This window comes from Gossypium hirsutum, chromosome D07 (assembly GCF_007990345.1).
Source record: "Gossypium hirsutum isolate 1008001.06 chromosome D07, Gossypium_hirsutum_v2.1, whole genome shotgun sequence".
In the NCBI taxonomy this organism is placed as follows: Eukaryota; Viridiplantae; Streptophyta; class Magnoliopsida; order Malvales; family Malvaceae; genus Gossypium; species Gossypium hirsutum.
The window spans coordinates 774,859-828,173 of NC_053443.1; the positions used below are offsets into that span (position 1 = coordinate 774,859).

The following is a 53,315-nucleotide window of genomic DNA, read 5'->3' on the forward strand; positions in this document are numbered from 1 at the left end:
TTTTTTACAAATTTACCCTTAAAATCTTACTTTTATTCAATTTAGTCCCTGAACCTAAAACATGAAAATTAGCCATTTTTAATGAAAACTCATGCTAGTTGAATAATTATATATTTTCCTCCTTGTCTTCTCCATTCCACATCCTTAATGTATAGAACATGCTTATATGTAACATTATCTATAATTTCACTATTTATTTATATGTTCATTCAAAGTTATCCACTTGAGTCATAGTCACTAAATTATTTATATCTTGAGAGACGGAACTCCGAATCAAAATCCGCTAAATTTCTATGAAACTAAACTCACATATCTTCTTACCATAAAATTTTTAGAATTCATGGTTTATCCAATAAGTGTAGTTTATTCTTTACAGTCATCTCTGTTATACTACCTGACAGTTTCGACCCTTCTTCACTAAAAATTAATTAGCTCATCGTACGGGATTCAGATGATGTTACCGTTTATTTATACTGAAAATAGACTCATTAAGGATTTAAAAATATAAATTTAAGCCCCTAATTATTTTTCTCAATTTTTTTTATGATTTTCCAAAATCAAAACAGGGGAACCCGAAATCATTCCGACCTTGTCTCACAAAAATTATTATATCTCATGATTTACAACTCCATTGCGGACATCGTTTCTTCTATAAGAAACTAGACTCATTAAGATTTAATTAAATATTTTATTAATCTTATAATTTGATTCCCACAATTTTTGGTGATTTTTCAAAGTTATACTACTGCTGCTGTCCAAAACTATTTTAATGCAAGATGTTGATTACTAAGTTTAAAACTCCCTTATTCCTTTTCTCTATAATATTTCCCTTCACTAATATATCAAGAACATAAGACCTTATTTAAGAAAACTCTACTATAACATCATTGTCATGCTTTTTCAATAATATCAAACTTAAAAATATATTGAAATCTTGATGTTCTTACCTTGTCCTATTAGTTTTAACCTTTAACTTGATTTTCTCTCTCATTTAGCTTCTCTTTCTTGAATCTAACTTGATATTCTAGCTCCCCATAGTCTCCTTATTATCTTTCTCTCTTTATGGATATGAAAATTCTTTTGATTTCTAGGTAAAAATGGTGAATTTTTGGTGGAAGGACCAAATTGTAAAAAAAGCAAAACTTTCTTTTTTTCTCTCCTCTTCTCACGTTGGTGCATGGGAAAAACGGTGAGATGGTGATTCTTCATCTTCCTTTTCTTATATATATACTAAATAAAATAATAATAAAATAATAAAATAATATTTAAAAATCAAATTAAAATATTAATAAACTAATATTTATTTAATCTAAAATATCTCCAACATCATCATTGCCTTCTAGATTTCTCTCTCTTCTAATTGACCATTTTGCCCTTCATAATCTTTGAAAATTTCATCCTTGAGTCATTACTTAATTTGGTAAAATTACGATTTAGTCCCTCAAAATTCTTCACCTTTTCAATTTGGTCCTAATTCATCCATTTTCCTTGGTTTTTAAATTATTACACCCTTAAAATATTTGCACCATTGGTCCTTTAACTTTTTTATATTTACACTTTACCCCCTCAAATTTTGAGTATTTACTCTTAATCAACAAAACTTTTCTCACTTTTGTGATTTAATCCTTTCTTGAATCAATATATCATAATATACTTCTCAATGTTGCCATAACTCAAAGTTTTCCTTTTTGTCACTTTATTTCCTTATTTTACTATATCAAAGATACCTACTTTCTTTCTGTAGTAATTTTCGAGGTATTACAATAGTAATTTTTGGGATATTACATAAATCCAAACTCAAATTAATCATAAAAAATCAGCAACCCAAATCCATTTAACTTGAACCTCATTGTCTCCAAACTCAAATTGGCACAATATGAAACAACTCAAATCCAAAACAACGTCAACCCGAAATGCCTTAAACCTAAACTGATCTAAACAATTAACGTGAAATAACCCAAACTTAGTAATCAGAATCCAGAATGATTTAAACTTGTAATAATTCGACCCCAAAAACTCGAAACAACTAAACTTAAAAAAATTTAAACTCACAATTAATCCAAAATCCAAAATAACCCAAACCCAATATTAACCTAAATAGAAATAATCAAAAAATTTAAATCTGATCAAAAATTTGCCCAACCTGTCTAAGTTTGTTTACTTCTATATAGTTTTCAACCCTTTACGTGTAATTAAACATCATGTCTAAAATCGATATTTATAATTTATTGTATTAATTTAGTGATTAGTTTTTTTCGATCAACCATTTTGATACACGTGTCACCCTACAATTATAACACATGCCATCATCATTTAAAAATATATTTATAAAATCCAAAATAAACATAAAATAATATATTTATACAATTAGGTTTATTTTATTTTATTAATTTGAAAACTTTATTATTTTAAAATTTTTAAAGATAACGATATCATTAGTGACTTGTACACGTGTTATAATTGTAAAATAACATGTGTTTAAATTTAACGATAGATCAGAATAAAAATTTAGATATTAAATTAAGAAAAAAATTATAAAAATCAAATTGAGAAAATGTGCGGGTAAAAATGTATTTAAACTTTTTTATTAATTATTTTATTGCCATAATAATATTTGATGTTAAAGGGAACGTTATTAATTAGAGAAAATCCATATTCTTAAATTAAGAAAAAAATTATAAAAATCAAATTGAGAGAATGTGCGGGTAAAAATGTATTTAAACTTTTTTATTAATTATTTTATTGCCATAATAATATTTGATGTTAAAGGAACGTTATTAATTTGAGAAAATCCACATTCATTAATGAATTATGACAACAACTGCCTAGCTGTCAGAATTGGATTAAGTTGAGACACCATTTTGGACCATTTATTTATGAGTGTATCGCAATTAAGACAATGACTTGGGTGTGGTCTTTCTGTTTCAACATGCACCATGGGTTTGGTAGGTGTTTCTTTTTCTTTCTTTTTTTTTTTTGGAAAATTTGGTAGGTGTTTCTTAATAATAATAATAATAAGAATAAGAATAATAATACATCAATTTCTTCAAAATAAGATAATACAAAGATTAATACTTACAAATACAAAATCTAATATTACAAACAGGGAAGAATGCAAGGGTAGGTAGGAGGTTTCTTCTACTATATAAAAAATTGTGATTTAATCTCTTTAAAATTTATTAAATTACATTTTATACATAGTAATATTGCACTTGGCGTAGTAATAATTTTTTTAGGGGAGCCAAGAAATATTTTAGGTATAATAATTTTTTTTAATTTTTAAACTTATATTTTTTATTAAATCACCTTAAAATAAAAAGTACAATTAACGTTTTTTTTAATTTTAATGATGTGAGATACAGGTAGATTGTTACGTGGATGATATGACAATATTTAATTAATTTTTTAAAATTTTAAAAATATCAAAAATTTTAAATAATTTTCATATATGTTTTAATGATTTTTGTTTTTTATTTTTTATTTTTAATTTTAAAAGAGTTAATTAAATGTTGACTTGTCATTCATGTGGCAATTCATGTGTATACCATGTCAGCAAAGTTAAAAAAATGTTTAACTTTTTTAGCCATTTTAGAGTGATTTGACAAAAAAAAAGTTTAAGGGCTAAAAAAATAAAAAATTTAATGGAATACTAAAATCTCTTTTTCTGTAAATTTAGAGGGACAAAAAAATCTTTATGCCTTAAGTTAAAGTATTAAAATTCTTATTTATAAATATAATATTTTTATTAATAAATTATTTTAGTAAAATTGATTTTTTATCTATAAATATAATAAAACTTATAAATAATAAAATTTATTTAAATAACAAATTAAGTAATATAATTTCTTCAAATTCATACTTTTATATGTATTTCTCTACTCTTTTGTGGTTTCAGTTTCTTAAAAGAATAAAATAAATATATATATAAAAAAAAGTACTTATTGAACCTTATTCTCAAGCTTTGATGATCTGATCGATTCGAAATCGTCGATACAATAGCATGGAACGATTCGTAGGCCGCAAATTCAAGCTCGGTCGCAAGATCGGCAGTGGTTCCTTCGGCGAAATTTATCTCGGTTCGTCTCCACTCAATATATATACTTGGTTGTGTATAATTTAAAGTGATTTATAATCATTTTGATTTTGTTTTCAACAGCTACGCATATCGATACGTTTGAGATAGTCGCTGTTAAGATCGTAAGTGTCGTTTAATTGTTTAGATTCTTGATCTGATTATCGTTTTAAGCAAAGAGAGCTAGAATTGAAAATCACTTGTTATTCTCCTTTTTTGCTAATTTACTTTGGCGGTTACAGGAGAACAATAAAACGAAGCATCCGCAACTGTTTTACGAAGCAAAACTGTACAAATATTCTTCAAGGAGGAAGTAAGTGTTCTGCTAGAAGTTAAAGTTACTTGCATTTTAGAACTGTGAAATGAGGAATTAGTGTTTTTTTTTATGATTTTAATTAATGCGTAGGTGGAATTCCTAGCATAAAATGGTCAGGTGTAGACGGTGAAGATAATCCACTTGTTCTCGATTTGCTCGGACCGAGTTTGGAAGATCTTTCTGTGTATTGTGGAAGGAACTTTTCGCTGAAAACTGTCTTAATGTTGGCTGATCAAATGGTGAGCTAAAATTAATGGAAGTTTGTGTTTTTTTAAATAGTTACTTAATTTTGTATTCTGATGGTTGAATCTATTTTAGATTACAAGAATTGAATATGTTCACTCTAAGGGATTTCTTCACAGAGATATAAAGCCTGATAACTTCCTCATGGGACTTGGTCGGAAAGCAAATCAAGTTTATATAATTCATTTTGGACTAGCAAAAAGATATCGAGATTCCATGACTAATCGCCATATTCCATACAGGTAGTTTTTTGGGTTTAGTTTGTTGCTTGTTAACTTGTCTTTGTGTTTCTTTTGGCTTGTTATATGTAAACCAGTTTTACTACAATTGTGTGATATGTGAGTCTTGAACTACTTTTGCTTCTTACAGAGAGAACAAGAATTTAACGGGGACTGCACGTTATGCCAGTTGCAATACTCATCTTGGAATAGGTAAGGGAAGACAATTTTTTATATTTTTTCATTCATCAAATTGAATTAAGCATGCATTCGTTTATTTGGATATTTTGTCTATTTTTTTCATAGAGCAAAGTCGAAGGGATGATTTGGAATCACTTGGCTATGTACTTCTATATTTTCTTAGAGGAAGGTAGACAGCCTATTTTCAGTGATTCTAAGGCAATATTTTGGTATTTGTTTGTGTATAAAGCTGACCAAAATTTTCATGATATAGCCTTCCATGGCAAGGTTTGAAAGCTGGCACAAAGAAGCAGAAATATGATCAAATATGTGAGAAGAAGGTGTCCACTCCTATCGAGGTGTGTCTATGCTTTTTGTATCTTTCAGTTCTATATTGTGATTCTAGTATGATTTGATTAACATGGCTTCTGTTTCCTTTTACTTTTGTTGATCAAGGTTCTTTGTAAGTCCCATCCTGTGGAATTTGCATCTTACTTCCATTATTGCCATTCGTTGACATTTGATCAACGTCCTGATTACGGATTTTTGAAGCGTCTTTTCCGTGATTTGTTTGCTCGTGAAGGTATTGTTGGATGCATTTTACTTTTCAAATTCTTTAAAAAGAGGTTTTTGAGCTGTATTGATTATACAATGCATGTGTTGGTTCGTCATCATAATTAGCTTGTGCTACACTCTTTTATGTCTTCTATGTACTAAAGGGCTCATTGTTTCAAAGCATGAGGCTTTATCTATGCTACTGAAGAACTCAAGAAAGTGATTGTGATCTAGCGTGATGTCCTTTTGACATTACTGGTTAAAATATGCCATTGAATGGGGAAGAAAAAAGCCCCCGCTATCGGGATTTGAGCTAGCAAATGACAATGGAATGACATAAATGAAAACTTTTGTAAGTGGTTTATTGCAAACTAATTTTTGGTTCTATTTTGTTATAGGTTATGAGTTTGACTACATTTTTGATTGGACTATCATCAAGTACCGGCAAGCCCAGAAAAGTAGATCTCAGCTCAGATTGTCTGTTAGTAGCTTACTTCTTTTCCTTGAAATGTGCAACAATATATATTGCAGTTAGTGTTGTATATATTTTTTGACCTGCCTTGGTGATTTGGTAACTGTATTCTTTAAATGGAAGATCTATTTTTTTTATAAGATTATATTCCCCAAATTACAGCCAGTTCCTGGAGGTAGCAGCAGTCATCCTTTTCCGGTGGATGTGAACAATCATCAAGGTTAGCTCCTGCTGACGCACTTTGTGCTCAAATGACTGAATCATGTCTTGAGGAATTTATCTGTTGGATTAAAGAAGAGATAGGGTTCAGATGTAAAATCATCAATGATCTTTATCTTTAGAGAAATTCCGAATTCTGTTATTGATGTTAGTTTTACTTGGAAATAAATAGGATTTCTGTTTGTTTAACTTTCAGGAAGTTCTAATCCTTCTTACTTGACTGATATTACAGAGCGCACTAGATCAAACAATGTTTCGGGTCCTGTTGAGAAAAATGTAAGTTCAAGATCTTATTTCAGTGAAGAAGGAAAATTTATGCCAACTATTTTTGTGGTAAAAGTAACATGGAGGCCCTTGTACTAAGAGTCAGATTGCATTTTGCCCCCTCTACTCAAGAAGTGTGCAAATTAGTCCATGTATGTTAGACCAAAGAGCAAGTGGGTCTTGTTAAAAATTCCATCCATTTTTGCTGTTAAAAACTGATCCCTTTATGTTAGCATGAGGTACACATGGCACGCCACATATCATTGTTTGGTTATTTTGTTAGCCACATCAGTTTCTAACCGTACAAATGGATAAATTTTTTAACAAAAATGACTAATTTGCCCATTTTTTTAGTAGAGGGGGAAAAATGCAATCCGGCTCCTAGTACAAGGACCTACATTGTAGTTTTAGCTATTCTTGTTTGTGTAGATATATATGGATACAGTTCTTTATTGTTTATTTATCTTAATTAGGAATTATTTTTGTGCTTTTGGATCTTTGAGTGCATTCTAGCTTCATTTGTGATATTGATTTTCATGTTTGATTTTGTCAGATTTTTTACCCTCATACACCCTCATCTTCATTTGCACATGCCAGTACCGCAAGAAGAAATGGGCAGAAATCAACATCTCCCAATGAAACTACTAATTCTGGGCCTGGGCATGGAAACAAAATCGGTCCCTCCAGTAGTTGGATATCATCATTGCAGCGCATTTCATCTGCCAAATGATGAAAATGGTAATTTATCAGCTCATAGATCAGTTTCTATTAAGTTGAACTCCATCCAAATGCAATTAATGCTGGTATACTCGCATCATTGACCAAATATTCTCAACATTAGCTATGGCTCAGGTTAAGGAATTCTAGTGATGCATCTATGATTAGCTCACCTAAAACCCCAGTTTTCTTTAGCATAAACCTTTGGTTGTTACTGAATACTGATACCTGAAGTATGATTCCCATGCTGTAGATGTCGTAAATGACCCAAATAGCAACCTTTGTTTCTTTGGCTTTTCCTAAATGTGAATTATGCGTGATGGACCGACTATGTTCTAACCATTAGGTAGTCCAATTTCATTTTTGACAGTTGCTTGCCTCAACTGCAATCTTTTATTTGCATGCGTTTCAATTTTATCTGCTCCTTTTAACGAACTCATTGAAGTTGTTGAATATTTTAGCTTCATGTTTTCCTTCATTCTCCAGTTGTTTTCTCAGCGCAATTTCTATTTGTTTTTGTGCATCACTTAAAATATTTCGGCTTCTCATGTCCTGTCAAAGTGTATAGTATGAATTTTTTTTTTCTAGCAATTGTTCATCATATATATTCGTGTATCTAAATTTAAATAATCCTTCTAATTATACATGTTCATGCTTCTAATTTGTAGGTGTGTTTGAAGACCGTAAAATGTATATCCCTCTTCTAACACGGAAAATCTAGAAAGGACTGCTTGAAGAAACTATTTATGGAAAATCTAGAAAAATCTCGAAGGGGCCCTTTGAGTCCTTGATTCTGCAAATATCATCAGTGCACGTGCCGCAAAAGTTAAGTTCTGCCTTTGATTTCAACTTGCCTATGACAAGGAACATGTTACAATACATATCTCTACCAAGCTTGTCTAATCATGTATGATGCGAATCTGTTCGGGATAATGAGAGAAGGTTAAAATGAACAACTAACTTTTTTACACATTTGCTGTGGCTACTTGGATTCTGAAGAACTGAGGAGCTCTACGTGACTATGCTGGTATCGCGTAAACTAGGCGAGGCAGACAAGACATTACTTCAAGCTCCTTCAGGTATATATGTATGTATGTATTGTATGTACAACTGCTGACAATCTACTTTCTGATACAAATGCTATTTCAGAATGGAAAAAGTCGATGAAAACATTATGTTCTTTGTCCTTACAACTGGGGCTCCTTTGATTTTACATTTTTGGTCCTCCTTGAAAGCTCTTGGGGCAGTGCCAAATCATTATTATTATTATCAAAAGGTTAAATGACATATGTAAGCAAATCCATATGATTATTTATTGTTCATCTTCTGTAAATATCAGTGGCTATATCTCATCTACTTTAAATAGCTTTAGTTGGAACGAACGAAGATTTGGGTCTTGCTGGTTTTATTTCAATCAAATGGTTTGAAACAAAGAATAAACCTGTCAATTAGGCTTGTTGGAATGTGTCAAATCTTTTTGTTTCGTTTTATTTAGATGAATTTCTTTAATTTCGGGTCATTGTGCTTGAATTATTTCAGATCTTTTTATTATTATTTTAGTTATGATTATTATATGTTTAATACAACATTTGGCACCTTTCCGATGTGATATGGTATCTAGTGATGGTGTTAAGTTTTAGTATTTAATTTGAAATTCTAACAACCGGAAGATAATCGCAAGCTACCCTAAATTTATTCAAAATTATAATTTAACGATGTTGACAACTAATTTTTTCTAAAAAGTTCAGTTTTTGTCAATTTACATACAAAAAGCAAATAAGACCAGAAATACACAAGTAATGATTTGTTAAGCCATTTATAATTAAGTCGGATCAAAATTAGAACGTGTAAACCTTAACACCAACAAAAATTTAAAGACACGTAACAAAGATTTCACTCAAAGCCAAGTTCAAAGTTTTGTTAGTCACAGCATATTTTACAAAAAGTTTTACAATTTCCGTGGGCGCACTTGCGCCATTGCCCCCATAGATATGTAAATCCATGTCTGGTAACAGGCAAAAATCACGTCCAAGTTAGTCTCGGTACCCCTTCAACAAAATCAAACTATCAAAATTGGTCATTTGTAGTATGCAAAGATCGGTCTATTAAAACCAGTTCTAGTTCCCGACAAATCTGAAGTTACAACTTCAACCCTTCTGAATCCGATCTGCAAGTCATGTACACAATTCATAAGGTAATGATGATTGAAATGTGCCTCTACCAAGTTGGATGGAAACCTCAAACAACATTAAACAAAGATTTAAACAGAGATTTCATGACGAAAACATACCTTGTCTAGAAGCATTTCCCGAAAAAAATCAGGTCGGTACTTGATATCTCGATAATTACTTCTTGTTGTCTGCAATATGTCGTGTAAAAAGTTGGTTTTTTAAAGGGTCCAACATTAATAAAGCATGTCACTTCACACCCATCGAACCCCCAAGGCTAGCCCATAATTGTTCTCATTTATGTAAAAAGAATATACCTCAGAGACTCTGCGGTTCCTTTCATATGATGACCAAGGTTGAGGTTCCAATACAAAAACGCCACCCTGTTCATGATCATATGCAGGTTAACACAACTAATAGTACAAACAGTACATGCATTCTTCCACGACTGAAGAGAAAATAGATACTCATAAATGAAGAGAATTTAGCCCGACAAGGGTGAAAATGAAATTACCGGACGTAAAAGTCTCCAAATCTTCCCAAACGCGGTAATCAAGCCATCATCACCCCAGTTCAGGTGAATCCACTTTGTCACACTCAAACTGCATTGCAAAGGGATCCGTGAAAAAAACAATAAATCAGGTACAACTCACTATCAAAGCCACATGTATACAAGATCACTATATGTTCCGTATGATAAGTTTGAAGACTACACTTCAAAGATGAGCAAAATAATCAGAGTTCTTAAATCATAGAGCACTCTATAAGAAGATTGAGCCGAGTAATTGATCATAGCTCTTGAATCATAGGACACGGTAAAGTCATTTTAGAATTTGTTGAGGGGGGCGGCTTTCTTTTGGGATAAGTCTTTGAAGTGTCTACGATCAGACCCTCAAACAATGGAGGTATTATGCCTGGGATGTTCTTACCCACTAATGTCATTTAAGGGCATGGGTTCAAACGCCACTAAGGCCAATTGCTAAACATTTCCTTGGTGATTAGACAGTCCCTAAACTCCGTGAACCCGTTGGGCTCTCCTCGGAGTTGAAAGGCAAAAACCTTCAGCTAAACTGAGCATAGACACCTTAGGCACAATACCTCCATTGTTTGAGAGTCCGATTGACTGCTCGGTGGATGACACTTCAAAGACTTCTCTTGGAAAAAAATTGACCCCCCCAGCAGAATCATAGGGTACAACTTAATTTTAAGGACGGTACCAATTAGCTTGTATTGGATACTGGAGAAAAGACATTTTCCATCATGTGATGTATAATCTTTAATAAAAAGTTACAATTATGAAAGGGAGTAGACTTACCAAAGAATTGTATCGTACTGCTTATCATGCGGACGACTCCTCACGAAATTTTCTTGTCGAAAAGAGACTATATCAGATAGATTTCTTTCACAAGAAGACTGATGGCTTGAACCGTTGTCAGCACCTTCGTTTGAAGACTTATTAGTACACTGCTCCGACTCATTTACATCTTGTACAGCCTTCACATTGGTATTGTTTGTATTTTTCTTCTCAGCAAATTCCATTTTCACAAATTTCCGAAGGTACCAAAATGCTTCTTCAATTAAAGCTGAGGATGAAAAAACAAAAAAAAAAATTGGATTAATATAAAACCATGAACTTCAACACCAGAAAAAACACAAACTACAACATAAACATAGATGTTACTCGAACTCGGGTATGAGCGTCAGATACGGATATGTATCCAGCATAGGTATGGCTAAGTTTTTTCATGTATTTAAAGGATCCTTGGACGTCATATCCCAATATCCACATGTTGAACATGAGTGTCAGACACGGGTATTTAAAGAAAAATGAGAACTCCAAGTAACATAAGTCAAAATGCCAATTTTCTTACAATATTAAGGCTAAGATTAGAATCTTACCAGAATCAATGTCAAGTCCTAGGATGCTCTTGCAATTGTACTTCTTTGCTGCATAAGTATGAAAAAAAAACCCGTAAATATACCAATGTTAACAAATACAACCAAACTACTACAAATTAACATCATATTTTATTGTCAAAAATTAAACCTAGAAGATAACCTCTATTACCGGAAATCTCTATCTCCCAAGCAATGTTCGAACTGGTACGCGCATTCCCAATCAAGGAAAGCTAGCAATCCATTCCCATCAACATATAGTTTATTATAAAATTATCGAGTAAAACAATTCACAAACTTCAAAACTTATTTATTTAGAATTATGTACTTATATAAACACAAAAACGATATATATACAATTTCCAAAAGAACATTTTAGGTTTCAATAAATCATATTCCACTCCTATACAAACCGGAGTAGACTATCCCCTATATATAGAATTTCCAAAAGAACATTTTATGTTTCCATAGATCATATTTTGTTCCTCCTATACAAACCAGAGAAGACTATCCCTATATATATGATTTCCAAAAAGAACATTTTAGGTTTCAATAAATCATATTTCGTTCCTACTATACAAACCGGAGTAGACTATCCCTATATATGTAATTCCCAAAAGAACAGTTTGGGTTCCAATAAATCGTACTCCTTTCCTCCTATATGAACCGGAGAAGACCATCCCTATACATATAGGTATATAATTTCAAAAAATAACATTTTAAGTTTCAATAAATCATCCTATACGAACAACAGAAGACTATCCTTTTCGAATTAGATTTTCTAGAAGTAGAAAATTAAGTTCTAGTTATTGTTCTTAGTAACAATCAATCTGCGTAACATTATCAAAAACACAAGGAAACCATGGCACCCTAATGGCCTAACATTATCAAAAACACAAACAAAGAAATATAAATATATATAGTAGAAAGTACCAATTTGGATTGTAACAACGCCACTGTTACACCCAATATCCAAGCAATCTTTCCCTTCAAACCACTCCTTCTTCAACACCCTAATGCGAGGATCTTCTTCCCTTTCAGGACCCTTTCCAATCTGAAACAAGCATACATACATATACACAATTAAAACCCAGAACTTACTTATCAAAAATAAAACAAAACAATGAAATATAAAAAAAATTGGTTTTTTTCTTACTCTGTAGCCATAATAGCTCTTGTAATTTCCGTAAGGGAAAACCTTCTTGAATTTCTTATTTGGGTTACTCTTCGCTTGGATTTCTTGACCCTTTTTGGCCATTTCTTCACTGCTTCCGTCTCTTTCTTCTTTCTTAACCTCACCATCTTGTTTTTTATTCTGCTGCTTTTGGGTGTTTTCAATTCTTTTGCGTTTCTTTTCGTTTCTTTCCGCCATAGCTTTCCTTTGTGTAGAGGAAAGCAAATGAAGAAGAAGAAGCAACACAACGGCGCTTATAAATTAGAATTTTCTTTTTTCTCTTGGATTTGATTCTTAGGGTTTTTGAAAGGGTTTTAGAGAAGATTTTATTAGGGTTCATATATATAAGATGAGAAGAAGCTCAACAGGGGAAAGTGCTACAATTGTATATAAATGTTAAATATATTAGAGTAATTTGCACCAAAAGTCCTCAAATTATCACACATTTTAAATTGACCCTTAAATTTTAAAATGCTCTAATTGCATCCCAAATCTAATTTTAATTAAATTGTTTCTTTTTCTGACCTGAATGCCTGAATCTAATTGATCAATCCATTCAGGGGGAAGCTGTAATTAAACAGACAACAAAAAAAGGGATAATAAATCACACTTTATTTGCCTCAAATATTAAATATAGTATTATAATAATTTTTTATTTGATAATTTATGTTATTTGAACGAATAAATAGGTTCAAGTGGTAAATCTTTGAAGTCAAGTGGTTTGAGAAAAGGAGGTATCGGGGCCTCATTTCTATAAAAATCGAGCCCGAAGTGTTATTAGGGTCATATTAAAGTTTGATTAAGAAATTTTAACGTTTAAACAGTTAGTTAGTTAGTTAAAAAAGACTAAATTATAAAAGATGTAAAACTCAATCACTATAGCTTTATTTGTATTTAATGAATATAAAAGCATGAATTGAGGTCTTTATGTAGTAATTATACCTTTATAGATAATAGTGGACGGTTCATGGGTTTTAGATTGGAATTTTAATTGTTTATTTTAAGGTTAATATAGTAATTTAATAAATAAACTTAAAACAAAAGAAAATAAAAAGCATGTGTCTTCTTCATTTCTATCTTCATCACCGAACAGGAAATGGAAAACTTCATTGTTGGCTTCATAAGCTTCAGCCAAGCCTGATTCTTCATGCATGGTTAGTGTTTTTTATCCCATTTTTAATAAATTTTATGTTTTTTAGCTCATATTAGCTTAATCTAGTTAGCCCAGGGGTTAAATTGTAAAACTGATAGATGTTTAGGGATTTTCCATGAACGAGTTGCATGTGTCTATGAATTTAATTGATAAATTACTAAGCTTGGTTGTTAAATAGAAGTATTTTATTAAGTGTTTTTTAGTAATTTTAATGTTAAAAGGATTAATTTGTTAAAAGAGTAAAATTCATGGGATTTAATGTGAAATTTTTTACGAGTATAGGTTGTTTATGAATTCTATAAAAATCGGCTAACATGAATTTTGGCTGAAAATGGTAAATTTACAAGTTTCAGGATTAGGGACTAAATTGCAAAAAAAGGTAAACTTTGAGAGTAATTTTGTAAATTTTCATTTATAGGGGTTATAAGCAAAATTAATTATTTTAAATTCTGGAACGAGAATAATTGAATAAAAATATTTATCTAGATCAAGAACAACTCGAATAGACACAAATCGTGAAAAAGTCAAAGTAGCGGAATAGTGGTTGGTTCGTGTTAAGAAGTCGTTTATGAGTTCAAGTAAGTTAGTAACTTAGTTAATTCAATTAGTTACTGTTTCGATAATTTTAATATCTATTTGTGTATATATGTGAATCAAATTTGTTGGTTTGAAGGAATTGATTAACACCATAGTTGAAACACACTATGGCATTATACCGGAATTAAATAATACCATAGTTGAAAGAAACTATGGCATCGTACCGAAAACGAGTAAGACCATGGTTGAAAGACGTTATGGCATCCCGATTTTAACGAGTAAAACCATAGTTGAAAGACGTTATGGCATCACAATTCTAACAAGTAAGACCATAGCTAAAAGACACAATGGCATCATGAACCAGACGGATAAGACCACGGTTGAAAGACATTATGACAACACGACATAAATGAATAAGACCATGGTTGAAAGACACCATGGCATTCTTCAACCATTCGCTATTCAAGTAACATGTTTCGGTTGAGATATCTATTATTAGTATGAATATGAGATGAATGTTTTGACTAGTATAGTTTATTAATGAATATTTACACTTTGGTGTGACTATGTGTTTCATATGTTTATAAATATGTTAATTAGTGATGTTTGTGGTGTGTTTAGGGAATTAAATGGTTACATGAGTGTTTTCTGAGTAGTCGGTGTTATTTCATTTGGTTTAACGAGTAAATAAAGCTTAAATGAGTATATGAATATATGAAACGAATCATGATTTTGGATAATAAAATGGATTATAATGATATGTGTAATTGCAAGGAAAATATGGTTTATTGTACATGTATAAGTGATGATTTATGAAAAGGAGATGTCGACATGTTATATACCATGTTTTGTTGGAATCATATGTACATTGCTCCAGCAACTAATCATGTGAGGTGTTGTGTATAGGAAAGGAAATTGGGATTGTGACTAAACCAAATTATGCTTGATTGTCTAATTTAATGTATTCGGTAAGTTTAAGTTTTCTTTATATAAGCTTACTAAGCACTAGTTACTTACGTAGTTGTTTTTCTATATTTTATAGATAATCGAAAAGCTCGAACGATTGGAATCAACGTTGGAGCACAATCACACTATCCATTGATCCACTTTGGTAGCTTTTGGATATATTGGCTAATGGCTATAAATAGCATGTGTAGGGTTGTATGTTAATTTGATATGTTTTGAATTGTGCTAAGCTTTGATATGCCTCAATATCTTTTGTTAATGGTTGTGCATGGTCATTTGAAATTAGGGGAAAAATGGTTAATTGATACACATGCTTTGGTAAGTATAGGGCTTGTTTGTTACCTTGGTCAATTGGTAATGTTTTGAGTTGTGTCAAACTTAGGCATGCTTAATGCCTTTTGTTTTTAACTTGTAAATGTTTATAGCATAAGTGTATTAGGGTTTGATGTTAATGTGTTATTTGGAATGTATTGATTTTGCTTATACCCATTTATAGATATAAATGGTTTGGTTTGGTTTATTTATCCTTAAACACTTTGGAGCATGTTCCTTTTTAGTTATATCTAAGTAAATTGGTAAGTTGATGGTGTAGCCTAAAGAGAAGTGGTCATTTTGTGTCTATATTATAAAGTTGAAATGTGATATTGAATCTTTGTTCATGTGTGATATTGTTGACTGAAATGTGATACCTTTGACTAGCATATTGGCTAGGACATATAGGATGGTTGATTAATTGACATGTTTTATATGTGTTTAAGTTGTAATTAGGTCATATGAATGGGTGATAGAAAGGTATGTCTTGGTGTGCAAGCATAGGTCTTGAAATGGCTTGTTTTAAGGGCTAAAATTGGAGCACATGGCCTAGGACACGGGTTGTCACACGGCCGTGTGCTACACACAACTGCCCTGCACGGTCATGTGTTATTTTATTTTCAGGTGCAGGATACACACAGTCTGGCACATGGTTTACGACACGGTCGTGCGTCCTATAATTTGAATGCCCACACGGCCTGGGCTATGTCACACGGCCTAACTACACGGCCGTGTGACCCCTGTTTTACAAATTTTCAAGCTTGGCCTAAATTTTTTATTTGCTTCAAATAAGTCCCTAATTACTTTCAAACTGTTTTAAAGGCCCTTTAGACTTAATTTAAGGCCGTAAAAAGTATTTTTGCTATAATTAAATTATTTTATCAAATGTTAATATAAAAATTGCATGTTGATTTCTGTTTCGATGTTAAATGTTTTGAATTGTATAGTAATACTTTGTAACCCCAATTCGGTAACGAAGACATGTTAATATATTTTATATAAATTATTGAACTATTGATTTTAAAGTTTATGATTTAACATAAATGTTCAACAATGTTAACCAATAAGACTAACTTTTCAGTTTTCAACAAATACGAGGATTACCTCAGAAATTAAAGTACAAAATGCTCGACTTATCAAAATTCGTAAAGTAAAAAGATGAAATCCGTAATAAGATATAAATAAAATTTATAAACTATAGATTATTAAATATAAAAATTAATATATATATTTTAAAAAATAACACAATTCTTACCTTAGCAACCTAATTCGCTTTATGGGGGAGGGGTATCCATAAAATTTTTTCATTTATTATGTTGTTATATTTAATGAGTTTGAATATCCACGAATAATTTCATAAAAACCAGGTAGGTGGGATTGTGAGGGAATTATACTAAATATAATATAAATGAAATGGTTTAATTTTGAATTTCATCCTTTACTTTATGAAAAATAGAGATTAGTCATTTTATTTTAATTTTATCAGAATTTAATCTTTGCACTCTAAAAACTTAAACAAGAGACGAATTTAAGAGAGTAGAGAGTGACCTTGACCCTTATCTAAAATGGTAAACTTGCTTTTTAAATCTCTTAAAAACTTATAAAATAAATTAGTATGATAGTAAATTTATTTTTTGATCCTTTAAAATTTTATAATTTAATTTAACCCCTATTTTGAATTCGCCTCTGACTTGAACTGCTAGTTTTTGCTGCCAATTCATTTCATATAAATTATTAAACTATTGATTTCAATAAAATTAACTTTTTATTTTTCGTAAAATACAAGGATTACCTCGCAAATTGAAATAAAAAAATCAAATTTATCAAAATTCGTAAGATGAAACTGTAATGAGACATAAATAAAATCGAAATGATATAAATTATTAAATATAAAATTAATATTTAAACAATAATAACAACAATAACACGATTCTTACCATAGCAACCTAATTCTTTTGTGCGTGGTTGGCAAATGGCAATGGCATGCTTTGGCTTACGTTTCTCTTAAAAGAGGAATTAGGATTTTGTTACTATCAAACAATTGAGGCACGAATAGTGCCTTAACCAACTTCCTACTAATATTGGTTTAATTGCACCCCTGGTCCCTATACCATTTGACTTTTACTTTTTAAAAAAAATTAGGATTAGTCAATATGTTTGCCCACAATTAAAAATTCAATTCAATTACTAACAATATTAATGAAATTTCGTTAAATTTGATCATGTGATGTTTTAATATTTAAATGTCTAATTTAAAAATCAAAATTCAATCGATAATATATATTTAAATTTAACAAAAATCAATTAACATCGTTATCATCGGACTTCAATTTTTGAATCATATGAATAAAAAAGATAAATTATTCTAATTAAAAGTAAAACTATTAATTGGATTTTATCTTCTTTTTAATTTCAATAATTTAGTCAATTTATTTGTTTATTTGAATAAATGACATTTTAATATGCAAAAGTCTGATATCAAAATCAAAATCAAATGGTAAAAACACCTCTCTCGTGCCTCTCAATCTCAAAATTGAGCAAATCGATCCCTCTAAAAAAATTAGAGTAATTTAATCCCTGTCAATCTTGAAAGTGAGCAACTAAAGATAATTAATCACAACGCCAATGTTTATATATTCAGTATAAATATTGTGGGCTACATTTGTTGACAAAATGTGTAAATGTTGTAGGCTAAATTTGTTAAATCAATATCAAATTGACAAAATATAAACTTTAAGGGCTAAATTTGTTATTATGTCAATAAAAATATGTATAATTGACAAAAAAACAATGACATTGTGAGTAATTGTCCTTGGTTGCTCACTTTTGATATTAATATGGATTAAATTGCTTTAATTTTTTTAGAGGGACTCAATTTACTCAATATCAAAATTGAGAAGGACCAAAGAGGTATTTTTACCAAAATAAAAATGATAACACATATTCAAATTTAACAAAGTTGTCAATTGGAATTTTATTTTTAAATCATACGAACAGATGGACTAAATTCTTTGAATTAAAAGTAGAAAGATGAAATTTTAAAAGTTCAAAGAGTACAAGGACAAAAAATATAATCAAACCAATAATAACTAATGCATGAAATCCTTTTTGCATGTGAGGACTCTTCATTGGATGAGCTGGGTTTGGAAAATGACTAGCATTTAGCCTAAAGCCCCTTAGGCACAACCCTTTCGGCATATGATACCAAAACAATAAACAAAGTTCAAATTATTTTTTGCCATGTTCCTTTCTTATTGATTAATTAATTCCATTACCTTTTTTCGAAGCTTTTGACGTTGATATTTAAAGAAAAAAAAGAAACACACTATGGGTTTTTTATAAATGTATTATAAAATTAAAAAAAATTGGAGTTTAATTTTAGGTTAAATTCTGTTATTAGTTCATGTATTTTGTGAAAAATATTGATTTAGTCTCTATACTTTAATTTGGTTATTTTTACTAATTTCAAAATATGACGCGGCAAATATATTGTCATATTTGTAATGTCATGTTAGATTATTATTTTTACATATTACTCACTAAAAATCTTGTTAATAGATTAATGACTATTATTTGTGTCAAGGCAGAATTTTCAAAATTTAAAAAGTATGGAGTTTTAGAATAATTCAAATGGAGAATACAAACTAATTCTACAATTGTATGCATAGTACAAGACTAGTAACTGATTTAACCAAACATATTTAACTACTACTGTTAGGGTCAAAGCTAAAACTGACCAATTCAAAAATTATATGGACTAAAATTAATTAATTCAAATAGTACAAGGACTCAAATTAATTAAATTAATATATAGAAATTAAATTCACAACGTTCCCAATGTATAAGGACAGATAGTAGGATATAACCTTAATTTTATTTTATTTTTTCTTAAAATTATATGATATAATGAGAAGTTTCAACTCAATATATTTATATTAAAATTAACATTGGAGTAAGATCCTTTTATGCTAATAGGAAAATACTTACATAATTTTTTTACTAATAATAAAATAATAAAACTGTATAAATTTATTAATATAATTTTATTTTTCATATATAAAATTTTAAATTGATATAATGTTAATGTAAATTATTGTTTACATTAATATATATTTAATTGATGAATTTTTTACATAAAATAAGTAAAATTTTAATTTACACATGAAAGATGTACATGAATACAACATAAAAATTAAAATATGATGGATGGATAGATTTTTAAAATATTAATTATACAAAAACCATTTAAAAATAATATTTATTTATTTATTTATAAAAAGAATATTTAATTAAATGCATGTTTTTGTTAAAAGTGACCTCTTTGTAGTTTAACCTAAACCATTGAATAAAATATAAAATTGAGTGAGTCTTGTGTCTTGATCTAATAGTTAGGGTATTTATTATTACAAGTGTGGTCTGAATTTGAGTCGTGATAATTGTATTGCTGTCAGGATTTTGTCTTCCTCCTACAATTCACCAATATATATATAAATATATAATTAAGTAAAATTAAATGCAATAAACATTTTAAACTAATACCACGTATTTAATTATGTTGACATAATTTTTTTTCTATTATTACAAAAATATCATTTTGCTCGCTTTTTGATATACAAAGACCTTTTCACTTCCTTGTTTGACTATTTCACCCTTTAATCATTAAAATGATTTACTATTGTAAGTTAGCTTTTGAAAAATCAAATTTAATTTTTAGTTTTATTTTTACATGGTATAAAATAAAATTCCAAAATAAATAAATAAGCAAAAGAAACCTTATGGAAGAAAACAATACAAGAACCCCTTGTCTCGAGGCAACCAAACATCAAAGCTAAAATAAGGAAATAGGGGAGGCCTGTCTCGAGACCTAGTCTAGAGACTTAAAGAACCTTGTCTCGAGACATGTATTCTAATATCTCGAGACATGCTAACATCGAAGTAAAAATTTTGAAAAATAAAATATGGCCCATCTCAAATCTTGGAGATCCTTGTCTCGAGACATAATGTTAAAACTTGAAAATTGAGTTTGAATTTGAATCCTAACTCTCAAATTGACTTAACATAATGTACGGATTAAATTATTAAGCACTATAAATGTAAATTTTTGAGTAAAATGGATGATTGAATTGATATGAATGATGTTTGTGCATTGAATGATATGAGTAAAAGTAGGTTAATCAGAGTTACTTCAACAATGTAATGTGATATCATACATTCGAATCCGGTAATCTTAGATACCAATCTAATTAATCTACCTTTTTTGGCATTTAATATGTATTTTTATTTTTATTTTTTAGATTGAATGAATGAAAAAGCGACCACGTAATCCAAACCAATTTAATTTGACCGAACATAATTAATTCTGAAAATAACAAAAATAATGTAAGAAAAACATGTTAGTGGCACAAATTCATTTTCTGGGTCCAGGTTTTGTCTTGGGGTCATAAGATTTTGAGATAACGAGGGACCACTTTTGAAATAAAAATGGAATTGTGGTTATAAATTTGTAATTATCCAAACGTAAGGGGTGGCCTTCCGCCATTCCATTTGCTTATTGTGGTTGAATTATGATTTTCGTCCCTTTATTATGTTAAATTGATAGATTTAATCACTTTTATTTTAATTTGACATAATTTGATTCCTCAAATTTTAAAATGTTGTTAGTAGGTACAAACTGATAAAACTGTTAAAGTGATGATGTGTATTTATTAAATAATGTAAAATTAGACTTGTTTGAGGGCCGAGCTACTTATTTTAGCTCAAAGGTCTACCGAAATTTGGAAGAGTTTAGACAAAAAATATTAAACTTGAAAAACAAACTTGGGCAAAAACTTTTAATTTGTTTAAATACGGATTAGGCTCGGACTTCAATATTCAAAGCTCAAGTTCAATAATATGTAATTTATATCATATGAAGATGAAATATAATTATTAAAATGTAAATATTAAAAAAACATATGTAAAATTGTTTGAGTTTAGAAATTTAATAAAAGAGCCTTTCAAAAAATAAAAAATAAAAAATGGTACTAAAAGAATACAATTGCTTAACATTAAATATAATATAATATTTTAAAAAATAATAAAAATATGGACGGATTTAAACGAGACGGAGTTAACTAGTTACAAAATTGATGATATAGCTTTTTAATTCAACAAATGATATTAATCAATTTTTATGTATCATTAGTTGATGTTTAAAAAAATTAATACTTAATATACTAATACAATAATTTTTTAATTCCATAAATATATTAAAAAATTATCATTAATAAATAATAAATGAATAATGAGTTCGGAGAACTTTTCTTTTTTCTTTTTAATGGGTAATTTGTTTGTATTTTTTTTTGGTTAGGTGAAATTGTTTGTATTTTAACGACTTCTCATAATCTACGAAAAGAAAAGAGTCTCAAATTATAAGAGTTTCATAGTGGAACTCGTTTGGTCACCGTCATGAAAATGGTGGGTCTTTTTCTAACATGATATGTTCTCGTAATTCGTTTTTGTTGCATCCACAATTTTAATATTTTTTAAGTTTAAATTTATAATTTGATAAGTAAGATTTTGATTTGAATTTTATAAATATAAAAGTAGTGTTAATTATAAATCGTTTATGGTTTTAATATTGATTAAGTTTATTTATTTTAAATTTTCGTATTTAAATTTTAATATATATTTGTAATTATGATATAATGTTAAATTTAGTTATTAATGTATGCATCCTTTATCAATGTGACCCTTATTTTTTTCCTGAACTAAATGTGGGTTTTACGTTTGAAAAAAGTCGAATTTGACCATTAATAGTTGAGTTGCTTTTTTTTAATATTCATTAAAAAATTTATATTTTAATTAGTCTTTCATTTTAAAAAATAAATTTATCTTTTTTAGAAAAAGTTATTTAAAAAAAATTAATGATCAAATTTAATTTAAAAAATAAAAATTAAATTAACAAAAAAAAGATAAATATTAAAGATAATTTTAATGTTTTCCTTAAAAGTATATTAAAATAAAAAGCTAAATTAAGTTTGATAGTTAATCTAGTAATGGTTAAATTATGATTTTAACCCATTTATTATTCTTAATTTATTTTTAAAAAAATATTTATCGAAACTAAAAATAATTAATAAAATAGGTCAAACGAACAATTTATTTATCCAAATAGGTCGAAAGGGAGGCCAGCAGCTGACGACTTTCTCTCAAGTAATTGTTCCAATCAAACATGGAATAATGTTGTAAATGGGTCCCTGAACTTTATTAAATTTTTGATATGGTCTAATTACTTTAAAATTATATTTGAAAATAGTATTTCACTTTTTAAAAAAAATTAGAATAAGAGATTATTTGAAAATATCAAATTGATATAAATATTTTTATTTTAGTTATTTTTTTTAAAAGTGTGGTTAAGCACATAATACAATGTTTTTGAAATAAGACAGATAGTTAGATTGGTCAAACTATTGATTTTCAACCGGATTGATTCGATCATGTAGTTGGTTAGTTCGGTTCAATTGATCTATATTGATTCGTGAATCAATTAGTTCAATCTCTTTCTCTAAATCGATGTACCGACCAGATTTTAAAAATAAAAAATTTTTGACTTAGTATTGACTACCATCTCGTCAATATTGAAATTTTTAAAATTTGAAAAATAAATGAACTAAAAATGTCCAAATTAGAGTATAAAGACTAAATCAATAACTTATGCATAGTACAGGGACTAAAAACAGAAATTGACCCACTTTACGGCACAAGACGCTGTTTAATCTCGCGATGCTAACGGACGCTTCCCTCGTCTATGCGACTGCCTTTCGAGTAATCCACTTAAAATAAACAGTGACTCTACGGCTCTTCCTTTCTCTATCTCTGTTCCATTTGTTTTATATTTTTATATTTTTCCCCATTTTAAAATAATGTATTATTTTAATATTGCAGTAATTATTTTAGACTGATTGGCTCATTGCTTTTCTCTTCAATTATTTTAAAAAGAAATTATAAGAACGGTTTTCAGAGCAGTAAATCACATTTTTTTCTTCTAACAATTTCATTTCAGTGACGAAATTCGAAAATTCTTTGAACAAGAAATGTTGAATTCGTTAATTTTTTTCTCCAATTGATTTAATTTTTTTTCGAAATTTTGAATCCTATCGCATTTTTTTTTGAATTTTGTCTCTTTTTCTTTGAATTTTGAAGGAAGAAAAATGGAGTTTTAGTTATCCAAACAGCGATGAAATGAAGCATGTAACGATTTCGAAGACTATTATCGTCTCCAGATTTTGTTTTTGATTTTCTTTTTTGTGGAGTGATGGGCTGCGTATACTCGAGAGCTTGCATCGGCGAGATTTGCGTGCCGAAGGATGGTAGAGTTAAAGAACCGCAACGCGGGAGGACAAACGCGGCGGAGATTGCCGTTTTCTCGTCGACATCTTCAAACGAAGGTGAAGAAACCAGAGACCAAATCCACTCTCAGTTAAGCTTGAACCTACCTGGTGACCAGGAGCTTGGCATCACGCGCCTCTCTAGGGTTTCATCTCAGTTCCTTCCGGCGGACGGTTCTCGAGCGGTTAAAGTTCCGTCAGGGAATTACGAGCTTAAGTATTCTTACTTGTCTCAAAGAGGTTATTATCCAGATGCTTTAGATAAAGCTAATCAAGATAGTTTTTGTATCCACACTCCGTTTGGAACTAATCCTGATGATAATTTCTTCGGTGTTTTCGACGGCCACGGTGAATTCGGAGCTGAATGTTCACAGTTTGTCAAAAGGAAATTATGCGAAAATTTGTTAAGAAGTAATAAATTCCACGTGGACGCCATCGAAGCTTGCCATGCCGCGTATTTGACGACGAACACGCAGCTACACGCCGATAGTTTGGATGATAGTATGAGCGGAACGACGGCCATAACGGTTTTAGTTCGTGGTCGGAAGATATACGTGGCGAATTCTGGTGATTCGAGAGCGGTTATAGCAGAAAAGAGAGGGAAAGAAATCGTGGCCGTTGATTTGTCGATTGATCAGACACCGTTTCGCGTTGATGAGCTGGAGAGAGTTAAGCTATGTGGAGCGAGAGTGCTTACATTGGATCAAATTGAAGGGTTGAAGAATCCGGATGTGCAGTGTTGGGGAACGGAGGAAGGCGATGATGGTGATCCTCCGAGGCTTTGGGTGCCGAATGGGATGTATCCTGGAACTGCTTTTACAAGGAGTATTGGGGACTCGATTGCTGAGACAATTGGTGTTGTGGCAAATCCGGAGATTGTTATGCTGGAGCTTACTGAAGATCATCCCTTCTTTGTGCTTGCTAGTGACGGGGTCTTTGAGTTCCTTTCTAGTCAAACCGTGGTTGATATGGTAAGGGAATCATTTGAATGTGCGGAATTTTGATCATTAGTGATTAAACTGAAACTTAGTTGTTGTTACCTGTGATTTATGATTAATTCTAGTCGGTTAGATTTCTTAATTTTTGGTCGGGAACTGGGATGCTATTATAGGAGTTTTTAGGAGTCTGCCTTCTTTTGTTAATGTTGGACTTTGGATTTGAGGAATTGGTATTCATATATTATGCGAATTAGAAAAATGACTATTGAAGTACATTCCATGAATTTCTGGTTGTAAAAGGTTCTCTATTTATTATATTCTTATTTGTTGCTTATTTAAGTCTTCCTTTGTGTCTATGATAATGGTATTTTCTTAATTCTTCTCATCATCTTTTTATTTAGGATGATATATTTGTTCTTATTCTTAGATATAAAATTTGATGCCTAATTCATTTCATTCTTTATCTGTAATTGTCCTTTATATTTCAGGTTGCAAAACACAATGATCCTCGTGATGCTTGTGCTGCAATTGTGGCTGAATCTTATCGGCTTTGGCTTCAGTATGAAACCCGAACTGATGATATTACTGTGATAGTTGTGCATATTAATGGACTAGTTGGGGTAAGTGAGCAAGCTTTTTGCTCCAGATGTATTTCTTGTCAGCATGGCTAATTGTTTCTCGTTTGTTTCTCTCAGCAGGCTGGTGGTGAATCGGCTAACCCTGCTTCTATTTTACGGCCTCCTGTCCCTCAAGTGTCAGAGGCAACAGGATCAGAATCTCCTTTGGCCTTTAGCTTGAGCTCTAGGAACCAGCAAGCAAGGCATGATTTATCACGGGCTCGTCTTCGTGCTATTGAGAGTTCGTTGGAGAATGGGAAAATCTGGGTTCCGCCACCTCCAGCTCACAGGAAAACTTGGGAAGAAGAAGTAAGCCTTCTGTTCTATTCCATTAGTTTTGGATGCGTTAAAGGGTTTCCTGACAAAACCATTCTACTGTCTCGTTTTATGATGATGTGTTACAGGCGCATATAGAGCGGGCATTGCACGACCATTTCCTCTTCAGAAAACTAACTGATTCGCAGCGTCATGTTTTATTGGATTGCATGCAAAGAATTGAGGTTCAGCCAGGGGATACTGTGGTTAAACAGGTTAGTTTTTTAATTTTCTCTTATTCTTTTGTTGCTACTATTTTATTTAATTCTGATGTTGTTCCCTTACTGCATGAGCAAACATGTCTTGAAATCACATTATTGCTTCGTTGCTATCATGTAAGTTATGAATAACCCAAGCGAAGATGCCACTTTACTAGTGATCAGTAGGAAGCAATTGCCAGCAGTAAATCCAATGAATGAGCTGCTGATATTAAAACCATTAGGTGTCAAAGATCCAAACTTCTCCTGCATATAAGCGTGCTTTCTGCCTCTGGTGGCTAGTTTGGTTTGAAATTGAGGTTCTTTTTGACAAAGCTGAACCCTGGTTCAATGACCTTGATTTCTCATGCAAGGACCTGAGTAGCTAATATCTTAAATACAGGTCAAGATGAAGTTGTTTGCATGGTTGCAATTGAAGTTAGTATCCTAATTGTTGTTATATTTTGTAGGGTGGTGAAGGTGACTGCTTTTATGTTGTGGGAAGCGGAGAGTTTGAGGTCTTGGCAACCCAGGTTTGTTTGTTTGCTTTGATCATTATATATATATATTATATTTGGTATCTTTCATGTCTGTTTGCTGTTCATGTTCGGGGTTCATGGCTGTCCCTCTCAACAATGTCGTTTCCGAGGTTCAGACCTGTGTTCTCTTCTTGGCAATGCAATTTGCCTTGCCACTACGCCCAACGCTTATCGGTTGCTTTGATCGTTATATGTAATGTTGATTATATTACCTGTTATCTATGGTTAAACCTATCAAAGTTCTCAAGGGCCCGAGGTTGTTTTATGGAATTTGAACTTAGCCTCAGCTCAAATATTTGCATCCTTATTGTGGTTCAAAGCTCAAGATTGTCATGTTCTATTTCTCCGTTATCAAATTTTCTTTTTTGTTTTTATTAATGGGTTCTTAGTTCATGGATGATTGTTTATTTTTAGTGAGATTTAAGTTTTCATAAGAAACTATTCTTGCAGGAAGATAAAAATGGAGCGGTGCCAAGGGTTCTGCAACGGTATACAGCTGATAAGTTGTCATCGTTTGGGGAGCTGGCACTGATGTATGTTTTCTTCTCTTCTCCTTTCTCACCTCATAGTAAATGAAGAACTCTCTAATATATTTTTTGAAGTTGACATTGTTTTGCTTAGTAAAAATTGAAACGCACATTTATTTTTATTTTTAAAAAAGAAATGCACATTTGGAAAGCTTATTGAGAATTTCTACGGAGTAGCAAACCAAAATTAGGTTAACATGTTACCAACATTTATTTGGAGTAGTAACAAAGCAAAAATCCACCGAATTTTCTTAACACCTACGACCTATCAATCACTATTTTGGTGCATTTTTAGTTTTCACATGTGGTGTGTGTGAAACCTGCTGGTTTCTTGAATTAGGGTTATTTTACTTTTCTGGCTAATTGTGTTGTACTACTTACCTTGATAATTTGTTTTATCGGTATACAGGTACAATAAGCCTCTCCAAGCCTCTGTGCTTGCTGTGACAAGTGGAACTCTCTGGGCTTTGAAACGAGAAGATTTTCGTGGAATTTTGATGTCTGAATTTTCTAATTTGTCATCCTTGAAGTTGCTCCGTTCCGTCGATCTTCTATCAAGGTTAACAATTTTACAGCTGAGTCATGTTGCAGATTCTCTTTTCGAAGTTTCCTTCTCTAATGGGCAGACCATATTTAATAAGGTAGAAGTTTTCCTTCCAATGTTATATTTCATTTTCTGTGTATTATTTTTGGTTCATATTCTTATTTTGTATATTTCTCTTGCATATCTGCAGAATGAAGGCCTCTCAGCATTGCACATTATCCAGAAGGGCCAAGTGAGGATTACTTTTGACAGGGATTTGTTAAGCAGCCCAAATGTCTGCAGTCTCAAGTCTGATAACCCCAACGAGGATGATGATCAGCAGACGGGGAAAGACCTGTCTGTTGAAAAGACAGAAGGAAGCTATTTTGGGGAATGGACGCTTCTTGGTGAGCAGATGGGTTCTTTAAGTGCAGTTGCAGTGGGTGATGTCATGTGTGCTGTTTTGACGAAGGAGAAGTTTGATTCAGTTGTGGGTCCTTTGACAAAGCTTTCCCAGGATGATCAGAAGTATGTCTTAGTCTAATGCACTGAATGCTGCATCTTTGTTTTCCTCCTTTTTTCTGTTAGAATGCGTTTCATTTTATATTTCACATAAACCTTCCATTTTAGAATCTGTAAGCTTTTAGAATTCTCTAACTGAACAACAATGAACTTTTTATTCCTTCTCTTCTCATTTGAATGTTTAATACTTTGTTTGAGAATGATATTGTTGTCTTCATTGCCATTTAGGATTAGAGACTATCCTCTAGATGCGACCAAGGATTCTTCCAAAGAAATTGATATTTCAAGTCTTGCTAAAGTTAGCTTCACTCAGTTGGTAAGAAGTGCTTAGTTCTACCTCTGCCTTGTGGCTAATGTAGCAAAATGTGATCATCAAGAGAACAAATCCTAAACTCTGCTAATGGCATATGCAGGAGTGGAGAACAAGTTTATATTCCACTGACTGTAGTGAGATTGGGCTTGTACTTGTAAGAGACTCAGGTTGGTTATATCTGTGTATTTACTTTTCCTCTCATTTTAAATTAAAAAAAGACGCCTTTTCTTGTGTAACAAGTTTAGGCTCAACAGTTAACTGACATGCGATATGTAGACTGATTATGCATGCTTATATTAACTGACCAAGGCATGTCAGTTGCATTATGGGAGTATAGGAAAATAAGCATGTTAGGTGCTATCTGCTATGTTGTGTTTTTAAGGAACTTGTTATGGAACAACTGATAAATATTTTTTTTTTGTGCGAAATGGATTGATTACCAGAAAAAATCCTTAGTTTGAAGAGGTTTTCAAAGCAGAAGGTAAAAAAACTAGGAAAAGAAGCCCAAGTTTTAAAGGAGAAGGATCTGATGAAGAGCATGAGCTCTGCAGTTTGCATGCCGGAGATTTTGTGCACTTGTGCTGATCAAATGCATGCTGGAATTTTATTGAATACCTACCTTGTCTGCCCTTTGGCTTCTATACTTCACACTCCTCTAGATGAACAATCAGCACGGTTCTGTGCTGCATCTGTTGTTACTGCTTTAGAAGATCTACACGAGGTGATTTTCTAGCAGTAGTTTTCTTCCACTTCATTTCCTCAATTCCTTGTGTATCTGTAATTTATTTTAGTTTGTCGTTAACACCCACATTTCATTTGAATTTCAGAATGGTGTCCTTTACAGAGGAGTCTCTCCGGATGTTTTAATGTTGAACAAAACAGGCCATTTACAGGTTGGTACTATTGTATGCTGTGTTATAGTTTGGGCTGACTTTTATCTTTAAATTACTATTAAGTTTACACATAATCAAAGGTCTCCCTTCTCTTTTACATATGAAGGGTGGCAAATCACGAGCTAAGCTTAGTTATTTTATTTTGTTATGTTGCATTGCAGCTTGTCGATTTCAGATTTGGGAAGAAGTTATCTAGTGAGAGAACATTTACAATTTGTGGGATGGCAGACTCTTTAGCACCAGAGGTAATTCAGGGAAAGGGCCATGGTCTTCCTGCTGACTGGTAAAAATACATCCTGTTCTCCATTTGTCTGGTTGTCATAAACCTCTTCCTGCTATATTTTTCATCTAAATGAACAGAATTGATTAGCTCAAAATAACTACACTGCTAGCTTGTTAAAGAACATGATTTGGGTTTATAATGGAGATTAATTAACAATGTCACAAAGAAAGGAATTTTAATTTAACCATGAAGGTTTGGTTAGTGCATCAGAAATGTCTACAGGATGTTTTTGTTGGCTTACTGAAGGGTGCAGTGGTAAGGCACATTGCACTGCCAAGAGAGAACTCAGGTTTGAACCTTGGAGATGACATTGTTGAGAGGGGCAGCCACGAACCCCAAAAGGATTAGTCTTCATGGACTGTAAAACAGACATAAAGGATACCTTGGTCATACCAAAAAAGAGGGAAATTCATCTTTAGTTTGTTCCTTTACCTGCCACTTAATATACCATAGGTTTTCCTATTGTAGTTCTTGAAAGTTTTCATGTGGATTTTAAAGAACATCGAAGATGGAGGACCTTTGGGTAGGATGTGCAGTCCTAATTTACTATTTCTTACCAGTGGGTTTGAAAGAGTTTGTGCAGTTTGATGACCTTTTTTTCCTCTCGGCTTTCTTCTATGAAATTAATCTTTTGAAACATGCAGGTGGTCCCTGGGAGTCCTAATCTATTTCTTGCTTCAAGGTGAAATGCCATTTGGATCGTGGAGACAAAGCGAGCTTGATACATTTGCAAAGATTGCAAAAGGACAGTTTACATTGTCGCAGAATTTAAGCCCTGAAGCTGTTGACCTAATCACTAAGGTCTTTTCATTACCATTTCTTAGATACCTCATAGAAATCATGGGATCGCTCACATGTTTGTGTTAAAATAATTTTTCAGTTGCTTGAAGTTGATGAAAACGTAAGACTGGGAAGCCATGGTTCTGATTCTGTCAAAAATCATCCGTGGTTTGATGGTGTTGATTGGAAAGGAATCAGAGATCAAAGTGTTCCTGTTCCTCACGAGTTAACTTCTCGTATAGCTCAACATTTAGAAAGTCATAATGAAGAGTGCCCTGTTGCCGTTACTTCCCCGACCCAAGATATAGCAGTGCTCAATGATCCGGAGTGGCTCGATGAATGGTAGAAGAATGACCTATATAGTTTCTCCTTCGGTCTACATTTTGCCAATAGTTTGCGAGTTGAGTTCCATTCGACATGATCAAAATGACTACTGGATTATCGGAAACTGGAGCAGAGAAATCATTGCAATAAAGTCAATTGTAAAGTTGATGGCCTTAGATTGCTCAAAATTCTGTCATTTTTTGGTGCTCAGTTGCCACATTAGCCGCATCTAACCAATTCAGTGGATAGCTCAGTTAATAGGTTTTTTTTTTTTTTTTTAAGATCTTCAATTTTTACATATTTCCCACTTTTGTATATAGGTAAATATGTAAATGAGGGTTCCTTGTACTTCAGGCTTCCACTTCACTTTACCGGTGGCAGTAGATAGTTAATTGGCGGGGTTCGGCCAATTAGGTCGATATAGATGTATTGGCATATCGACACCACATAGGATATGTTGATTGACATCTGTAATTCTTATTTCAAAGTTACTCGATCATTTGTACTGTTTTCTACCGACTTTTATTTAAATGAAACCTAGTTTTCTCTTGCAAACCAATCCCCTCTTTCCCCAAGATATATAGATATATATTTCTATGCGCAGAAAGGCCTGCTCGTAAAAGGAAAATACTCCAGGGCACTTTCGATCAAGTTCACCAGCAAGAGTTGGGGAGAAGACAAGGAAAGATTGCAGGTGAGGTCCTTTTTCTATGCTTAATTCATGGAGTTAAAGCATGCATTGTTTCTGGTTATACTTGCTTTTGGTGTGTTTGAAACTGGTCATATCTGATTATCTTATTCACAGAGAGAAGTTGCTTCAACGAGAAAGATAGTTGAGTGGACTTTTCTCACTTCTCAACCAAGTTTTAGAGGAACCTTATCACCTTTATGAAGTTCACTGCCAATGATGTTGACCAAATGACTTTGATGAGAAGATAAGATTTTTGTTTTTGACAATATGTAAAGAAAAACAGTGTCTGGCATGGAATATATGCTGTTATTCGTTAGTTTTTACTGTTGAATTTTATCTTCTGCATTAATAATTGGTTGCATCTGAGATTTTGACATCGGAAAGCACTGAGACTGGGACTTATACAAGTTGTTCTGTGTAGTTTAGTACTTCAGTTCTCAACTTCTCCAGTTCCGACTTGGATGCTGGCTATTTGAGGCTCTTCCCCGAAGGATAACACGGCTACTTGAAACAATGATTTGCCAAAGTTATGAACAACAATGATCTTTGTGTCACTTTTTTGATACCATAAGATGCCTCACAGCAATAAGTGGCTCTGATATCAAATGTCACGGCTTACATCAACGTGTAAGGTATCGGTCTAACGTTGTTGTCTGCAAAAGGCGTTTCATAAGTTAAAGCTGATATGACCATTTATATCCCATTCTTTGGGTTTTTTACCTAATTAGGATAGAAAAAAAAAATTTACTGAAATAGTATGTGAGAAAAAAAATTACCAAAATGGGTTACTTTTTTATTGGAGCCTATTTCGTAGGCGCCAATGAATAAAATAATAATAATTTTTTTAATAAAATATAAATTATACTTTTCCGGGTTAGTATATAACCCGTATAATACATAGTATTGGCGCCTATTTGGAAGGCTCCAATGGTGGTGCCTATTTGGGAGGCGCCAATGGTGGTGCCTATGTAGCAGGCGCCAATGGTGGTGCCATATTAGAAGGCGCCAATGCTGTGATTTTTCTCTATAAATTCCCCCAACACAGACATAAATTTGACTACAAAAACGGAAGAAAGAAGAAGGAAGGAAGCAGAAGAAAAGAAGGAAGGAAAAGAAGAAAAAAGTAGGTATTTTGGTTTTTTTTTAAAAATAGAATGTAGAGTTTTGTTAGTAATTTTATTATTCGAAAGTTATTTTGCCATGTTATTAATTTTGTTAGTTTCTGAATGAAAAATTTTGCATTAAAATTTTTATGTATTTTGTTTACATTTTGAAACTGTTTTAAGAAATTTGAAATTATTTTTTTACAGATCTAGTATTGAAAATGGAGAATCAATTTTTTGTATGCGTTTATTTCGATGGAAAAATTTTAACAACTGTGGGATGTATATTTGAATGTCGCAAACAAGTAGCAATGAGATTTGATAGAAATATCTTGTTTGATGATATGAAGGAAAAAAATTAGTGAAAAAATTTATAAACGTTGTGGGAGAAGGATATCAAAAGTTTTCTACAAGTTTCCAGTATCAACAGATCCAATAAAATTTACCGAAATGGAACTTGTAGACGATGAAGACGTGGAAACAATGGTCGCTCTTTATTGTGGGACTTCGAGTAACAAAAATGCACCGATTCAGTTATTTGCTGAGTTAGCCAGTGTGGAGGCAACTAAAGATCCCACTCCATTAGGTGAAGAAGATGGAGTTGAAGCGCCGTGTATGGTGGTTCCGGTATCGTATGTTGATAGTCAATCACCTATACATGGGATAAATATTGATCTTAATGCTGCAGCCGAGACTGATGTGGTTGGTGATGATGTATACTATAGTAGTGATCTTGTTGATTACGAAGTGGATAGTGAGAGTGATCCCGACGCAGACGAGGTCCCGGATGATATTGACGACGAAGGGGTGAATGAGGATGGAAATTTTAATGCGTCTTCAGTCGGAAACCAGATTCGTCGTATTGTGATACACAATAATCCTGGGGCACACATGTCTCGGATAGACCCTGATGCGGCACGGGCAGCTGAGTTTTCGGAGTACCCTGAAATACCACATGGTTACCGAATGGGCGTATATTCTGATCCAGATGAGTTGCGCGTGGGCCAGAGATTTGAAAGTAAGGAAGAATGTATGTTTGCAATTAAGCGGTATAGCATGAATATATCAGCAGATTACAAAGTCATCGAGTCTAAACCAACATTATATATTGGAGAGTGTTGGAGGTCGGCAGAAGGCTGCAATTGGCGGGTACGAGCTGCATTTATGCAGAAGTCGCAGATGTGGGAAATACGAAAATTTGTGGAGCCCCACACATGCACTTCAACACGTATGACAGAAAATCATAGAAAACTTGACTCCAAAACTATCTGTACATGCATCATGCCAATGGTGAAAGACATGCCGACCATTAAAGTTTCGGTACTGATTGCTGAAATACAAGCACGATTCCAGTATCGAGTATCATACCGGAAGGCATGGATAGCTAAACAGATGGCAATGGAGCAATTGTACGGAGATTTCGATGCATTGTACAATGAATTACAAGGATGGATAGCCGCCATGAGGGAACACGTGCCGGGGACTGTAATTGAGTTACAGACACGATCTTATGACGGTCCAAATGACCAACTACAATCGAGAAAAAGAATTTTCCATCGGATGTTCTGGACTTTTGATCAATGTGTACGCGCATTTCCCCACTGCAAACCATTTGTGCAAGTAGATGGAACCTGGCTATATGGAAAGTATACACAGATCTTACTTCTTGCGGTTGCTCAAGACGGCAACAGGAACGTACTCCCGATAGCATTTGCCATCGTCGATAAGGAGAACATGGAATCGTGGGAGTTCTTTCTTACCAACGTGCGGAGGTATGTGATTAGCAATGATAATATTTGCATCATTTCCGATAGAGGAAAAGGATTAATTGCAGCCATTAGGCGTTCTGGTGTACTATGGCGATCTGTTTACTACATCCGGCACATTGCGGCTAACTTCCAGCGAGATTATAAGAATGCAGACTGGAAGAGACAAGTTGTGAAAATGGGTAAAGAATTACCTTATCTTTTAAATATAAGTTTTAATGTTTTAGAGCAATACTGTAACTTAAATTTTTTTTAATACATATGCAGCGTACGAGCTAGAGCCACACATTTTTCGCCAAAAAATGGCCCGGCTTGAGAGTGACATGGAGGGTCAAACCAACACATCTTTTCGGCAGTGGCTGGGGACCATGGAGCGGTGGCAATGGGCTCAAAGTTTTGACGAGGGCTTTCGTTATGGTCAAATGACTACAAACTTAGTGGAGGGGATCAACGCTGTGTTATTAAAAACACGGCATCTTCCAATTTCATCTGTCTTCTCGGTAACGTTTTTCAGGTTGGCTACCTTGATGCCAAGAATGGGTCAGCAACAAGTGAACCAGATGGAGGCGGGCCATGTCTTTGTCGAAGGCATTAGGGATGCAATGGTTGTAAACCGTCGAATGGCGAGGTCGATGATAGTAGAAGTATATTCACGACATAATGAAACGTTTCGAGTTACAGAGACCATCGGTCGTCGACCCAGTATACCTCCTAGGTCCTACGGAGTTGATCTCCGAAATAGACGGTGCGATTGCAGAAGGTTTCAAACACTTCATTTTTCATGTGCACACGTCGTGGCAGCTTGTGCTAAAGTTGGGCTCAATGTAGAACAATTTATCGATGAAGTGTACACCATCGAACGCACGTTGCGTGTATGGGAAAACGAGTTCCCCGTGCTTTCTGACCTATCTACTTGAGAGGTACCTCCGGTGACCTTCGAGCTAGTCCCAGACATAAGGTTGCGTAGAAACCTGAAAGGTCGTCCGCAATCATCCAGAATCCATAACGAAATGGACATTAGGGAGAAATCTGACGGCAATTTGTGTGGCGTATGCAGATTACCCGGTCATAATCGGAGTAAATGCCCTCTTCGAAACTACCATGTTGGACAATCGTCTCAATCGAGTAGAAATTGATATGTACTTTATTACATAAATATGGTTTGAATCATAAAATTGTCTACAATTTCTTGCAGTTATGGAGACATTTTTAAACCATTGTAATTTTATTTAGATAAGAACTATCATTACATAAATATGCGAGTGTTATGCAAATTGGATAATAAGGGTAAGTACATCAAGTGGACCTTACTGTCGTTTGCATCCGGCATGAGTACACCCCCTATAAGGTGCATAATGTAAGCTCAAACAGCCTGTATCACCTCCCATTCATTAGCAGTACTTGGCAAATGCTCAAAATTGGCATGTAGCCATGAAAATCTCTAACTGGTAAATTTCCCCTGACTTGGCGAGCGTCCAAGTAATTCATTGCAAAGGGTAGCCGGCCTAGAGATTGAACTTACGCCCGTGACCGCATTCCCGTCTATGGGAAGCCCGAGCTGTAGTGCAACATCCTCTAGAGTGACGGTACACTCTCCGCACGGCAGATGAAATGTGTGGGTCACCGGACGCCATCGCTCGACTAAAGCGGAAATCAAGTCGTATCGCAGTTCAAAAGTCCGAATCAATGCCGCAGATCCGAACCCGGCTAAATCTAAGTATGGTATTAGGCGTTCATCTGGCTGAAACCCTACACTATTAACACGGCCCCTCAATGCGCGGTACGGACCCTGACATTATTAAATTAGCAAAATAGTTAATACAATATAATTTAATTCAACAAATAACATGAATATCAAAAACAAATTTTATTACCATCTCATTAATAGTACTTGATATGTGATTATTGTTATTAATTAGAGAACCCATTTCCTGCAAATCTGCAATAAAAAAAATGAATTCAGTTAATTTGTTTCAAAAAATCAATAATTTCTGTTAAATAAATACAAAATCAAATAAAATTTATTTATATAGAAGTTACATTATATAAAAATTAAATGAGTTAACAACAACTATATGATTAAAAAAGTCAGTTATAATTAAATTTTTAATAAAATGATTTTTAATTTATTTATAATTAAACTTTTAATGAAATGATTTTTAATTTTTTATAAACTTTATATGTTAAACTCACCAAATACTAAACTAAACACAACAACTTATAGCTTAATCCTAAATTACTAATAAATTAAATTTAAAATAATTACAAACACAAAATATTGTGAATTTTTCCCAAATTACTAACAAATTAATTATAAAATAATTACAATATTCATACAAAAAATTACAATATTACAATATATCCCCACATTACAATATTCATACAAAATTACAATATTACAATATTCATACAAAAAATTGCAATATTCATACAAAATTATAATATTACAATATTCGTACAACATTACAATATTCATAAAAAAATTATAATATTCATACAAAATTACAAAATTACAATATTCATACAAAAAAATTGCAATATTCATACAAAATTATAATATTACAATATTCATACAAAAAAATATAATATTCATACAAAATTACAAAATTACAATATTCATACAAAAAATTGCAATATTCATACAAAACTATAATATTACAATATTCATACAAAAAATTTATAATATTCATACAAAATTACAATATTCATACAAAAAATTACTAATCCAAAACTATAAATACAAATTTAATTATAAAATAATTACAATATTCATACAACATTACAATATTCATAAAAAAATTATAATATTCATACAAAAATTTAAAATATTCATACAAAATTCTAATCTAAACTATAAACACTAAATATAGATAATTTATAATTAATAATTAATAAAAAAAATTCACAATATTTTCTAAAATATATCCTAAAAATTTCACAAACTATAAACCTTTTAAATTATAAACAAAATTATTTATTAAAAAAATACATTACCTTTTTTCTTTCTTTCTTCTTCTCCTTCTCTTCTTCTCCTTTCTCTCTTTTTTTTTTCTATACCGTGTGGACTGATTTTGGGACCATTTGCTATTACTTATAGCAAAAATAAAAGCTTATGAAGGGACAATTCACTAGCACCAGCAGCAGCATGCAGGGGGGCTGACACCCATTGGCGCCTCTCTATCAGGCTCCTTCATTGGCGCCTACTTGAGAGGTGCCACCCGACCCGACCCGTATTTTTGACCCGTATTTTTTTCAAAAAAATATTAAAAAAATATAAAATTATATTTTATTAAAAAAGATTATTATTTTATTCATTGGCGCCTACGAAATAGGCTCCAATGAAAAAGTAACCCATTTTAGTAATTTTTTTTCTGACATACTATTTCAGTAATTTTTTTTTCTATCCTAATTGGGTAAAAAACCCCCATTCTTTAGTATATAGCCAATATGAGATTTATAACTCTTCTTTAGGATTACGACACTTGTATACACGAGGATGCGAAGGGGAGAATCCCCAAAAGAGAGACAAAGTTGTTGCTGTACTTAGCTTGTCCCGAGTTCGTACAAGAGGTCACCGGTAGAGAGGAGACAATCCAAGGGTTACTTGATGGGTTCAAAGATATTTTAGGTAAGGCAAAGCTGTTTAGCGGGTTTTTTACCCAATTATGATAGAAAAAAAATTACTGAAATAGTAAGTCAGAAAAAAAATTACCAAAATGGGTTACTTTTTCATTGGAGCCTATTTCGTAGGCGCCAATGAATAAAATAATAATATTTTTTTTTAATAAAATATAATTTTATATTTTTTTAAATATTTTTTTGAAAAAAATACAGGTCAAAAATACGGGTCGGGTCGGGTGGCGCCTCTCAAGTAGGCGCCAATGAAGGAGCCTGATGGAGAGGCGCCAATGGGTGTCAGCCCCCCTGCATGTTGCTGCTGGTGCTAGTGAATTGTCCCTTCATAAGCTTTTATTTTTGCTATAAGTAATAGCAAATGGTCCCAAAATCAGTCCACACGGTATAGAAAAAAAAAAGAGAGAAAGGAGAAGAAGAGAAGGAGAAGAAGAAAGAAAGAAAAAAGGTAATGTATTTTTTTAATAAATAATTTTGTTTATAATTTAAAAGGTTTATAGTTTGTGAAATTTTTAGGATATATTTTAGAAAATATTGTGAATTTTTTTTATTAATTATTAATTATAAATTATCTATATTTAGTGTTTATAGTTTAGATTAGAATTTTGTATGAATATTTTAAATTTTTTGTATGAATATTATAATTTTTTTATGAATATTGTAATGTTGTATGAATATTGTAATTATTTTATAATTAAATTTGTATTTATAGTTTTGGATTAGTAATTTTTGTATGAATATTGTAATTTTGTATGAATATTATAAATTTTTTGTATGAATATTGTAATATTATAGTTTTGTATGAATATTGCAATTTTTTGTATGAATATTGTAATTTTGTAATTTTGTATGAATATTATATTTTTTGTATGAATATTGTAATATTATAATTTTGTATGAATATTGCAATTTTTTGTATGAATATTGTAATTTTGTAATTTTGTATGAATATTATAATTTTTTTATGAATATTGTAATGTTGTATGAATATTGTAATATTATAATTTTGTATGAATATTGCAATTTTTTTGTATGAATATTGTAATATTGTAATTTTGTATGAATATTGTAATGTGGGATATATTGTAATATTGTAATTTTTTGTATGAATATTGTAATTATTTTATAATTAATTTGTTAGTAATTTGGGAAAAATTCACAATATTTTGTGTTTGTAATTATTTTAAATTTAATTTATTAGTAATTTAGGATTAAGCTATAAGTTGTTGTGTTTAGTTTAGTATTTGGTGAGTTTAACATATAAAGTTTATAAAAAATTAAAAATCATTTCATTAAAAGTTTAATTATAAATAAATTAAAAATCATTTTATTAAAAATTTAATTATAACTGACTTTTTTAATCATATAGTTGTTGTTAACTCATTTAATTTTTATATAATGTAACTTCTATATAAATAAATTTTATTTGATTTTGTATTTATTTAACAGAAATTATTGATTTTTTGAAACAAATTAACTGAATTCATTTTTTTTATTGCAGATTTGCAGGAAATGGGTTCTCTAATTAATAATAATAATCACATATCAAGTACTATTAATGAGATGGTAATAAAATTTGTTTTTGATATTCATGTTATTTGTTGAATTAAATTATATTGTATTAACTATTTTGCTAATTTAATAGTGTCAGGGTCCGTACCGCGCATTGAGGGGCCGTGTTAATAGTGTAGGGTTTCAGCCAGATGAACGCCTAATACCATACTTAGAGTTAGCCGGGTTCGGATCAGCGGCATTGATTCGGACTTTTGAACTGCGATACGACTTGATTTCCGCTTTAGTCAAGCGATGGCGTCCGGAGACCCACACATTTCATCTGCCGTGCGGAGAGTGTACCGTCACTCTAGAGGATGTTGCACTACAGCTCGGGCTTCCCATAGACGGGAATGCGGTCACGGGCGTAAGTTCAATCTCTAAGCCGGCTACCCTTTGCAATGAATTACTTGGACACTCGCCAAGTCAGGGGAAATTTACCAGTTTGAGATTTTCATGGCTATATGCCAATTTGAGCATTTGCCAAGTACTGCTAATGAATGGGAGGTGATGCAGGCTGTTCGAGCTTACATTATGCACCTTATAGGGGTGTACTCATGCCGGATGCAAACGGCAGTAAGGTCCACTTGATGTACTTACCCTTATTATCCAATTTGCATAACACTCGTTCATATAGTTGGGGGTCCGCAGTTTTAGCCATGCTGTATCGCGAACTTTGTCGGACAACAGCTCCTTCTGCGGTTGACATGGGCGGATGCCTCATACTGCTGCAGTCATGGGCACTTTACCGGATGCCATTCTTGGCATCCATTAGGCATCAATCATATGTATTTCCACTCGTTAATAGGTGATGAATTTTTACTCATTATAATAATTAGTTGACTTTTTCTATATTATATTATTCTAACATTTTTGTTTTCGTAGGTGGAGTAGTAATCCGAGTATCGGGAAGTCACAGACGGTTCCGTAGGACCTAGGTGGTATACATTGAGCCCAACTTTAGCACAAGCTGCCACGACGTGTGCACATGGAAAATGAAGTGTTTGAAACCTTCTGCAATCGCACCGTCTATTTCGGAGATCAACTCCGTAGGACCTAGGTGGTATACTGGGTCGACGACCGATGGTCTCTGTAACTCGAAACGTTTCATTATGTCGTGAATATACTTCTACTGTCATCGACCTCGCCATTCGACGGTTTACAACCATTGTATCCCTAATGCCTTCGACAAAGACATGACCCGCCTCCATCTGGTTCACTTGTTGCTGACCCATTCTTGGCATCAAGGTAGCCAACCTGAAGAACGTTGCCGAGAAGACAGATGAAATTGGAAGATGCCGTGTTTTTAATAACACAGCGTTGATCCCCTCCACTAAGTTTGTAGTCATTTGACCATAACGAAAGCCCTCGTCAAAACTTTGAGCCCATTGCCACGGCTCCATGGTCCCCAGCCACTGTCGAAAAGATGTGTTGGTTTGACCCTCCATGTCACTCTCAAGCCGGGCCATTTTTGGCGAAAAATGTGTGGCTCTAGCTCGTACGCTGCATATGTATTAAAAAATTTAAGTTACAGTATTGCTCTAAAACATTAAAACTTATATTTAAAAGATAAGGTAATTCTTTACCCATTCTCACAACTTGTCTCTTCCAGTCTGTATTATTATAATCTCGCTGGAAGTTAGCCGCGATGTGCCGGATGCAGTAAACAGATCGCCATGGTACACCAGAACGCCTAATGGCTGCAATTAATCCTTTTCCTCTATCGAAAATGATGCAAATATTATCATTGCTAATCACATACCTCCGCAGGTTGGTAAGAAAGAACTCCCACGATTCCATGTTCTCATTATCGATGATGGAAAATGCTATCGGGAGTACGTTCCTGTGGCCGTCTTGAGCAACCGCAAGAAGTAAGATCTGTGTGTATTTTCCATATAGCCAGGTTCCATCTACTTGCACAAATGGTTTGCAGTGGGGAAATGCGCGTACACATTGATCAAAAGTCCAGAACATCCGATGGAAAATTCTTTTTCTCGATTGTAGTTGGTCATTTGGACCGTCATAAGATCGTGTCTGCAACTCAATTACAGTCCCCGGCACGTGTTCCCTCATGGCGGCTATCCATCCCTGTAATTCATTGTACGATGCATCGAAATCTCCGTACAATTGCTCCATTGCCATCTGTTTAGCTATCCATGCCTTCCGGTATGATACTCGATATTGGAATCGTGCTTGTATTTCAGCAATCAGTACCGAAACTTTAATGGTCGGCATGTCTTTCACCATTGGCATGATGCATGTACAGATAGTTTTGGAGTCAAGTTTTCGATGATCTTCTGTCATACGTGTTGAAGTGCATGTGTGGGGCTCCACAAATTTTCGTATTTCCCACATCTGCGACTTCTGCATAAATGCAGCTCGTACCCGCCAATTGCAGCCTTCTGTCAACCTCCAACACTCTCCAATATATAATGTTGGTTTAGACTCGATGACTTTGTAATCTATTGATATATTCATGCTATACCGCTTAATTGCAAACATACATTCTTCCTTACTTTCAAATCTCTGGCCCACGCGTAACTCATCTGGATCAGAATATACGCTCATTCGGTAACCATGTGGTATTTCAGGGTACTCCGAAAACTCAGCTGCCCGTGCCGCATCGGGGTCTATCCGAGACATGTGTGCCCCAGGATTATTGTGTATCACAATACGACGAATCTGGTTTCCGACTGAAGACGCATTAACATTTCCATCCTCATTCACCCCTTCGTCGTCAATATCATCCGGGACCTCGTCTGCGTCGGGATCACTCTCACTATCCACTTCGTAATGAACAAGATCACTACTATAGTATACATCATCACCAACCACATCAGTCTCGGCTGCAGCATTAAGATCAATATTTATCCCATGTATAGGTGATTGACTATCAACATACGATACCGGAACCACCATACACGGCGCTTCAACTCCATCTTCTTCACCTAATGGAGTGGGATCTTTAGTTGCCTCCACACTGGCTAACTCAGCAAATAACTGAATCGGTGCATTTTTGTTACTCGAAGTCCCACAATAAAGAGCGACCATTGTTTCCACGTCTTTATCGTCTACAAGTTCCATTTCGGTAAATTTTATTGGATCTGTTGATACTGGAAACTTGTAGAAAACTTTTGGTATCCTTCTCCCACAACGTCTATAAAATTTTTCACTAATTTTTTCCTTCATATCATCAAACAAGATATTTCTATCAAATCTCATTGCTACTTGTTTGCGACATTCAAATATACATCCCACAGTTGTTGTTAAAATTTCTCCATCGAAATAAACGCATACAAAAAACTGATTCTCCATTTTCAATACTAGATCTGTAAAAAAATAATTTCAAATTTCTTAAAACAGTTTCAAAATGTAAACAAAATACATAAAAATTTTAATGCAAAATTTTTCATTCAGAAACTAACAAAATTAATAACATGGCAAAATAACTTTCGAATAATAAAATTACTAACAAAACTCTACATTCTATTTTAAAAAAAACCAAAATACCTACTTTTTTCTTCTTTTCCTTCCTTCTTTTCTTCTGCTTCCTTCCTTCTTCTTTCTTCCGTTTTTGTAGTCAAATTTATGTCTGTGTTGGGGGTATTTATAGAGAAAAATCACAGCATTGGCACCTTCTAATATGGCACCACCATTGGCGCCTGCTACATAGGCACCACCATTGGCGCCTCCCAAATAGGCACCACCATTGGAGCCTTCCAAATAGGCGCCAATACTATGTATTATACAGGTTATATACTAACCCGGAAAAGTATAATTTATATTTTATTAAAAAAAATTATTATTATTTTATTCATTGGCGCCTACGAAATAGGCTCCAATGAAAAAGTAACCCATTTTGGTAATTTTTTTTTCTGACATACTATTTCAGTAATTTTTTTTTCTATCCTAATTAGGTAAAAAAAACCCTGTTTAGCACTTGGTTGATGTCGAGGAAATAACTTGAGGTAAGGTCATTGAATTTAGTTTTGAACCCATTACAGTCAACAAAATTCTCTAGTTAAGAAAATAGAAAATGCAGTAAATTATTACTAGATTACTACAATATTTTAGGGTAAACTATACTAAGGTCACTAAATTATTTGAAAATTTTTGTTCTGGTCACTTAACTTCAAAATGATACAAAATGACCATTGAACTATTCGAAAGCTTTTATTTAAGTCACTGGGTTGTTATGATTTTTTTAAAAGAAGTTCGGCTAGAAAGCTCCAAATGAGTATTTGACGATCGATATGGTGGATCAATATCCTTCGATAAGTAAAAGAATATACCTTAGATCCAAATCACTTTGATGGCTAGTGTCAAAGATCAAAGAAGAAAATTATTTAGATTTTGGTTCTCAGATTATTGACGTTCAAAACTATTGCATGAAAAAAATTGAATTGTGGAACAGAAGGGAAATGAGAGTTTTTGATTGGTGTATGTGGTGCGAATAAAGAGTCATAAATCATCGATTTTAATAGCTCAGTGACTTAAATGAAAATTTTTAAATATTTCAGTAATTATTTTGTAACTTTTTGAAGTTAAGTGACTAAAATGTAAATTTATTAATAGTTTAGTGATCTTGAATGTAGTTTGCTCAATATTTTAATATTATTATAGTTGAGTGTATGACAAAAAAAAAAAGTTAGTGAGATTATAGTTTTTATGGACCTGTTCAATGTGTAGTGCATGCAGGTGACCTTAAATATTTTGCTGAAAGATCGTAAGCTATATCAAGTGATCAATAAACTATAGAGATGCATGCCTCAAACCTAATGAGTAAGAGGGGGGGGGGGATTTGTACCCAAAACAATTCGAATCCTAAATGATTTGAATCCAAGCTTAACCCATACGAATTCAGAAATTCGAGCATCACACCTGAAATGAACAGGAAAGGACTTAAATGACAGGAACTGAAATAATGTGAAAATTTTAAAAATTGAATTTACTGATTGATCCCGCGGTGATGTCATTAGACTGAGGAGTAGTTGGTGCCTTCCATAATTTTCTATGGAGGAGTGGGTTTATTAAAATATATTGGCCTGCATTCATGGTGTTTTTGGTAAGTGAGTGGCGTGATCTGGTTCTGGTCAGGCAGATATGGACGAAGGAAAACAGGTAAGCTGCTTTATCTTTTAGGGATGGCGTTGTCTCGAATATTCGAAATTCGTAAATTTGTTTTAAAATCTCAATTTGTACAGTGTTATTTATTAAATGCGAGCACTATTAACTAAATTTATTTCTAAATTATATGATGGATAATTGAATCTATTAAATATTTTATTATATAATTATAATAAAATATAATCATTCGACCTGAGATTCAACCAAAAATATTTATAATTTTAATAGTCACAAACATTCTATTTGGACGTGGGGAGGCCAGACAAACTACTCTATCTTCTTTTTTTTTTTTGGAAAGTTTGTTTTTCCTTACACTTAATCTTCTTCAAGACCATTTTGTCTCTTTATTTTTACTTCCGTTGATACTGTATATAAATATATCTAAATTAATCAAGTTAAAAAAACTTAAAAGGTAAAATATTATTTTAGATAGTGATTGGAATGAATGAAAATATTATTCAGATATGTAAAATACAAATAGATTAATACATTTCGATAATTTTCAGTGTTTTTTTAGAGTTTATAAGTGTAAATACATGAATAAATAATTACAAAATAAAATAAAATCAATACAAATTATAAAGAGACGAATAATAAGTAATTATCAGATAAAATTTATACATGGCAACTATATATAGTGGGACTAGAGATCCGCTAATGATAATCGCACATGAATATAAAGAATTAAAAAAAAAAACAACAACAAATATAAATTTGAGCGAAAGACTATAATAAGCAAGGAAAAAGTATAACTTAATTGAACAACCTACATTCTTTGGTGGTGTTCATCAAAAATAGAAAGAAAGAAGCTTTTTGGTTGCATTTAGAAGAGATCATCCGTTGAGTTTCATAGCGGTCAGATTTAAAAAAAAAAAGCATTAATATTTATATATTTTTATAATTAAATTAAATTAAATTATTTAAAATTTTTTTGAATGGGCTTATATTGAATTAAGGCAAAAAATTAAAATCATCATCCAAATATGATGTATCTATTGAATCGGACTAACCACAAAACTTGTAAACAGGTCTAATCAAAATATTTTATTAAGACAAACCAATCCATTCTTTAATCTTATCAAATGCTAAAGACATTAAGCAATCAAACCATAATCAACATTGCTTAATCTTAATATGAATTGACTTGGAAATAAATAACCACATGCCGTTTATCTTTTGTTTGAACGAAGTTGCTTGGTCAAGGCTTTTTTAACCTAATAATTCATATATATCCATGTATTTTTTTATCCTATCATAATCATGTTCACGGTATTTTATATTTTATAATAAATTTTGATATATTTATAATCGTTTAAGGATTAAACTCGAGATTAATATTAATTAAAAACTTAGCACAAATCTTTTGCTACTTCATTTGTGATTCGGTCGACCTATAGATTTATATAATATGTATACTAAAATTGAATCAAGTGTGTGAGAAAATTAATTAATAGTTACAAAAAATTAATCAATCGTATTTTGTAAAAATATTATGGAGATTTTTATACTATAAGTTAGATTGCATTTTGCCCTCTTTATTAAAAGAATGGACAAATTAGTTCCTATTCATGACATATATATGAACCAATTTTTTAATAGTAGAAATGGATGAAACTTTTAATAGAAAGACCAATTTGTACATTTTTGAGTAGACGAAACAAAATGCAATCAGATCACTTCTAATATAAAGACCTTCATGATATTTCACCGTTTTTTTCTCAATATTTCAACTTCTTGTTTCCCATCCATATATTGTATTATAAAGAAGGAGAGATTTATATACTCTTATGTTTCATTTATTTAAAAAAAATTATGGTCATATCATATTTTAATTTTTTAAAGAATAAAACAAGCAGAAGCACATCGTTGTCTTTGTTTTCCAGATACTAAATACGATTAAATTAGTTCATTTATTTGTGAAGTGGCAGAGAAATAATGTAACGTTGTAATAAGAAAATATAAGATGTAACTTTCAAAACTGAGTTTTATAGATTGTGCAAGAGCAGGACAAGAAAGAAAGACCCATTTCTTACGTTAATACAACACTAGATCAAGTAGTAAAATAATAGCCAGCAATTTAGACCAAACACAATTAAGATGAATTCATTTGAGGAACAGGACGGGACAGTAAGAATGCTACTACTGAATTTATTATCACTTGTTTTATTATTTCTCTTAGATGTGTAATCTTGAAATTTATTAAAAACTGTCAATGGGAGGTCCAGATAAAATTTTAAAATTTCTATTCTAAAAGTGATTAAATTATATTATTAATTTTTAAAAATGCCTAAAATTACAAAATTTTCCATTTATTTAAATGATTAAAAGGCTTAGAATGAAAATTTAATAGTTGAGGGGAACTATTAATTAAAATTTCCCATTTGACCTCTAGCTATCATTACCTTTGTTGATGCTGGGATGCATTTATCCCTGTATCGCTTTGCTTCAATTTAATTTTTGTTAAATATATTTTTTTAATATTTTTAATCTTTTTTTAATGTAAGTAAATGTTTAAATATAGTTCTTTAAAAATAAACATAAAATTAATGGGTCTTTCTGTATTACATTTTTACATTTTTTTCCTTTTTAATAATTATATATATAATGGTAAAATGATAATTTCATATGATATGACGAGAGTAAACAATTATTATAATCATTCTATCTCCATAGTTAAGAAAAAATCGCTCTATTTCACATTCTCTTTTCAAAAAATAGAGTGAATTGATTCAAAATTCATTAGACAATTCAGTTTTGTCATCCCTAGGGTTCATTGTTGAACATTAATCTCTTTCAATTTTTTATTTTGTGGGTTTATAGCAATTAACTCAAAGCAAATGAAAAATAAGATTTCATTATGAATTTCATCCTCTGATTTACAAAAATTGAGAAATTAGTCCCTTTATCTTATTAGATTTTGGTCCTCATACTTTATACAAATTGAGAAGTTAGGTCACCTTTATGGTAAACAAGAGAACTTGAACTATTGGTTTTTGGTAATTTATTGCATATAAGTTGTTCAACAATTGATTTTTACTAATTCTTTGCATATAAATTGTTAAACCTTTTGATTTTTTTTTTAGGTTTATGATTTAACAAAAAAAAAGTTCAATAGTGCTACCCAATTGGATTGACTTCTCTGGTTTCGTAACGTAAGAGGATCAAATTTTAACAAATTAAAATAGAAAGGTTAATTTCTTAATTTTCACAAAGTAGACAGACGGAATTCAAAATTAGACAATGAAATCTTTACAAAAATTGAAAAGTTAATCCTTCTATTTTAATTTATTAGAAATTAATCTTTGTATTTTAACTAATTTCGCAACTTAATCCAATTGGATAACAATTAACAATTTGAATTTTTATCTATACCCATTATCAGAAATTGCATATTCCGTTCATGAAATCTGCCTTAAAACTCATTTACCTACAAAAGCAAATAAAACAAATATTAAATTGGACTAATTTCTCTATTATCATAAAGTATGAGGATTAATTTATGAAAAATTAGGTTTATATTATTATTGTTTGGTATAAGTGTGTAATATGCAGCCAATATATATTACAAGCTGACAATGACAATGTGGAAAAGCTTGCATTTAATAGAGATATTGTTTTAAATTTAGGTTAAAACTTTAATGATATAATATTTATCTCAATGTTTTTGTTTCTTTCCAAATTTAATAATCCAAAAAATTGATTAGTATTTTGTCTCCATCATCTTTATCCCTAAATTAACTTGAATAAAATAAGCTTTGCTTGACATGGATGGCTAGAGCTTAATTTTTTTTAGATTAATTTAATTGATTCGAATAAAATAAGCTTTGCTTGACATGGATGGCTAGAGCTTAATTTTTTTTAGATTAATTTAATTGATTCGTGTAATTATTTTTAAAAGTTTATATGTAATAAATTTAAAATTTCACGAATAAAATTTTATTTATATTAGTAAAGATTTAGCCTCTGAAACTTTGAATTTTCATATTTGAGCCTTATCATATGTAAATGTCATATAAATTTTTTATAAATTATTTTGAGTTTAAATTTTATTACGCGTGAATCCTATTTAAATATATTAAAATTTTTTATTCATTATATTTTATTAAATTAATTCTTAGTTTTAATTGATGGGACCTATTTATAACATAATTATACTTATTTATAATTATTACTTGAATAATTGACATTGGTATCATTGGCAGATTTTATTCTCAAAACTAGATTCCTTGGGTCTGCCATTTTGTCAACCTTGTGTGTCTATATATATATAAGATTTAATATGCTTTAACTTGATTAATTTGAATTTAAATCTCATTTAATTATAAAAAATAATAATTTAAATGTGCTCAATTTAAATTTAGATTAATTTTAAAAAAATAGTTTAAATTCAAAACAATTTGAATAAGTAATTTTAAAAAATTAGAACTTAAAGTAATTAAGAATCCAAAATATTTTAAATTAAATAATAAAAAGTTCGAACCGACTTAAGCCTAAAATAAATAAATGTATATATATGTTTTTAAACTTATGGCTTTTACATAAAACATAAATTTTCCATAAATAAAACAATATAATTTTTTTTTGTAAAAATCATGGAAAATAAAATCCAAAAAAGAAAATAAATTTCTAACTCTGCCTATATTAAAATTTATGCACAAATTTACTTACATGAAAAATTTTCAAACATTTAAATGCTGTATTATTGCATCCTTAGATTGTTGTTGATACCTCCTTTTTTCTTTATTAACAAACCATTGAACTGTTCTTCTTGCAATCGGCAACCACAGCCGCCTTATTCTCTCTTCCTTTGTGTAATTTTCCGACAAGTAACCGCCGCCGCCTGTTCTGTTCCTCGACAAAGCAGTGATTTCCGACATTGATCTTTTGTCACCTTGATTAATTGTATGGCGGCTGGTACTTTCTTCATAATCATTGCTTTTGTTTAATGAACTCACTTTGTTCTCAAACAACCTCTTTATCTCTATCTCTTCTTTGATCTTCATGATCCCGTCGTTTCCGATCGGTTTCGTGGACCGACGGTTATCATCGTCAGTTCCTGGTATTGAGAACCTGTTGCTGGACATATCGTTGAGCATTTCGGCGTTTAAGAACATAAGGTCCGATGAACTTACACTACTCCATCGGTTCTTCATTACCACATCGGATACAATGATTTTGTGATTTAACTTATGAAAGATTTCGGGTTCGGGTCTCGGATCTTGCTCTCTTTGTATGTAAAGTTCTATGTTCGAGTCTTCAGTTAACTCGGATTGATTCCGTGAGAACCTCATACTATTTGTGTATACAAACATGGTCAAATCCTCAGCGTTGACTTTTTGTCTACAAAGTGGACAACTTGAATGTTTTTCAAGCCATTGATCAATACAATCAATATGGAATCCATGTTTGCATTTAGGTAATAACCTCATGATTTCGATATCATCGAATTTCGATAAACAAACTGCGCATTCGAGCCCCTGCTTCGATCCTTTAAGCGACGAGAAACGGAAAAACGGGAGTGATTCGATGACTTTCCTGTCGATCCCGGAAAATTGAGACCTTGTCCGATGGAGCAACCCGAAGTGATAATCGTCACCGTGATGAACCGGTCTTCCTCTATGACATAACTTGGCATAGATTAGTAAGAAAAATGTTAAGGCAAACATGACACAAAGAATACCTATGACAACCGCAAGGCTCGGTCGGAAATTCGAGACGGGATCATCACTTGGATCGGGAGATTGCGCATCGACGAGGACGACTGAGATAGAAATAACTAAACTAATCAACACCGTTAATTGATTCATCGGACAGTATCTGTGCATCTTAGAATTTCCCCCCCAGAATTCTATTGCTTCACTGCATGCATTTTAGTTAGCAAAAGATGACTTTTAATAGTTCATATAGGGGTAGTTTGATATATATACATATATTATTATATATCATGATGATGAAATTTAAAAGTATTTTGTCTATTTTATGGTGCCACCTAACAAATTATTAAATAATTTTTTTTAAAAAGGTTGCTTTTGAAACTTTGAAAGAGTTTTTGCATTTGACATTTAGGAGATATTCCATTCAGAATGATAAGAGGCCTGCCATTTGTGTTCTAAATTTTGTTTAAGACAAAACTGTTTACTTTTGTCTGTTTTTTTTAAATTATATTTTGATGATTGAATTATTCGAAAGTTTTTATTTAAGTTACTAGATTGTTTAAGTTTTTATTTAAAGTCTGGCTAGCAAGCTTCAAGCGACGATTCAATTATCGGTATGGTGGATTATTACCCATCAATGAGTAGAAAAACATACCTTAGATCCAAGTTGATCTGACGGTTAGTGTCGGAAATCAAAGAAAAAAATCATTTAGATTTTGGTTTGTAGACTCATGAAAAAAAATTGAACTATAAAAGAAAGGGAGAATGAGGGCTCTTAATTGGTACAGACGGTGTGAATAGAAAATGCCATACAACAACGATTTTAACCGTCCATTAATTTCAATAAAAACTTTTGAATAATTCAATTACTATTTTGTAACTTTTTGAAAAGAGCAAAACATAAATTTATTAAAAATTTAGCGAGCATTTTGTCCTTTAACATATAAAAACAATTTTATTTTTTCAGAATTAAAATGAAATTTGTCCTTAATTTGGTGGCTAAGGCAATATAAAATATCAAAGTCCTGTTAAAAGACTAGACTCGGGAAGGTCTAATTGGTTTTATATCAGTTCAAATTGAATGGAGTAAATTTTAGTTTTAAAAATTTTGGTCTAATTGGTCTAATTAGTTTTATATCCTCTGAATATTTAAAAATCTTAATTAAAATTTTTGAAAATTTTTATTAATCTTTTTAAAAATTTTAAAAGTTTTAATTAACCCCCAAAAATTTTTTGAAAATTTCCTTAAAGTTTTGATTTGAATTTATCAAATCAATTTTTAAATATTGAATCAAAATCAACGAGTCTAAATTATCTAAGAGTGGAATTAAAAAGTCAATGTTAACCATTAATACAATAATAAAGTCAAGGGGTTGCATCTAGTCTATCTTTACGTATTAGGTTAGGTTGTTTTAGGTGAACTCATCAACTGATCTTTGGCGGCTAAAATACTCACTACTCCACCATCGAACTTATGATATAATGAAAGATGCATATATACATATATAAACTCGGTCAAATGGGATAATTTATTGGAAAGTCATTGAAATAAATGAGCCTAGATGGTATCCTAATGATTAATACAACTTGTGTTTATCAAACGTTATGAATCTTTGGTTGTGTTTTAGAAGCAATGTTATGTTTATCGAATTCTTCATTTTTTTGAAGTATTTGTATCTGACACGAGTGTCAGAATAAATGAATCTAGAAATTTTTTAAAGGCCAAAATTTAATATAAAATTTTGTGAGGTCAAAATATAATTTTATCATTTTTAAGAGACTTAATTTTTTCATTTTTGGGAGCCAAAATACAATTTAACCATACATTAATTTGGAATTTTATTATTTAGTAGGGACTAAAGAAATAATTTTCCATTTTGAGAGCCATCAAGGATCCTTTAAGTATATACAGCATAGAAAAATCTAACCATACCCTTCATTAGATAGATACCCGTATTGAACACTTACATTTGAGTTTAAGTAACATAGATTAAATGCGAATTTTGAAAAGATGGGTTGATAAATATAAATAAAGGGAAGCAAATGATTGTTGATACTTAATTGGGAAATCAATAGAGTAATGAATATAGACACAATAAATCATGCATTTCTTTATGAAGGTGAACATGGAGAGAACCCAAAGGAGAAACCCAAGAGTCAACTATGAAAAACTTTGGTCTCCATTAAAAACATATATATATAATATTATATTATATATGCATGCATGCATGCACATGTATATTATAGGAGCAATGCCATTTTGGTTATTATTAATGATGGAAGCATATGTGTCCCTTGGATTTGGATATATTCAATTTTTTTCTTAAAAAAAAAATCATGCATTTGAAAATATGTTAAAAGATTACATCTCAATACTCAATACCCATGCTTGAAAACAATCTTTTAAAACATCAAATGTATATGTACCAAAGTGGCCCAGATGATTTTCTCGAGCAAAGATTGTCAAATGTGTATTCAAGGCCATGGCAATGTATGTTTTTGGTGTTCGGGACCGTTGCCAAATCATTCTCAATGTTCAGAATGCAATTTTATGAGAGTTAAAATATAATTCATCATTATATTAACTTATATCTTTATGATTTTCAAAAGGATTAAACTTATAAATTAATAATAGAAAATATTTTTCAATATTTTATATTAATCGGTATAAAACAATTAATAGATGTGGAATGTTTCTGTCTTAAAAGCTGAAAGTTTTGGTTAAGAAATTTAAAGATCAAATTGATAAAATTTATAAATGTGAAGGGTTAAATTTATTAACTTATTTAGAATTAAAATTAAATTGATAGAATATGTAAATATTGAAGACTACATGTGTTACTAATTTAACCACATATTTATAATAACAAAAAAAATCCCATCAACTTCATCTCTATCAGAGCTGTCTGGATAAAATGACGAACACTTGAAACTATAAATTAGTTTTTTCCCCTTTATTTTTTCTGAAAAGATTTTGATTGACATTTATTTATTAAATTTAAAATTCTAAACCAATTGTTAAAGTGTATTTTGCTTTTTAAGGGTTAAATTGACTAAACATCTAAAATTATCATTTAGATTTTAAATTGCTCCCTAAATGTTAAATGTTTTAATTGAGTTCAAAATATCAACGTTATATTGATATGGTCTTTCGTTTCAACTTTGGCATCAAGTTGTAAATTAATTGT

At 31.6% G+C, this 53,315-nt stretch overlaps 4 protein-coding genes, 1 long non-coding RNA gene and 1 pseudogene across 6 annotated transcripts; 3 read left to right on the plus strand and 3 right to left on the minus strand.

Moving 5' to 3' along the window:
- Positions 1-3,885: 3,885 nt before the first annotated feature.
- Positions 3,886-8,704, plus strand: LOC107933006 (casein kinase 1-like protein 3; annotated as a pseudogene).
- A 422-nt stretch (positions 8,705-9,126) lies between these two features.
- On the minus strand, positions 9,127-12,870 carry LOC107933007 (probable RNA methyltransferase At5g51130). The gene is made up of 8 exons (XM_016865142.2): positions 12,477-12,870; positions 12,254-12,374; positions 11,324-11,371; positions 10,740-11,007; positions 9,939-10,026; positions 9,742-9,807; positions 9,547-9,615; positions 9,127-9,423 (listed from the first exon to the last, which is right to left on the minus strand). Exons 1-8 carry the CDS (start codon positions 12,690-12,692, stop codon positions 9,334-9,336), a joined length of 966 nt encoding a protein of 321 aa, XP_016720631.1. The 5' UTR covers positions 12,693-12,870; the 3' UTR covers positions 9,127-9,333.
- Positions 12,871-13,543: 673 nt separating this feature from the next.
- LOC107932979 (uncharacterized) lies at positions 13,544-15,809 on the plus strand. The gene is made up of 2 exons (XR_001693533.2): positions 13,544-13,648; positions 15,227-15,809. It is a non-coding gene; the product is annotated as an uncharacterized lncRNA (long non-coding RNA).
- Positions 15,810-23,247: 7,438 nt separating this feature from the next.
- LOC107932993 (protein phosphatase 2C and cyclic nucleotide-binding/kinase domain-containing protein) lies at positions 23,248-31,157 on the plus strand. 2 transcript variants are annotated; one of them, XM_041096962.1, is made up of 15 exons: positions 23,248-24,802; positions 25,258-25,389; positions 25,465-25,695; positions 25,791-25,916; positions 26,369-26,431; positions 26,888-26,970; positions 27,374-27,605; positions 27,699-28,015; positions 28,238-28,325; positions 28,423-28,489; positions 28,766-29,043; positions 29,150-29,215; positions 29,377-29,498; positions 30,143-30,299; positions 30,379-31,157. In XM_041096962.1, the coding sequence occupies exons 1-15, from the start codon at positions 23,759-23,761 to the stop codon at positions 30,622-30,624; spliced, it is 3,252 nt and encodes a 1,083-aa protein (XP_040952896.1). In that variant the 5' UTR covers positions 23,248-23,758; the 3' UTR covers positions 30,625-31,157. The 2 variants fall into 2 exon arrangements, with proteins under 2 accessions (XP_040952896.1, XP_040952897.1); XM_041096963.1 differs by having other exon boundaries at positions 25,468-25,695.
- Positions 31,158-35,603: 4,446 nt separating this feature from the next.
- On the minus strand, positions 35,604-37,356 carry LOC121219467 (protein MAINTENANCE OF MERISTEMS-like). The gene is made up of 2 exons (XM_041097712.1): positions 37,324-37,356; positions 35,604-35,951 (listed from the first exon to the last, which is right to left on the minus strand). The coding sequence occupies exons 1-2, from the start codon at positions 37,354-37,356 to the stop codon at positions 35,604-35,606; spliced, it is 381 nt and encodes a 126-aa protein (XP_040953646.1).
- Positions 37,357-49,092: 11,736 nt separating this feature from the next.
- On the minus strand, positions 49,093-50,368 carry LOC107932980 (E3 ubiquitin-protein ligase ATL42). The gene has a single exon (XM_016865115.2). The coding sequence runs from the start codon at positions 50,296-50,298 to the stop codon at positions 49,153-49,155; it is 1,146 nt and encodes a 381-aa protein (XP_016720604.1). The 5' UTR covers positions 50,299-50,368; the 3' UTR covers positions 49,093-49,152.
- Positions 50,369-53,315: the final 2,947 nt, after the last annotated feature.

What these genes read in the sequence shown, in the direction of transcription:
- LOC107932993 (XM_041096962.1), top strand. Translation starts at nt 23,759, where the DNA reads ATGGGCTGCGTATACTCGAGAGCTTGCATCGGCGAGATTTGCGTGCCG. An exon ending in ATATTAATGGACTAGTTGGG is followed by an intron (nt 25,390 to 25,464) that starts GTAAGTGAGCAA and finishes TGTTTCTCTCAG; the next exon opens with CAGGCTGGTGGTGAATCGGC. An exon ending in GGAAAACTTGGGAAGAAGAA is followed by an intron (nt 25,696 to 25,790) that starts GTAAGCCTTCTG and finishes GATGTGTTACAG; the next exon opens with GCGCATATAGAGCGGGCATT.
- LOC107933007 (XM_016865142.2), bottom strand. Translation starts at nt 12,692, where the DNA reads ATGGCGGAAAGAAACGAAAAGAAACGCAAAAGAATTGAAAACACCCAA. An exon ending in AGAGCTATTATGGCTACAGA is followed by an intron (nt 12,375 to 12,476) that starts GTAAGAAAAAAA and finishes TGCTTGTTTCAG; the next exon opens with ATTGGAAAGGGTCCTGAAAG. An exon ending in AGGACTTGACATTGATTCTG is followed by an intron (nt 11,008 to 11,323) that starts GTAAGATTCTAA and finishes TTTCATCCTCAG; the next exon opens with CTTTAATTGAAGAAGCATTT.
- LOC121219467 (XM_041097712.1), bottom strand. Translation starts at nt 37,356, where the DNA reads ATGAAGGAGCCTGATAGAGAGGCGCCAATGGGT. An exon ending in ATAGAGAGGCGCCAATGGGT is followed by an intron (nt 35,952 to 37,323) that starts GTCAGCCCCCCT and finishes TAATAATGTCAG; the next exon opens with GGTCCGTACCGCGCATTGAG.
- LOC107932980 (XM_016865115.2), bottom strand. Translation starts at nt 50,298, where the DNA reads ATGCACAGATACTGTCCGATGAATCAATTAACGGTGTTGATTAGTTTA.